A 72,089-nucleotide genomic window follows, 5' to 3' on the forward strand; every position below is an offset into this window, starting at 1 on the left:
AGACATAGGAGAAACATCACTTCATATAGTCAGGGAGGCCGCTAAAGTCATCTTTCGGGGCCTACTGATCTCCGAAGGGTCAGCGAAGGAAAGGGCAAGGATGTTACAGGAGGCTAAGCTAAAACAAATGATCAAAAACAAAGAGACAGCCCTGAAAGATGCAAATAACCAGTCACAAGAATGAAATCAGAGAATGGAGACAAGAGCTCAGAGACATTTGGAAGGGGAAGGCATTTGCTTAGTTACAGTTGGTAAAACAGAAACATTATGAAACAGGTAACAAGTTCCATACACTCCTTGTCACAGACTTGAGAGGTCAGAAAGCACAGAGCAGAGAGAGTGGTTTAGAAGATAAAGGACGAAATGGGTCTATTGATGAACCAGCCTCAGGATATCGCACTTAACTATACACAAACTAAAGTGAAAGCAATGACAAAGACTCACATCGCTAATTAGTGGAATTACCCACCCAAACACTTTCGATGGAGGAAAAGGGCATTATTGGATGCTCAGATACAAATGTCAAACTCTCAAAGCAATTTTGAAACTAAAGGCCGGTACCGCACCGAGGCAGGATGGGTTCACCCCAGCCTTTTGTAAGAGACACGGATCGTTACTTGCCCCATTTTAACCAAAACCTTTTAATAATATCCTGGATGGCAGTAAATACCCATACACATTTACTCAGGCAAGAATAAAAGGTCTCCCAAAGGAATGTAGGGATAGACTAGAATGTGGATCTTACCAACCAATATCATTAATAAATATGGATGCCAAGGTCTACGCCAATATCTTGGCTGACAGAGTGAATACGGTTTTGCCAATGTTAGTGCACAATGACCAGCTGGGTTTTATTAGAGGCAGACAAGTGGCAGACAACATCAGTAAGACCCTGAACCTCCCAGCTGGAACCCAAACTACCACCAAAGACCCTCTTTAACTATCCATATATGCCATGAAGGACTTCAAAATGGTTGAATGGCCATTTATAAAGGCAATCCTATGAGAAGTGGGCTTGTTCCCTCAACGATTGGCAGGGGCTAGTGCACTATACCAAAATGCCACATACAGAGTAATGGGGACAAGAAAATATAAATTGGCCCTATATGACAATGACATACTCAACTACATAACACACCCATAATCTTCTATGCCAGCACTGATCTCAGGGATAACAGAATATGGGAGATTATAAGGATTTAAGATTAACCTGAACAGAATTGTTGCCTTGCACTTATTACAGAATGTCTCCAAGATTAACCAATGCCTAACACAAACTAAGGTAGGGGTAACTATCACAAGGCAATTTGATGATCTGTATGGGCCAAATGTGCCCCTCTTACAGGAAATGATAAAAAAGTTTTGCCTAATTGGTTCACGCTCATCTTGTCATGGTCGGCGTACTTAGTCTCGATAAAAATGAACATACTACCAAGATTACTATTTTATATCAGGCCCTACCAATACCTTTGCCTCTCTCCTTTTACTACAGGGTAAATAAGGTACTCTTTGCAATTTTATGGGCTGGGGAAAGACCACGAATCACCTACAAAACATGAATTCTACTTAAGGAAAAGGGCGGGACAAGATTCCCAGATGTTTATAAGGCAGCCCAACTCTGCATACTAATGGCTCACTTAAGGGAACGAACAAGGAGATACCATGTATAGCCCTGGATAACAGCTTATTTACACTAGTTCCCCAATGGGAATGGCTATGGGATCCCTATAAACATCTACCCAATAAAATATGTTCACACTCCATTCTCTTGGTACTCTGGCACCTGTGGAGGGGCTCCAAGGTCATAAAGGGCATCTCGTCCTGCCCATCACCTCGGTGGCCACACTTAACATACTTAAAATAAAAAAGCTCTCTGACAGACCATCTCTGGGTGAACAATCTAGGGCGCCCACTGACACAGTTTGAACAAGTCCTAAATATACACGCTATCACAAGGGGTCTCATCTCAAGCCTATATCACTCATACTTGACCAGAGGCCTTTTTGACATACTGAACTCTCACGTGCAATGGGCCATCGATCCTAACCTAAAGGAAGTCCCAGATATATGTAAAATAATCTACAGTGCAGTCTTCTCCCCCTCTCTGGCAGTACAATAGTACAATATAAAATGGACAATTGCAGGGTCTTGTTGAGATGGCACTTGAGCGCATATTGACTTGCGAAAATGTATCCCAATATAGACCCCCTTTGTTGGAGGACTTGCTGTATGAATAGGAATTACTGACACATATGTTGGGAATGTTCCTCGGCACAAAGTTATTGGAAAGAAGTACTGGCATAGATTAAAGGCCTCAATGGCATAGAACGGTCATTATCTTCATTACTGGTACTTTTCGGCCTGGAAAATCAGAGAGATGGTTATTCATGATTGTCATGCATGCCAAGGAATGTTTTGCTGGCGGCAAGGTTATGCCTCACAAATTACTGGAAAAGAACCCACCAATCAACGAAAACGGAATGGTTAAGCAAAGCATACAATCTATGTGACATGGAAAGCTTAACAACAATATTGCTTGAATCCCATGCCAACATAGACATGGAATGGCTTCCTTTTCTGGATGATTATTACAGAACACATGAGGGGGTTAGGTGAAATGTGTGCAAGACTCATTATATGGACCCTGTTGACCTCGGAAGGACCCAAATCTGTTATTCTGTACCCATAATATTTTCTGAGCTCGCAAAATACATGAACAGCATGCTTGAGATCCTACAGCATGTTCTGTGCTAGACACCTCCCCTGTTATGTCTGTACCATCTCCTGTTTTTCATCATGTGCTCCAGGTTGGGTGGAGGGGGGCATAGGAGGAAGGGTTAGAGGTCTACTATATCAGGCAAGGAAGCTTAGTGAGATTTCAGAGATGGGTATGTTGATGATGTTATAAGCAATTACTTGGTTTTACTGTTTGATTTGTACGGATCTTCCTCCATTTCCTGATTTAATATTGTAATTGTGAACCCTCTTGAAAAACTCTAATAAACACTTTTAACGCCTGCCTATTGTGTGTCTGCTCTGTATCACCTGGCCCTTTTATAAGTCATCAAAATATGTTCAGGAGATTCCCAGGCTCAGATTTGCTGAACCCATCAGAAAATCAGCTTCATTTTTCACTGTACATGTTTGGCTCCAGATCTAAACAACAAATCAAAAGAATTATCGTCAATGCCAACAGTTTGGGCTTTTATGTAGGCATTAGACTGGAACTTGCTAGGCACAGACATATGGCCTCATTACGAGCCAGACGGTAACTCTGCCAGTGCTGCCGGCGTGTTGCCTCCGTACTCGTAATATTTTACTGGCACCTGACTTCCCAGTGCCACCAGGACATTACAAGTCTGGCGGCCCAGTAAGTCTGGCGCCGGTAAAATGTTAGTCTCCATTCCCATAGAGTCCCATAGCACCCTATTGCAGTAGGAACTCGGAAGCGCCGGCACCGTTGCTAATGGTGCTGGCACTTCCATGAAGAGTCTGGCTACCGTGGCCCCCGTGGCCAGCAGGGTCAGACCTGTCGAGCGCAGTGGCCCCGGCAGGCAAACTTGCAGTTTGCCGGTCCAGTAACGAGGGTGCCTGTCCCGCACCCTTGTTTCCAGTTTTCCAGACCAGCAAACTTGTGATGAGGCCATACTGTTATTAACTGACCAATGATGGTAACAGGTGCAAAAAGGTGTGAGAACCTGGGAATATAATAGGAGTACCTGGCAAATGCCTAATATTTATACACAAGCTTCAGTGGACACACAAGTGCTTATTAATCAAGTGGCTGAAGGCAAACCTGGTTAAGACATGTTTTTATTACACCAGTTTCGGGTTTACAACTCCAACTAAATCATTAACTCTCAGAAGCTGCTTAAAAAAAAAAAAAAAACCTGCCAGGCACTTCCAGTGCAAGGTTCAATGGTAGGACTTGAGTAAAGCAAGCTCAGAGTTCCCATGGAGAGGTACTTTGGACGGGGATGTGCAGGAATCTTGTGGGGAGGGCCATAGGGATTAGCATAGCCGGAGGCAGTCAATGAATGGGCAAATCACCAAACAACACTTTCAGGCTGTGTGTCCCTCATCATCTGCTATTTCTCCCTATCTGTAGTCTAAAGCAATAGTTTTGGCTTATAAGTGTTGCATGCGACACCTAACAGCCCAAACTAATGAGTGAACGGAAACACACATGGAGTACGACCTGTGATTCAATCACACCAAAAGCCAGCCCATGGTACATTTTCGATATAGGGCAATTCGCCCCAAAAAGCATTCATCAAGCACAATGTCTTCTGATGGATTTTTCCCTGCAATATTCAAAGACATGCAGAAGCAAAATCAGTCCGGAATGCTTCCCTGGATTGCAGCGCTTCACTTCCGCTGTGACGGCTGGAAAGAATGATCAAAAACAGTGCTGAAGATGTGTCTTCAGCAATCATGTTCCCAGCTCATCTCTGCCTCCCCACCTACACGCCGAACAAATTAATCAGAGAACAAAACGTACAGGACACTGCAGTGAATGCAATCAACATCACAAAAGAAAACACAGAGGGATGTTATCAGGGGAGCCCGTGTAACATTGCCTATAATTGTTCGACATGCTAACTGTTCTGTTTGATTTTAATAGGCGCACCAATGAGAGGCATGTGGTTTGTCGCTTCGAAAGACTGCCAGGAGCTTCACAGTCCTTGCACTTATGATATCTTATTTCCCATTAATGGAGTATCATATCAGTGTAACATAGGCTGATCATATAACATGCCATTAGACGATGAGCAGATAACAGTTCAAGACCCTACAATACCGTCTTGGGAAATAGGGTCGAATGCAGGCACTAATGCAAGCACATGCTAAACAAGTCATTATTCTCTTACTATATATGCAATTGGTCACGCACGATGATTATTATGTCCTGTCTATAATTTGCATAACTTTTAATAGGTAGTTAAATTACTTATTGTTTGATCAAAATTGTTTATCTTTTAGGATATTTAATTTATTCTCTGTGTTCGGTAAACATTTTTTTAAAAATCGAAAAATAAAATGCACCCAATCACCATCATAACTGAGTGGAAAGGGCCAATTGTCGATTCCATTGGTAAATGCAGAGCTGACAAATAAAGAATCACATAATATGATCGAAATAAGTGCTCAGAGAAATTACCAAAAAATGAAAGTTGATGACAGAATTGTCTGGAAGATCCCTGTCTTGTTTTTTTTTCCAGTTCAGATTCCCAAAGTTTGAGCACACATTGCCTTTCCTACCTTTCCCAAATTGACAAATGTTGCTCTCTGTTTTTCAAAAAGTAATCAACTGAGGAGAGGTTCCCGAAATGGCCCTCATGTCCCATATGTGTATGTCAGCCCGAAGGATAAGAAACGAGATGCGACTTGCGGTTTGGACAACCTCCGGGTGGACCAGTGTATCCCACATATGGGAACAGATATACTCTTAGACAACCATTCAAACCCGATCCAGCTGATGTTGTTGCAGAGACACGTGCCTTGTCACTGGATCAGGTTGACTAATAATAATAACCAGCCGTGCTGACGTCATTAATGACATAGCAACCTTAGTCACAAAGTAAATTTGCACTCCTGCACAAAGTTACGTAGACACACATGCACACACGAAGAACATGCTTACACCATTCTGTAGATATAAAACAGATAAATATACATAGTGTCAAAAGCTTTTCCTTTTCACTAGCTGAACACATGAATGCAAGGAAGCAAAGCATGCATGGAGCTACCTTGCAACCACTTCATCACAACTAACTATGAGAAACTACAGGGACGTATAAAGAACCTGAAAGGTTTCAATCATTGATAATCTCTAAAGAAAATATTAGAACATATAGGAAAACCATAGAATGACTGTAGTGAATCCGCAGTAAGCCATACGCCTAAAATTATGGAAGAAGAGATGCAGACTCAGCACCGCGAAGCACAAAGCCAATGTTCGCAGCCAAAGACGAGGATGAGTGGAAAATTCCTGAGGCAGTGAGCCACCTGTGAAATAACAGAATAAAATCCTTACTAATTGCAGATCGAAAGGCTCAGTTTTGTGGTCCTCACCCACGTGACCCAGCCAAGCCAAACAATGGCCATCTACTCATGGTGGAAAAAGGAGCTTTTCCCAGCGTCGCAGAAAAGATTGATACATGCATTGTCCACTGAATATTGCAACCTGTAGGCTATCTTTCTGGCTAGGTGGCCATACCAGTTGCAACAATGGGGACACACAGTCGTTCTCATTACCTTGAGAAGGGACACTGAGCGCTGTGAACAGAGCAGAGTCTCAGGCCTGGGGAGACCCGTTCCAGCCAATGCGGATGCTGAAACAGTGGGGAGGTATGTAATGTTGCAAGGGCCACTGGTCATTTTGCGACAAGGCAACAAAACAATAGATTGTTTTGGGGAAGTCTGAGGAGAACCCACCTGACATGAAAAGACCAATCCAGCAGCTGATATAGGGGACTTCTATAGGTAGTATCACCCGAGCAACCCAATCGATACAGCCTTTAGGTTTTGTGGGTGAGTTGGTGGTTGTGACAGCACTAAGAAATACAACCAAGTGATACAGGCTCAGGAGCTATGATTGTCAGAGATTTTGTTGTTTCCTGTGGTATACTATTACAAAGTGGTAGCAGACGGTGGTTGGCTACATTCAATCGGCACAAAACTGTCTCTTCCAGTTGCAACACCTAGAGAGCTGTGAGGTGACCCAAAGAGACAGAGGATCACATAGAAGGTGCAACCCGTGTAGAGGCTGCCAGGAGCCGCCTTGGAGAAAATCCTGCCTGCTGTCCGTGGGATGCCCAGCAGACCAGAAGGGTGGAGTGGAAGATTGGAGGAGAGCAGGTGGCTGAGCAACATCAGCTGATCACAGAGTGCAAGTATAGGTATACGGCAAATAGTGGAAGTGATGAACAGATGTTATGTGTGGGGCTTTGTTGAATGCTTTGGGGTGGTAAGAGGCATAGGCGCAAGTTAATTGTTTGTGGTTAGGGAACATTCCATCTTGAGGTGACTCGTTTCAGCGGTTGGCCTAGATGATTGGCTCAAGGGTACGGATGACAGAAGCCATGTAAATATTGGATTTCCTGTGGGTTGGGCATTGTAGCTCGAGTCATGGATGACGGTATCCCTGTGTATAGGGCTTAGCAAGTAAAGCTAGCTTGAATTGCGGAAAGTGTTCTTCCGGTTAAGTGTCACAAGGTGAGGCTGTAGGAACAGATTGAGCATGTGAAGTATTGGTATCCCCTGTTAGGAGGCAGGAATATAGCCGTGGATATATGTTGTTTGTATCTATTGGGATCTCAGTGTCAGTGTGGAATGTTTTGGTCAATTCTGTTAGTGGGCGGGTATCGCCAATTCTTTTCTTCTTTCCTTCTGTATTATAGAGGTGATGTTACAAGTAAGGTTTGTGTATAGGACTTGGAGAGTACGAGGGATGTAGGAGGTTATTCTGATGATCGAGGAGTAGAGGAGTTGTGTTTTGGGGAGGTATGCAGGAGGTGCATGTGCAAGAGTGGTGGGTGTGCCTACAAAGGCAGAGAGTTGCAGAAGGGTGGTGGGCGGAGCACTCCCACGGCATTGACCGAGAGCTGTAGAGGCTTGTTATTTTTGTTGTTTGAACTGTTATTTGAACATTTGGTATTGAGGAAAAATAAAGTGCACTTGTTTGATTACAGCAGAGGTGTTGAAAACCCCGGCTCGGGTCAAGTAAGTATTAAAGTAAATGGACTGTGGCAAAACCGTAGGGAACATGTTCCCACAGCACATGTGCAAGTCCCTTCCACAATCTAAGGACACAATGGGCCTCATTACGAGTATGGCGGTAAAGCTACAACGGCACCGGTATTGCTATCGGCACCCTTGCTACAGTACCGCCATACTTGGAGATCTGCTTGCGGGTGCCCTTGCACCCACCAGGTCTGACCTGGCGGCCATACCGGCAGCCACAAGCAGAAGGGTTAACTCTACCAGTGCTACCAACCTTCCCATTCCCATTGAGCCTTATGGGGCTCAAATGGGAATGGGGAATGGTTTTGTACGGCGCCCAGAAAAGGGCAATTACTTGGTCCGTCAAGGTCATAATGACCCGGTAATTGCCATTTTCAGGGCGCGGGAAAAAGATGAATAGCGGAGGCAGCCATGCCTGTACTACAGGCACGGCTACAGCCAGCCTCGTAATGAGGCCCAATTTGTAAATATAGCGCAAAATAGACAAGAAGCACAGAGGGTAAACTTATTAAGCCATGGCCAAAAGGAATGAGCTAGTCCAAATATGTGCAGCAACCATTGAATGCACATATATACAACACTTACAAGGAGAAGAAATTGAGCAAGCAAATGGCTATATTCGAGTTGTGGAAAATTTTCCAGAACGATAGAGGGGATGTGGCGCAGCATCACTGGATAATGAACCAACAGGAGGCGGTGGAAGAAAAACCCTCAGCCCCTTCCCCTCCTCCACCCGAACACAAGAGCGAAGGCACAACAGCAGGAGTACAGGGATTATAGTCAGCAAGGGAATTAAGAGCAGTGGGAGGGTATACAAATCCAATATTTGCATCTCCAGCATACAGCAAGAGGGAGGGGCAGGACAAGACCGGACAAGTGGTAGAAGGAGCTGAAAGTGCAGGAGGTGAAAAGAGAGAGCGCAGCAAGATCCAGGCACACATAAAAGAGAATGGCATCATGATAGCGGGAAGAAAGGAGAAATCAGAGAATATCGATCAGAACGAGTGTATAGGGAGACAAATACCCTACCTGTGAAGTAACAGCGTACAAGGACACCAGTGGAGCAAGAGAATGGGTAGCAATAATGGAAGAAGTAGAGAGATGAGAGAAAGAAGAAAAGGTGGAGCGTGAAAGAGCACGAAGGGAGAAACAAAAGGCAGAAGTTCAAGTGCACGAGAAGCGAGAGGCAAAGACACAGAGAGAGCTCATCGGTATGGTGAAAAGGAGGTCAGAAGAAGAAAGGGAAAGGCAAGTGAAAATAAAGAAGGACAAGAGGAAGTTGGAAGTGGAGCGGCTCCTTAGAGAGCAACAGCGCAAGGAATAAGATAAGCGCGTCCATGAGGGAAGTGCAAGTAAAGCTGGGTTTAGCACATTTTAGTGACAATGCAGACAAAGAGGAGCGGGGGAGGCGACAGCAAAACCGAGGTAGGAGACATAGCTGGGTGGCCCGCTATGAGACAGAGAGGACATTGTGTCCTTTGTGAGGGGAGAATGCGGAAGCGTGAATAATGTCAAAGGCAGTATTAAGGAGGCTTAGCTTCCAAGACAACTTTGACAGTAAAGGTGGAGGTACAGGGTCTGATGATAACTAAGTAAGGAGTGAGAATGAGGAGTAGAGCAATTTTTCCATCATCCTCAAGGGAGGAGCCCGGACCGAAACACAGTGTGGGATAGAGGATAAGGGCACGGGCGGACTAATGGCAGCCAGAGATGAAGGAACAAAGCACTCTAGGGATATATTGTGCAGCACAGGCAGCATTACCCCATCCACACAAAAGCTCTGGGACCTCCCAACACAAAGGAAGGGAGAATTGTGAGGGTGTTTACTGTCATCAAAGACAAAGGGAGACAGGGTGGGAAGTCTGGACTGTCTCAATGCCCACTGTTAGACAAGGGAAAGGGCAACCTCAATACATACCATGGCTACCGATTGACAAAGATAATTTGAGGTGTAAGTTACCCTCTTTGACCACAGGAGCTGGTATATGGATATATGTGGTAGAAAGTTCAACGGCAGGCACAACATTAACGGTGGGTGATATCAAAAGCTTTCATTCAGCCATTCTTGAGGAGGTTGCAGACAATGTCTGGAAAAGGGCCGGCTACCCAGGAGTAACCACGCAGAATACGGCACACAATGGTTATCCATTTAACAATTGTCGAGCAGCCGTGTGGCGCGTTCTATGACTGCAGTAACGTGACCACCAGATCCTTACTCAACACCTCTCTTCGGCTGCTGCATTCTCCCAGAATGCCACCAATTGGATTCAGTCATTTTTGTCTGACAGGTCGACTACTGTCTTCACCACTTCAGCGGCTGCTGACCCTATCCCAATCCAATGTGGAGTCCCCCAAGGTTCCTGCATCTCTCCCACACTCTACAACATCTTCACTAAGCTTCTCTTCAACCGTCTTGACGATCTGGGTGTCAGCTACACCAATTATGCTGACGACACCCAGGTCCTCATCACACTCACTGGTTGCTATGAAGAAGATGTTTCAAAGCTAAACGAAATCTACCTAGAAATTCAATCCTGGATGGCCACACACAGTCTCTGCCTCAATGACCATAAGACAGAACTGCTTATCTTACGATCCCAGGCCGGCCTCAAAAAATTGGACTCCAGGTACCAATCTTTCACCATTGATGGCAACATTATAAAAGTTTCCAAAGAGGTCAAAACATTAGGTGTGTATCTCGACTCTACTCTATCGCTGAAAAAACAAATAAATGCCACCATCTCATCTACCACCTACACCAATAAACTTATCAATGCCTGCAGACCTTTTTTATCCTGCTCCAGATGTCTCACCTTATCCAGAGCGCTGATATTGTCTAAATTAGAATATTATAACACACTCTTCCCGGGCACCACGACAATAAATCTGAACAGTCTCCAGATTCTACAAAACAATGCCTTAAGTTGCGCTCTTAGCTTCCCACGTAAGGCTCACATCTCCACGGCCAGCAAAGAAGTCCACTGGCTCCCCATCCGTGACAGAATTAAGTTAAGAACTCTTGTCATCACACATAAGTGCCTGTCACTGACTGCCCCATGCTACCTATCTGACGAATTCTCTAGACACAGCACCTCCAGACCTACCAGAACTCCCTATTTGCACCAACTAAACATCCCTAAATGCAATCTAAAAACAGCAGGAGGCTCCAGTATCCCTGTTCTTGCAGCTCAATGTTGGAATACACTCCCTCTTGCCATCAGATCGGAAGCTTCCTTCTGGCCATTCAGAGCCATGGTGAAATCCTGGCTCTCTGCCCAACACTTTGCTACTTATTTACACACCATCCTTATCTCCTCACTCTACCAATTTCTACCGTACGACTTAACCATATTTTGAAACGGACCACCATGTAACCCGGTCCTTCACGCTCTATTGTATTTGCTTCTCTCACTGTACCCCTCCTTGTAACATTGAATGTATGTACCCTTTTTGTTTCGCGCAACGCTATGTAACTATGTTGTCCACATGATTATGCGCCCAGCTACCTGAGGGTTTGGCTGCGCTCTATAAATAAACAAACTAAACTAAACTAAACACCTCGGGCTTGAGCGTAATCTTGGCACGCAAAATGGTGGAAGACGAAGACCACTTGCAACATATCCAGGCTATTCAAGAGAAATGAAGACTTGAAATACGATTGTTAAACCGTAATCATATAGTGCCTCCATATTATGAATATTGGCATAAACCCATTCGCGTTACTCAGAAAACCGCATTCGAAAAGTTCCAATTTTGGGTTAACTTCGCCGCCATTTTAAGACTCATCCGCCATTTTGATTTCGACTCATGTTCCATGTTCTAAAATGGTGGATTGTGTTTTCAACTTGCAGTGGAGCCGAATGACCTTTGAATTTTGTTAATGTTTAGGTTGACCGAGAGCCGACTGTTTAACCTATACAAAGAAACCTTGTGCTTCATACAAACTGCCATTCAAGTGTTGTCTGCGCTCACAAGCCTCATCCTCGTATAAACACGGGAACAATGAAGTGTAAACTTTGATCGTATGCTTTAGCTGAACTGCATTGTAGTGACTCTTGGAATAAGGCTTACCGTGGATTCGAGAACCAACATTACCATTGAATGTTCATGGACACGTAAACCTGTTTAATCCCTTGTATAATATTGTAAGATCTTTCATGTGAACTAGGCACAAACTCTAGTCCGCAAATTATTAACATGGAGAGAGGCTGGACAATATTGCAAAAAACGTATAAATATGCCTGTTTAGATGTCCAGCTCTCTCCCTGTGTCCACTCCTCCCTGTGTCTGCTGGTACACACTGCGAGGTGTTCGGAGCCAGATAGCTATCTGTTTTGCTTTGTAAACTTTACAGTAATAAAAGATACCTGTATCTTTTCAGCCCGTGATTGGTGTATTTCATTTGTTGTACTAAGCCTCGATATTTCTTTGGTCTTTCATGATAACCGGGGGACAAAGCTGTGGGTTATTTTATCATATACTATGTCAAGGTTTGCTGGAGCAGGTGTAAAAGCAGCTTAAGAAGTTGGTGTGGATGGAAGCTAAACCGTGGTCTGAAATCCTACTTGCTATAGTGCACTATTGCAGAACAATGTAAGAAAACACAAGGAATAAGCACACAGGAAGAAAGCAGGAAAAAGTGAAGTTAGTGTGGAAAAAGCTGGTCGAGTATACAATGGAAGGGGTGCCCCCCCCACTTAATCTGGATTCCGCCCTCTTCACTCCACAGAAACTGTTCTCACCTCTGTTCTCAACTCTCTCTTTTCTGCTCGCTACTCTAAGCATTCTTCTATTCTTATCCTACTAGATCTCTCAGCTGCTTTCGATACTGTCGACCACCCTCTTCTCCTTAATTCTCTCTCCTCATTTGGCCTTAAAGACTCCATTCTCGACTGGTTCTCCTCCTACCTCTCTAATCGCACATTCTCAGTCTCCTGGGGAGGCCGCTCCTGACCTATCTTTCCTCTCAACCACGGTATTCCCCAAGGTTCTGTCCTTGGCCCCTTTCTCTTCTCACTCTATACTTTCTTCTTAGCTCCCATTATGTCCTCCTTTAGTGTATCACACCATTTCTATGCGGATGATACTCAGCTCTGCCTTTCCTTCTCCTCCTTCTCACCTGACATCCACCTTAAGCTCTCTTCTTGCCTCTCTGATATTAAATCTGCTCTCACTTCCTTTCTCTCAACTCAGATAAAACTGAGCTCCTTTTCTTCCCTTCCAACACTCTTCCTCCTCCCTCTCCTCCTCCCTTCATTCTCTTCCCTCCCTCACAACTCCCCTTCTCTCCTTATGCCCGCAACCTTGGTCTCCACATTGGCCCCCACCTCTCTCTTTATCACCACATTTCTCTCACTGCTAGATCTTGCCTTTTCCACCTCAACATCTGTAAAATGTGTCCTCTCCTAACCTTTCATGCTACTAAACTCCTAATCTCCTACCTCATCTTCTACAGACTGTTGTACTGTTCCACTCTCTTCTTCGGACTCCCCTCCTCACACCTCTCCCCCCTCAAATCCATCTAACACTCCGCTATCCGCTCCCTCTGCCTTCTCTCACCTCACGACTCCATCTCCTCTTCCCTTGACTGACTAGGATGGCTCCCTTTTCACTCCTAGCTTAAATGTAACTTCATCTGTCTAGTTTTCAAAGCCCTCTATTGTCTTGCCCCTCCCTATCTATCCTCCCTTCTCACTTTCTACACACCTTCTCGTTCTCTCCGTTCTGCGAATCTCTTCCTTCTTTCTCCTCCTCCACCCTTTGCCCCTTCCCGCTTCCGCTCATTCCAACTCCTTGCTCCTTTCCATTGGAAACGCCTTTCCCTCCCCGTCCGCTCTACTACCTCCTACCCCTAATTTCCCACTTCTCTAAAATCCTACTTCTTCCATTCACCCCCTAGCACCTTTCAGGTTCCTCTTCTCCACTGAATCCTCCTCCTCCTTTACCTTTTAACCCTCTTCTCTCACTTTCGTCCCCCTCCACATGCACTCAACCTCACCAATAATGTAAATTGTTCTTTGTACTGTTTTCTGGTTTGATTCAATGTCATGTATTGCTTGATGTAATTGCTTGTTCCTCAAGTAAAGGACTTTGGCTTAAAGCGCTATATAAATCTAAATAAATACAAATACAAATATTAATGGGTACGGAAGGACCAGGTACCCTGCATGCACAGTACAGACTGACACCCATGGGAGGAAGTTTCATGAGGCGGGGTGACAAGGACCATGGGTTTAGAGGAAAAGAGAGGCCACCTGATGTAAGACGGTATGGGTATGGGCATCAGATATAGCAAGGCCGAGAGGAGCTCTTGGGGGGAAATCTGAGATCAATGGGAGGACCACCCGAGTGGTGTGTGTGTGGCCAATGGGTGACATCTCATGAGTGTGTAGAAGTAGGGAGGGGATGCAACAACATGAGGGGATGCAGTCCACATATCAGGGAAAACAGACTATTTACTAGGCTCCAGTCCAAACACAGTGACAGGTGCAGACAGCGGACGCACACATGCAAGCATGCCAGCCCATGACACAGACACCCCCGTTACAGGGGCCTGCTCAGCCGTACTCACAGGCACCACCTGCACCACAGATTCAGAAAAATATGCAGTCACCATACACAACACAGAAAAACAATGGGACACTAACATACACAGACTCAACGGTAATGAATCCCATATGGAAATTTGGAGGGGTGACTCTGGTGTGGGGCAACCCATTCACAGGGAACGGAATGGCATTGTATCCACAACAAGACAGCCCACAGATGTTCCAGATATTTGCATCCTATCGATTACACCCAACCCGGCAGAGGAACCACTTCTAGGTGTGATGATAGGTGACAAGACCTTCTCCTTTCTTGTAGACACGGGGGACTTGATCCTGTATCATGGAGGGAAGATATCCAATGTCAGGCAATGACATGAATGCGTAGGGATTTTCTGGGCTGACGGATTTGGTTCCTTTTATAGATGATCCTACACTTTCTATAGGGGAGCATGACTTAGCTCTACCATTGTTGTATTCCAGGCAGACACCAGAGAACATAATGGAAAGAGACATTATAAGCAAACTTAACATGACCATCTCATTCACTGATCAAGGGATAGTATGTTCCACAACTAGGGTTCAGCTTCTAAACTTGAGGGAAATTATTAAAACCTATCATGGACGCACAGTACAGACGGGCATGCCAGCAGACAAAGAGCTTTTCCAATATGGAGTTGAAGTAATAATAGCATGGTGCCCGGGGATTCAGACAAAATTGTAGCATCTTCCAAATGAATACATATTCAGGCCAGAGCTACCATTGGACGGCCAGAGTGGATGGTGATCTCGCTAGAGCTAGACCCAGTAATAGTAGGAGAGGAGAGGATAACATTGTATGGGACAGATGACACCGGACATGCATGTTGGACAGTGATTGCAGTGAGAGCAGGGTACAGGTTCACTACTGTGACTGATGAAGAATTGTTCAAAGACAACCACTCGGATCATGAGATGGTGTTCGACATTAGCATTACATATTGGATGTCAATACACTACAGAGAGGTACCACAGAGAATGGCAATGATGCTAAAAGCACCACAGTCATTTCTTGAGGAAGACTTGGCCAAGGTCCCCAGTGTCTTATGGTCCACAAGTCCCTATGCTGTGGGGCTTTTGAAAGGAATAGGAGCAGTGAAGATAAAGCTTAAGCCAAATGCCATTTTATCAAGAGAAAAGCAATACCCTGTGTCAAGGAAGGCAGATGAGGGCATTTATGAGACCATTGCAGCCGTAGTTAAATAAGACATTTGAATTCCATCAGAATCACTATGCAACACGGTGGTGTAACCTTTGAAAAAGCCAACAGGGGGGTTGTGGCATTACATGCAGCTTTTACACCCTTTGAACCATATTGCCACAGCAGAATTATTTCCTTTAATTCTGAATCCAGTGAGAAATACACACTCAGCTTCAACAAAAGTGCTGCAACTCCCCTTCCATATTTAACAGGGACCTCCAGATGGACCTAGGAAATGTACAATTGTACAGCACCATTATACAGTATGCAGACGACATCTTGATCTGTAGTAAAACAGAAATTCAATGCAGAAATGACTCACAGCAAAGGTGTACAAGGTAGACAAAGCCAAATTAAAATATTTCCAAAAGGGGATATTATACATTGGGAAATTAATATTGTAAGAAGGGCAAAAAGTGACACCAGAAAGAACATAGGCAATTTGTAAGACCACAAAACCCATGACTAATGCAGCTGTTAAAGGCATCTGTAATTATTGCAGAGCGTGGGTATTTGACTAAAGTATATGCACAAGACGTTTTTTAAGCACACTAAAAGAAGCAAAAAGAGGGGACCGCACATTACAATGTACAGAAGAAATGACGGGCATTTGAGGAGCTGAAGATAGGAATATGCACAGCTCCAGTGTTAGTGATCCCAGACTATCAGGACAAATTTTACTTATTCTCACATTCGATCGAAGTAGTAGGGACCACAGTACTGACACAGAAAACAACCATTGGTCACAAACGATTAGATTACTACAGAAGGAAACCAGATGAGAGGACAATACTCTTGCAAGCAGGCATTGGCTGCTGCTGCGTTTTCAATGGAGAATTCAGTGAGTATTACCATTTATTTTATTTATAATCCACATTGAAAAGGCCCATAGGCAACAGAGCGCAAGGACACCCATATAAGAAAAAAAACAAATTAGGACGAGCAGGCGGGGCAGGTGTGGGCCGAAGTAACTAGCAGAAAAGGAGTGTTTTAAGTGTCTGTTTGAATTTTAGAAAGCGACTGCGAGCCCGCAGGTCAAGCAGAACATCATTCCATAGCATGGGGGCTGTGCGGGCAAAGCAGTTCTGTACAAACAGGGACATTCTTGCCTTGGGAATGAGCAGGAGATGGGAGGGGTTAGACTTCAGTACCCTTCTCTTTGGCAATCGGGCCAGTTTCTTGGCGAGATAATTTGGGACGTTTCTGTGAAGCCATTGATGTGTAATAGAGAGTATCCAGAAGATCACTCTCTTCTCCACTGGGAGCCAGTGGAAACTTTTCCTGGCAGTGGAGACATGATCTGATCATTTGAGGCCCTCCACCACTCTCAACGCGTTTCTCTGGCATCTTGCAAGTTCCCCTTTTCCAATACCTTGACGAAGGCTAGAGCAGTAGTCAATGTGGGCCCCAACAATTACCTCACAATTGCTGCTCAGTTGGATCTACTAATGAACAACCCATGGGATGCAGCACAGCTCTTTTTGTGGAGTATGCTCTCTTTGCAATACTAAAACGACCCAAAAGTACACTGACTACACAAAGGGCTTCAGTGTATGAGGTGATACTATCAAATCCAGCCATCAAAGTAGTAAGATGCCGACTAGTGAACCCGGTGACATTCGTCACCGAGCGCATAGAGGAGGGAAATTATGCACATGACTGCACCACAAACATAGAAACCTATGACGACATCCCGAGAGTAAGGTAGAACCCACTTGAGGTGGGAGAAGTGCTTTTCTTTGACAGGTCCTCGACTATAGACCAGACCACAGGATAAAGACATACTGGGTCAGCATTAGTGAGGTTAAAAGAGAATGGGACAAGCAAGGTGGTAACAAGCTCACGCTTACCATCACATTTTTCATCCAATAATGGCGCTGGAACGAAGCAGGAACCACGAAGTGACAGTATATTTGGACTCAGCCTACGTGACGTCAACAGTCCATTCTAGACTGTTATGCTGGCTAAGGAGGGTCTTCTGATGTGCCGACGGTTCAGCGGTGCAGCACGTGCTTTTATTGGGCAGATTGATAGAAGTGCTCTGATTCACAATAAGCATAGCAGTCGCAAAATGCCAGGTCCACACGAGGGGGAAGATCCTGTATCCAGGTTCAATGAGGTAGCAGACACAGAAGCAAAATGTGCAGCATATATATTGATGACATCTAAGATATCGCATGCACATAATTATGTACGAGCAATGGTATTGAAGGAAGGGACAATGCATTACTAGTGACACAAATAATGGAAATGCAGGGAAATGCGCCTAAAAGGGAAAAGGAATTATGGTTGAGAAGGGGTTTCTCTATATCTCCTACAGATGCCCTATGGCAGCAGGAAAGCACTGGGAGGGTAGTAATGTCATTATCATTATTACACACAGAACTTATGTAATACACCATCCTATCCATAGGGGAAGGATCTGTTTGCTGCTCACATTGGAGAGGATTGTTTCTGCCCCAGCCTGGCGGAGCATGCAGCAGAATTTATGACTAACTGCCTTGTCTGCAGGCAATTTACAGCAGGCCATATATTAAGGGTAGCGAGAGGAGCCATACCTTGCCCGGCTTCATGTTGATTATGTAGACATGCTCCAAATATCCCAGGGCTACCGCTACATGATAGTGGTTGTGTTCCCATTCTCCGAATGGATCGAAGCTGGTCCCATCCTGGTGCCTTTTAATTCTGGGTGGCAAAATTCCTGGTTAGAGACATTTTCCCAAGGTGGGGCGTATGTGAGGTCCTGCGGTCTGACAATGGCCCTCACTTAGGCAATGAGATGTTCCATCACATCACAGCCTTTCAAGGAATTCGACACACATTCTCCTGTGCATACCACCTGCAGGCAAACGGTTTATGCAAGCACCTCAACGGGCTGCTCAAGGAGTCCATGGCAAAGATAAAGGTAACCTTAAATAAAAGTTGCCTCCACTGTCTGCCTTCAGCATTATTTGGATTGCACAACAAACCTGGGTCTAACCACAACTTAACCCCACATGAGGTCAGAACCGGGCAGTGCATATGACTTCCCCTTGCTCCTCCTGCTAGGGCTTTGACGGACACAGAAACAATCTCTACTGTATTAGGACAGGAAATGTATGATTTCACTGCTGCCTTGATGGCTAGTGCCTCTTTTATTTCTTGTAAACTGCAGGCACGACTGGAGAGGCCCAAAGGAAGTGAAAAAGACAATGATACAGAAACGAAGACCAATTCAAAACACCACAACTTTATCCAGGAGACACTGTGCTTCTATGAAATCTCACCAGCACCTAGTTTAAGCCCAGATTCACAGGTCCACATGAAATAGAGGAAGAAACAGATCGAACATTGAAGATAAAGTACAAGAAGGCCTGGAATTTCCTCAGAGACATGAAACCTTGTCGAGCAGCGGGCTCACCAAGCAACAATGGCAAAAGAGCCAACATCCTGCAAGAAGAAGAACAAAAAGAACAGCATGAGCATTATGACCCAGCAGAGGCCAACCTATGATTACTGGCTCACGAGTGAGAGAGATAGGGAAAGGACTTCCTACACATCCAGAATAAGGTTACACTGTTTGTTTATTATTTTTCTTTATGCACACTGAAAGCATTCATTGTGAAAGTAGCGACTGTGATTTCTCCAATGTCCCATATTTTCCCACAACCCTCACCCCACGACCTTCCAAGGCCAATTTGTACATTTTGTTAGGCGGTTCAACCATGTAAGAAGGCCCTCTCCCAGGTTTTTTGTGTGTGTTTCCAGTCATATTTGTCCCAAACATGCCCATGTCTCCATCGAGGAAGTCCCTCGGTAATTGAAGTGTTTCCCAATCCTAGAATACGCGTTGCATGGGAACAATTATTACTTATTGCAGCATAACAACATCGCGACCACAAAGCTTGACCGAATATGTATTAAGAAGAGATGCAGACTCTGCAGCACGAAGCACAGAGCCATCGTTTGCAGCCAAGGACAAGTGCGTGTGGATAATTCCTGACTCCTGAGGCAGTGAGCCACTTGCAAAATAACAGAATAAAATCCTCACTAATTTCAGATCAAAAAGCTTAGTTATGTGGTCCTCACCTACGTGACTAGGTGAGCTAAACAATGGTCATATAATCATGGTGGGAGGAGGAGCTGGTCCCAGCGTAGCAGACAAGATTGATAGATGCATTGTCCACTGAACATTGCAACCTGCAGGCTCTCTCTCAGGCTAGTTGGCCATACCTCTGGCAACAATGGGGACACATAGTCTTCCTCATTACCTTGACAAGGTACACTGAGCAATGTGAACAGAACAGGGTCTCAGGGGTGTCCAGTCAAAGGATCAAATTAAAAACAATACATTTGACTCAAAAGGACCAGACAAAAAATGATTGAATACCTTTTTTTAAATGCTTTTTTTTTGTCCTTGGTATAGGTTAAATTTGTATTTTTTGCCCAAAAATCAGGGGTTGGGTGGGGGGACCCCCCCCCCAAAAAAAGTGCATTCGATTTTTTTTTCCGGTCCTTTTGATAAGAAACAATTACATTTTGAAACTTTGTATTCGATCCTTTCACCCTAAACCGGTCTCAGGCATGATAAGTTCTGTGCCAGATAATACAGAAGCTCAAACCCTGGGGTGGTGTGTAATGTTGCAAGGGCCAATGGTCATCGCGCGACCCTGCAACAAAGTAATAGACAGTTTTGGAGGAGTCTCAGGGGAACCCACCTGACATGGAAAGACCAATGGAGCAGCTGATATGGGGGATTATCTAGGTAGAATCAACCAAGCTACCCAATGGAATGGCCCTTAGGATTTGGTGGTGGGTTGGTGGTTGTGAATGCACTAAGAAACAAAACCAATTGACAAAGTTTCAGGAGCTGTGTTTGCCAGAGATTTTGTTGTTTTCTGTATGATCTCTGTCTTTTGGTGAATAAAGATGGATTATTGCCCCATGGCTGAGTTCTCCATTATTGTTGTGGGGAAGGGTTCAGATGGACCCCAAATACGCTGCTGACTTGTGACATTATCAATATGAACACCCCTGTAACCTGGTATACTATTACAAATGCTTGCAAATTATGCTTTTCAGACACTGTTTACTAATGGATTCCTAACTCATCTGCTCTAGAGTCTTTGCAAAATCAATGTGGATTCTATAGGAATCCATGTGTTACACGCCTGCATGAACATTTCACACATATATAAAAGGATATGTATTTCCATGGTGAAGGAGCAAAGCATGGCAAAGAGGCAAATGGTCTAATTTACAAATAGTTTTGAATGGTGCAAATGCACTTTGTGCCAAAAAAGTGCACTCTGCGCAGCGCAAAATTAATATGCACAGATTCACAGATCGTACTTTGCGCTGGTCCTTCACACAATGCGCAAATCTCGTGGGAAGGCCTAGCACAGAGAAGAACAAAGTGGCGGAACATGCAAACGTTCTAATTAAAATAGGAACATGAGAGATAACATGGGTGTCGGGGTGATTATCCTGGGGTCGGCTGAGCCGTCCGCGGACCTCCGGGCTGGGAGGCCCCAACTCCTCCCGTGCTTCCCTGAATGAGTATGAGACACACACAGAGCAAGGTGGTTCTGCTGTTTATTCTAACAACGGCAGAGATGGGTCTTGGATCGTACACGTCCGTCCAGACTCTCAATCTTAGTGGGGCTCGCAGGCCCTATTTACAGCAGTATGACGCGCTACTTGCGTCACCTGGGAAAGTTATCAAAAAACCTATTGCCACTTCCGATTGGTTCACCGAGTGGTAGGGTTAGTATAGGATACATATAGAGAAGGATATTAGTGGTTAAGGATGAGTCAGGTGGTATACTTGGGCTGTCCCTACTATTAGATACTTGAAAATCGTTACAAGAAGACCCCTGATGATTGGCTAATGTTAGTGCCGTCAGTGATGAGTCCCCCGTGTTCTGATTGGTCCTCTCGCGAGCCCCCAAGCCTGGGACCATCACCGTTCCCAGCTCGCGGTGTACCTGCCACTAGCAACAATGTATAACTATGTGTTTGTGCAGACAACGTACGGGTCTGCTCATAGACTTGTGAGCAGGTCGTTCCCATCGCCGTAGGTGTCCATCTTGCCACTTCGCTGTTGCAACCTGTGCCCCAGACGTGGGACCCAGGCGACTTCTGTCTCGTGGGTCTGGCACCTTGTTAGATCGGCTTGGTCATGTGTGGAGAGACCGTAGCTGGAGCGGAATTCTGCACATTTAGAGTTGTATTTCGTTTCTGTGAGCTTGGCTTTTCTTACAGGTGTAACCTTGGCGCCGGGCTGGTAGCATACGAGTTGCAACATCGTGGCCTTGGCTATGAGCTCTCGCTGGGGCTTCTTCTGCGTGATCAGCACTTGTATTCTTGCTCTGAGAGAGTTTTCATGATGAGGCTCTTGCTTGCCGCCTACTCGGACCTAGTTCATGGGTGGTGATGCATAATCCATGGTACGGAGGTCGCGGTTTGATATGGCGTCACAAGCAGTGTTAGGTCTACATGATGGTGTCATCACAGGGCGAGTGGTGGGAGAAGCGTCAGCAAGCGTATACGCGAGTTCTTCAAACGTCTTGCGTTTCTGCATTACTATAAAAGGGCCTATGTGAAAAATAACAACGATGCACGTCAGTGGGTTTGTCAGTCACCTACGTCATAGCACTGAATATGTTCTTCGTATAGGCTGGTGCGTGAGTGACCAGTGTGCATGGTGGCACATGTGTTCTTGGCAGTTGGCTAGGTCGTTGTGGCATCTCTAACCATGTGGGTGCTTGTGGCTGTTGTCTTAGTTGAGTTCATCCATGCCGCAGGTGTCAGCTTGAGTCGGACAGGCTGGTGGGCATATCCTTATGTTCCTGAACCAGGGTTTTTTCTCATCTGGTAGATAGACGAACTCGTCCCGTGGGGGGGTGCCTGGGCCGCAATCCTCTAGGCCATGGTCGTGATGAGATTGGGGGGAGCTTGTTCTCCCATTCTCCCACTTCAGTCCCCCCTCTGGTCGACTTGTCGACCACAAACATATCCTTTTCTTTATCGCCTCTTACTCTCCAAGTGTCCATAGTGGTTGACATGATCTTCGAAAGAACAGTACATATAGACACAGCTCCCTCCTGGTTTGCAGTATACCCATTTTCCAACATAGCTCCTCGGGTTTCTTGGGTTCTCCAATTTTACAGATGGCAGATCCAAGTGGTTGGTAATGATCTGTTTACGCAGTCTCTCTCTTTCCTTTATTATCACGTCGGTGTGCTGGTCATCATCAGTTGGCATCAAGGGGTGCATGCCAACCATTTCTATCATTTTGTCTGTAGTGTGTGCTTTCCTGGCTTTCCAGAACCTTATTACAATCAACACTGCTGCAGCTAATATTATGCATCCAACTATGATCTTCAGTCCATCTGACAGCCATGATGGCATCCATGACCACAACAATGAAAACCAACTACCATCCTTCTTCACCCCTTTGCTTTCTTCTATCATCTTGGAGTGCATCTGGGCCAGTTGTGATACTGCTTCAGTAAGGGTCCCATTATCTGCATCGTTAGCAGGGAAAAATGTGCAGCATGATTGTCCATTTTCACACAAAATCCTCCTTCCATAGCCGTGAGAAGATCCAGTACATATCTGTTTTGTAGTGCTACCATTCTTACCGCTCGCAGCTCTTCTTTTATGGCGTTGAATCCGTTTACTTTTGAATTAATCGTCATCATCAGTTCCACCGGTACTGTAGTCCTGGGTGTATTATTGACGAGAAGAACATTGCAGCCCTGCTGAATAATCTTTGTTCTGGTGGGATGGAGGTGAGTGCTGTTTCCGATCTTCCCCACAGGTAGTTTCCTGTCAGAGGTTCTCCTTGTCTTTTCATTCTCAGTAGGATGTTATTGTTGTTGTTGTTCACTCCTTCTTGTGATTGTACAGACCTTTTCCTCCTCTTGTTCCCTTCATCCATCTTGGAGAAATTGGCCATGTTACCATGTTTTTGGGGCACTACTAGTGATGATACATTGATGTGTTCCATGGTGCATATTCCATTCCACAACGGAGGGAAGGTGTGGTATGCCTTATCTCCGCAGGCCCAATAGTGGTCCATTATTACTGCCGTTCCAGCACCCCCCTCTGGTAGTTCTAATACGCTTCCGCAGTTGGTGTTGTATCCCACATCCACATCTCCTTTGTGTTGGTAGCATAGCTTGGGTGCGGTCAGCGGTAGTATGCTTATTGGGTCTTTACCCTTCTCCATCCATGTCAGCATGGGTACATATTTACCCCATGTCGTCCAACATCTGTCGTTGTGTTCCTGTATGGTGGTAACATTTTCTCTTGTTATCATGTTGCTCCCAACCACTCCTATTTCTCATTCATTGTTCATGTATATCTTCCCTGTTATTGTTATCAGTGGCCTTTCCCAACATCCCTGCACAGTGTGCACACCAGGAACTTCAGTGGCGTACCAATCACATGGCAGGTATTCTAGTGTTTCTTTCTTCGTTTCTCCTTTATCAGGGCCACTCGTGATGTATCTGAATGCCTCAGCATGTAAGCTGCTCTTATGGTAGCTCAAGTATGACTTGAGGAAGTTGTTTTCGTATGGGTATGTGTCCCTTGTTTCCCACTGCATTCTCACCACTGTTCCTTGGAACCGTCCCCTCATTTGGAATAGTGCCAGATATACTATACATTGCGCTGTCTTTTCCTGTATTTCCGTGGCAACAAATGTTCTTGATGCGCTCATGGCGTATGGGATCAATGAGCACACTTAGCAGCTATCCTCCGTTGTCTGCTTACCAATTTGGGTCATGTGCTGGTACAACATGTTGTTTGAGACGTGTGCTGAATCTGTTATGTAATTATAGATACCTTTATTGTCAGTATATTTGCTGCGTTTAACTCTACCTCCCTTACCCTTAGGGTTGCTAGTACCACCTGATATCATACCTGTTGCAGCCGTGGGAGGGGGCATGTTAGTTCTGGGTGCAGCCACAAAATTGATAGCATAGCTTTTATGCCATACAGAGGCAGCCAACAGACCAGTGATTACCAACACCCCTATCAGTTTAATTACAAGAGCTAGTCTCACCGGCATTTTGTTCTTACCTTGCTGCAGTCCGGCAGCTTATTCTTGCGACGTTAAAGGTGCCCGCCTGAAAATCCTTAATGTGCTGGTTATTATCGTTAGTATTTGTTAATTAAGCTCTGCCTATCAAGTAATCGTTCAGTGCCCAGGCGAAGAGCTGTTCCCACGCTAATCTTAATGACCTATCTCTTAGAGCCGGTAAGTGCTCATGAAGATGGGAAAATGATTGTTCTATGGCCAAAACAAATGCGGTGTAATATACGCGTACCCTTCTTCTTTTTAGGTACTTCGGCCTTCTTATATGATATACAAATTGGTGTGATAGGGCCTCAGGGGTGTTATCATCCGCGGGCAGCATCCACTCCTGGGCAGAGCACACTGTTAGTTACTTTACTTTCTAAACAATACAATTATATGTGGTACCTGGATGTGTGAGAGAAAAATAAAGAAAAACATACAAGTGTTTTATGTGTGTGTGTGTGTGTGTGTGTAACATCCAAGTTTGTTATACAATGTCCTTCAATCAGTGGTGGCCTTGAAGGGGGGGCTGGGGCTGGATTGGGCAGAGGTTTGTTTACTTTGTGATCTTGTGACCATGGGGTGGGCTATGGGCAAGTGTTCAACGTCTATGGCAGTGGTTGTGTCTGGAGATTCTGGGGAGTGGTCAAGTGTAGTGAGACCATTGTCCTCAGTGGTGGTTGCTGTATCCTTCCTTGTAGCCGATGTTGTTGATGTTGTTTGTCTTGCAATGGCCCTGTCGTCAACGCTAGGGCGGGTCTGATGTTTGTAGGGCTTTACATCGTGCAGGTGATTCCAGGCATGCTTATTGTGCAGTTTCACTGCTCTGGGAGCCACTTCCTCTACCAAGTGGGGTCCGGTAAAGCTTGGGCTGTTCCACTTTCTATTGAAGTTGCGGAGAAGCACATGATCGTCCTCCGCAATAGTGCATAGTCCTTCCTTTTCCTGTTCCTCGTTGGTGTCTTCTTGTTGAGAACTCTTCGACCCGGCCCGCGTGCGCTCGAGCTGTTGAGATACAAAGGCGACACTAGTAATCAAGGAAGACACATATTGATACATTTCGTCACCAAGAACAGCTGCCGTGTTTTCATGGTCAGTAAATGCTCTTGATGTTGGCGTTAAAGGAAGGTGCATTTGACGTCCTGTCACCACCCCGTGGGGAGTGAGGTGGTGATCAGAACCTGGCCTGTTCCTCAGCTCAAATAGAGCCAGCGGAAGGCAGTACAACCAGCTCTTTTTAGTTGTCTGCTGAATGTTTGCGATCTCCTCTTTCAATAGGCCATTCAGGCGTTCACAGATACCGTTGGCCTGTGGATGGTATGCACATGCAAATTTATGTTTAATACCCAGCAAAGATGTGATGTGTTGAAACATTTCATTAGCAAAGTGTGGGCCGTTGTCCGACCGCAGCACTTTGCAAACACCCCACCTGGGGAAGACCTCTCTCACTAGTAATTTTGCTGCTCTAAACGCATCCGCTTGTGAGCAGGGTCCGGCCTCGATCCACCTGGAGAATGGACATACCACTACAATCATGTACCTATGTCCTTGACATACATTGATCATATCAACGTAGTCAATATGAAGGTGTAGGAAGGGTCCTTCGGGCCAGGGTATAGTACCTTTTATCACTTGCAGCGTGTGATCGGCCGTAAACTGTTGGCATGTGAAGAAGTTGCTGATGAAATTAGTGACATGAGAATTTAACTCGGGGCAGAACCAAGTCTCCCTAATTTGTGCTGCACTCACTTCCTTTCCTGTACGTGCTGGATGATGGAGTTGGGCCAGGGCAGTGTTCAACAGTGCCAATGGCATGACCACTTTTCCGGTATTATTTTGACGCCACAGCACGTCTGTTGGGGACATTGTACATCCTCTTTTTACCCACAGTTCCTTTTCTGCAATTGGTGCGGCTGCCTGTAATTCCATTATCTGTGTTGCAGGGAGATGAGTGTGCCCTTCCTTCATCATCATCTGTCTTACCATTGCCCTCCCCCTCCCTCTCTCTGATTCTGGGGGGGGTCCATAATTCACCAAAATATGCAGCATGCTTGGCATGTGCGTCTGCTGTTTCATTTCCTTTCGAGATATAGTCATCTCCATTAGTGTGTGCTGGACATTTAACCAAAGCTATCTCTTGGGGGGTCATTCATTACTTCAATCAATTCTGCTAGCAAGAGGGCATGTTGCACTGGGGTGCCATCAGCTCTTCTAAACCCGCTTCTCTGCCATTTTATCAACCCGGAGTGCACTGTTGATGTGACATATGTGCTGTCAGAATATATAGTAACTCTTTTGTCAACACTTTCCTTTAGTGCCAAAATCAGCGCAACCAATTCCGCCGCCTGAGCCGAATAATGCTGCGGTAATTGCACGCATTTTACCGGGACATACATCAAATCTTCTGTCATTTTTACTACTGCTGCCCTAGTTCTCCTTATCCCATCGCTTTGGTCAATTGTTGACGAACCATCAATGTACAAAATCTCCCCCCCTTTAAGTGCATCCTCCTCCACTTTCCTTGTGCTGGAGTATATTTCAATAGTCTGTGTGCAATCGTGAGCATAATCACCTTCCTCAACAACTTCCGCTATGAATCCGGCTGGGTTTACAGTACTGCATCTGACAATTGTCAATTCTGGTCTAGATAAGATGATCTCATAACTTGACGCCCTCTGTGTGGTCTGTGTGGACTTAGGTTTGTTCAAAATTGCAAACAGCGCATGCTCCACAAATAATGTGGTGGGGCACCCCATTGTTATTGATGATGATTTCTCCACCGCAAATGTAGCTGCGGCGAGACCCTGTTCGCAAGGGAAATGTCCTAGCATAACAGGGTCCAAGTGACCACTGTAGAATGCTATTGGCTTGTGCCCCATGCTAGTTTTCGGAGTCAATACTGCTTTCATTACTGCTGAGTCGCAATGTGAAAAGATGAAAAATTGATGTTCGTAATTTGGAGTGGCTAGTACGGGAGCTGTGGATATGGTGTGTTTCAACTCATCAAACGCCTCCTTCATTTCTCTTGTCCACCCCAATTTCTTGTCCCCTTTTTGTGCCTCTCTCAATGCCTCGAGCAGGGGTCCTATGTATGAGCTGTAGTCGAAAACCCATGCTCTACAGTAGTTGCATAGGCCCAGGAACTGCTGCAGTTCCCTCAGAGTTTGTGGTTGTGGCGTGTTGAATATGGCTTGTGCTCTTTGTGGCGCAATGTTTCTTCCGTGCTGGGATATTAGTTGACCAATGTATAGTACCTGTTCCTGACAGTACTGTAACTTTTCCTTGTCTACCTTGTACCCCTTTTCAGCCAACACTGTCAGCATTTTCATTGAGTCTTCCCTGCACCTCTCCTCAGTTGTGCTGCAAATTATTATATCATCAACATATTGCAGCACTGTACTTTCCAATTCAATTTTTCCCAAATCCATCTGTATTACTCTGTTGAAAATTGAGGGTCACTCGCAGTACCCTTGTGGTAACCTTGTGTGTTTCAATTTTGTATTCCTGTATGTGAAGCTTGTCAATTCTTGTGAATCTGGGTGCAGAGGTATTGAGAAAAAGGCATTTTTGAGGTCAATCACAGTGAACCGTGATGCGTCTGCTGGTATTCCACATAGTATCGTGGCTGGGTTTGCTGCTATGGGGTATTCTGCCTCTACAATGTAATTCAAGGGCCTAAGATCCTGGATAAAACGCCAAGACCCTCCTTTAGCCTTGCTCACTGGGTACACAGCCATGTTACATGCTGACTCTGATGGTACCAATATGCCATTATTTATCAGGGCCGTTATGGTTTCGTATATGCTCTCATCTGCCTCTTTTGATAGTGGGTATTGCTTCACTCTAGGTAGTATTGCGCCCTTTTTCAACTTTACTCCTCCAATACTCTTTATGCAGCCCACATCATAGGGACTGGTGGTCCACAGTGATGATGGAACCTTAGCCATGTATTCCTCCTAAAATGGTACTGGGTAGATGCAGGTGCCTCTAGTGCCCTCTAGTGCCATAGCCATTTTCAGTGCTACTTGCTTGTATGTTACTCTTAACCAGATGTCTACACTCATCATAAATACCATCTCTCCTTCTCCCTTGTTTTCTGAAAAGAGCTCTTCATCAGACACCTGGGTGAGCCTGCATCCCTCAGCCAGGGCTATCACTGATCTCCATGCTCTCCCTTCCATGTCTTGGGCATGTACTGCGATGTAATCTGCAGTCGCTATAATGCTCTCGATGCTCACCGAAATCACCTTCCCCTCTGGTTCACTAGCTGGTGTCTCAGGCCTGAACAAATATGCTGCTGGCCTCCTCCAAATCTTTCCTTCTATTCCTGGCATCCATGCAAATGCCATGTCTGTTCCATATTTGAACAACTCGCCATCCACAGGCTCAGCTCGAGCTACTGTCTGGCCACAGTACGCTTGCAGTATTTGTCGTTCAGTAAGCATGTTTTTTCCTGGTGTGGAGCAAATTATGCCATTCTCCGTGAAGGAGATTGTCATATTTAACCTGCTCATTATGTCCCTTCCAAGTATGTTCACTGGCGACTCCCTTGAATACAGGAGTGGGACAGACATGTCATAATCTCCTATAGATAAGGAGATGTTATCAGTAAAGGGAACCAACCCTCTAGCCCCAGCGAGTCCTTGGGTGTGCATGGCCTCACCTGACATTTTAAATCTACCCTCCCTTATGCAAGACCTGGTTTCCCCAGTGTCAACAAGGAAGGATAATTTTTTGTCACCTATCGCTACCTCAATGCGTGGTTCCTCCGCACTATTAGGTGTTATCGACAGGATGGGACACACCAAGGACGTCTGTGGGCTGTCCTATTGTGGGTACAGTGACTGACCGCTTCCTGTGTAAGGGTTGTGTCCCAAGATAGTCACCCTCCCTAACTGTGTTTGTTGCAGCGGTGTATCGATGGGGGTCAATTTATGGTCCTGTATTTGAGTGAGCTGTTGTACTGGTTGCACTTGGTGTTGTTGTGTTATTGCCACCTGCTGCTGCGGTGGTGAGTATGTCTGCAACTGTTGTTGTGGTGTTACTTGCTGCTGTGTGTTGCTCTGTTGTGTTCCCTGCAGTTGCTGGTAACCCTGCTGCTCCCTCATAGGCCCTTGTGGACCCTGTTCCCCCCAGGCTGGTGGGGTGGGTCTCATTCTACATGTGCATGACATGTGTCCCAACATTCCACAAACCCAACATACAGGTGGTTCCCTGGCCTGCTATGGGAAACTCCCCGCATTGTCTTGGTACCCTTGTTGCCCATTGGGGTAGTAACTCCGAAATCCTCCCCCTTGCTGTTGTGCAGGTTGGCCATATCCCCTCCCTCTCATCATTCCGCCCCTTCCCCTGGTGTTGTTATAATATCCATTTCCCGGTAGCATGTACCCTCCTCCTGTGGGAGCCGTGTATGGTGGGGGTGGTGGCATCTGTTGTGTTATATGTTGTGGTGGTTGTGGTAATGGTGCTATTTGTAGCTGTGTGGGATCTTGTGCAGCCACTACTTGCTTGGGGTTTGGTGTCATTGTTGTCAGTGTAGTTATTATTGCTCCTTCCATGGTGTACTTAGTTAGTTTTTTCTGCACTCATTTTGCCTCCTCTGCTTTAATATCTTCTTCCTTTTGTTTCATCTTTTCTTGCCACATCCTACAGTGGTGTACTATTGTTAGTTGTATTTCTGGCCAGGCCTTAGCTTCCATTCCCACTATCTTCTTCAGTTGTATTTGTACTGCCTCCGGAAGCCCTTGTACTAATATGTGGTAAAAAATTGCCAGTGTCTTGTCCCATTGCTCTCTAGTTTCCAAGCGCCACTTCTCCTGAATCTCCTGGATATAATCATCAGGATCTTCATTCTCACGCATCTTGCGTGACGTAATTGCTCCTATATCTGATGTGTCTGGATACTGCACCCTCAGGGCTTGTCATAATGCATGCCTGCAGTTCGCAAATGGCGCCCAGTCATGTGATGTGTTTGTTATTGTAACTCCGGGGAATCCTGCCCTCTTCCAAATGTCGTCTGCCGCATCTCCCAATATCGATATTAATAGACCGTTCACGTCTCCCACTGCTAGTTTCTGTCCTGCAGTGAGTTTTTCCATCTCGTATATCCATTTCCCCGCTCCTCCGCTTAGTGATGGGAGCCTGCACTTTATATTCTCCTTATCAGCATGCTTCCACCGGACGTATTGTGGTCTAACCCCTCCCCTGTCCAATAGTGGCATTAAATTGTACGCCATCTGTCCCCCTAGTTGTCACGGGGTGGAATCCGTGTACTCCTCCTCTTCCTCTGTGTCAAGTAAATCTTCTGCCATATCTATATTACCGCTGCTTGTCGTATCTTCTCCTTCATTTCTCCAGATTCTCCTATTGCTCTCTTTGTTTACTGCAGGTGTGTGTGGCCGTTCTTCCTGCCTGCGTCCTGGGAGGTCTCTGAGCCTGCCGACGTATGGGGTGTGTTCAGGTGCGGGGGTGGGTGGGCGTGTTAGGCGTAATGATGTGGGTGTAACTGCACTTGTTGGTCCTCCTGCCACTTCTCTTCCCTGCGCCTCACTTCCCTTCACTTCTTCCTTCTTTTTACATGACCATGGTGATTCCCTGTTAGTGCGTGTGATGTACAATTTATCTAAGCTCTCCCTACCACCGCTTCTTCCTTCTCCCCCAACTCCCTCTTCTTCTTCTGCAAAATTCATCCATGAGCCACAACCCCCAATCTGTCCTTTTCCCCCTAATTGTCACAATTTTTAAGTCTATTAAATCCGTTCCTTCCTGTTCTCCTTTGCCAGTTACCCCCCTTTGCGCTGATGTTGTAGCTACTTCTACATCCCGACGCACATATGTTCTTACCCCACTCCCCCTTTCCTCTCTCTTCTCTCCTCTTCATTCTTTTCCACTATTTCACCACCTATTTCCTCTCTTTTCTTTTTCAATTCCTCCATCACCTCACTACTTACCTTCTCTAATATCCTTTCTTCCTTTCTCCTCCTTTCCCATTTCTCTCTCTCCCTTTCTAACATGCTTTCTATTACTTTACCTTCTTCGTATTTCCTGGTGCTCTCAGAGAGTATTTTCTTCTTCCATAGTTCCATTTCCTTTTCTTTCTCTTCTTCTTTCTCTCTTCCTGTCACGCTGTGCCGCTCGGGATACCCTTTCTGCTATTGCCTTCATCCTCTCTGCTTCCCTCTTCCTTTCTTCAGTTTGCTCCTTCATTCTCTCTAACTCATCCCTACTTTCCTTCTTTTCCCTCCTCCTTCCTCGTTCCTCTTTCTTGAGCTTCTTAATCAGTGCACTCCGCTCATCCCTTAATTCAGCCAATCGTTCCTCCAACATCTCCTCCTCTTCTTGTGACAGCTCTCCTTCTCTTGTGGTGTTCTCCTTGCCCCTTATTCCAGTGCTAACCGCATCGTCCTTATTCATTCTCCTCACCACCTCTATTTCTTCTCCTGTTAATGTCCCCCGCAGCTTTAAGAGCACATGCGCTGCTACCCACTCGTCTTGTCCTATGTTTGAAATGGGCTCTTCGCTGTTCTTCCCTCCCTTTGTGCGCACCTGTGTGCAATTCAGGCCTACCGTGCTTGTCACCTCCTCCCCTACCTGTAGCTGTATATGGTGGAGGGCTGTACATGGGGTTCGAGTACCCCTCAGCTGCCGTCAGTTGTTGCCTTGCTGCCTCTCGTAGCTTCGTCACAGTATATAACCCACCCTCCTCCTTCTTCACTACCTTCGCTAGGGGCATGTCTTCTGTCCCTTCCTTTTTTACTTCTACTTCGTGTACAGTATCAGGCTTTTCACCCCCCCTCCTGTCTTTTCCCGCTCACTGTGTGCTACTGGACGCCCTTCCCCTCCTTTGTTTCCTCGCTCCCCTTCCCTTCTGTCGTCCCTCCCATGGTGAACATTCCGGTTGGCCCTGGCCGGGATCCCTGGAACATCCTCCACAACTTAAACACCTCCACGTGATGTGCCAACTTGTTCCCTTTATACGTGTTGCGTATGTGTGTCAGTAGTGAGTGTTGGACGTATGGCTTAAAACTGCCGTTAGGGGGCCATGGTGTCGTCATTTTGTTGTCTGTTCCTTGTGTCCATTCTATGCTATATTTGATGAGTTTTTCCCTATGGGGTGACAGCGTTTTACAAATATGCTGGAGGGGGGTAGTCAGGGTGTTCCCCCACCCTCCCGATCCCAACCCATATGACATGGTTACACTGTGGTTTTAGCTCCCCTCAGTACAGCCGTCGTTACCTGGCCCCATAGATTGGGAACTTTCGACCGTCCGCTAAAAGTAAAACAACCAAGTATAACAATTACAAATATACAGTCCTTTTCCTCTGTTTGTTTTCTTCCTTGACACCGTTGGTATGGCCCCCTGCGGCCACGGCGCATGAAGCCCCCTGCGGCTGCGTACCCTGTGTGACGTGCTTGTACAGCCGCCCCACCTTTTCCACTCCCCTCCTTCTTCCACCTCACTCAGCGTGGCCGGCGTTCTCTGTGCACGGTCACTTTCCCCTCTCCACCTTTCCCATATCTGGGGTGGCCGGCGGTCTCCGTGCGCACCCCCCACCTCCGTTTTACTGCCCTTGTCCTCAGTTTACTCCCCCACCACCCTTCAACAATGCGATGTGGTCAAGGTGTACTATGAAGGCCCTATGGGTGACGTCACCAACCTCTTCCAACTACTACCGGTAAGATCATTACACTTCAAGAGAGCGCGCAATAAGTTTTAACTTCTTGTCCCCGTTAATCCCACAGCTGTCCTCTTGTTACGCCCGGAACAAGGTAACCAACAATACACTCTTATAATCGGACTGCGCACGCTGCGTCGCCTCACGTGTGACACGCCCTTTGCCGGGAAGGCTTAACCAGCCAATTATCTTCCGTACTTGGTAACAATCTAGCTAGAAAACGTCATCTATCTATTGAGTTTCACTGCTCGATCAATAGGGATCCTCATCTACTCATTGATCGAAAACGCCAATTCGTAGGAAAGCCACACACACCCCCTCTACAGGTGGCCACGATCTAAACCAATCAGTGTCTACGAGCAACCGCACGTGGTGCCTTCTGGCTCCACCCACCCTTCTTCCGTGACGTGGTAGAGGACGACCCTCGTGCCTGTCCAGTTACCGCTCACTCGTCTATCAACACTACTTGATCAAATCTTCGCCACACACTGTAATAACACCTCCCACCGCCCTTATTACAACTCCTCCCCCCTCCCTCGCAATCTCACATTGCTTGTTGGGTGTGTCATACTCACCAAGTTCTCTTGATGCGGGGCCTCTCGACTGTGTGCACCCCTCCTAGTGGCTTGCCACCTCCCCTCGTCTGGACCATGTCTGGGCACTCGCCAACCACGGGCGGGATACTTCTCAACCGGCTCCCGGGGGCCAATATCCGGATTGCGCTGTCCGGTCTTCTCGCAGTTCCGCGATTTTTATTTTATTTTTATTTTATTTTATTTAATATTTATATTGCGCCGGTAGCTCGCGAGCCTCGGGGCGCAGAAACAAGGACACGAGAACGGACGGAACAGATAGTGATTAGACAGAGCAGACGGGACAGTCACATAGAATTAAGCTAACTGAGGTATATGCCGTGATGGCCGTTTATTTGAAGATATGGGTTTTTACCTGTTTGCGAAAACGCGAGTAGTTGGTTTCCAGTCTAAGGTGGTCTGGTAGGTTGTTCCAAAGGTTGGCTGCAAGGGTTGGAAAGGCTCTACCTAAGCCACTTTTGAGTTTGTGAGGTGACGTAGCAATTTTAACAAGTTGGGATGATCTCAGTGTTCTATTAGGAACGTATGGTTTGATCCTAGTTTTTAAGTAGGTTGGTGCCTTTCCGTAGATGCATCGGTGAACGATGGTTAAGGTTTTGAAATGCACCCTATCTTCGATTTTCAGCCAATGAAGCTCCCTTCTGGAGTTGCTGATATGTTCTGTTTTAGTTTTGAGCTTGACAATTCTTACCGCGTTGTTCTGTACAATTTGGTAGCTTTGTAGGCATTGCTTGGAGGCACCCAGGACTAGAGCGTTGCCATAGTCAAGGCGCGATAAGATGGTGGCTCTTGCTATGGTCGCACAATTTTCCTCGGATATGAAAGGTCTGATGGCTTTTATTGGACGGAGGTGGTAGGCACAGTTTTTTTTGATGAACTGTACTTGGGCGTCCGCACCCAACGATGCTTCTAGCAGCATACCTAGGGTTTTAACCTTGCTTAGGACCGGAATGGGGGTATCTTTAATGTGGAAGGATGTGTAGGATGAGGGTAGCTTAGCACGAGCAGAGGATGAGCCGAAAATCATGAGTTCCGTTTTTTTTCCGTTTAGGAACATCCAATTGGAGTACATCCATTGTTCCACGTGGTTGTATATCGTGGTAAGTTGCTCGCTATCTTTCTGATAATTGCCACTTAGTTCGATTACAAGCTGTGTGTCGTCAGCATAGTTAGTGAAATAGGTGTTTATGTGGTCTAGAACAAGGCATAGGTATTTTAAGTAAAGATTGAACAGTAGGGGTGACATACTGGCCCCTTGGGGAACTCCACAGAGGATTTCTTTTTCGAGGGAGAACTTGTCCCCCCAGTGCACTCTGGATATTCTGTTTTTTAGAAAGGACATTATCCATCTGATGGCTTCATCAGAGCAGTTGGTGGTCTTTTTTAGCGCATTCTGGAGTAGGTTATGGTCGAGGAGATCAAATGCGGCGCTGAGGTCGAGTAGAACGAGGAGGCCTGTCTTACCCTTGTCAATAATACCGAGCATTTTGGTCTGCAGATCTAACATGGCCGTCTCGGTACTGTGTGCGGGGCGAAAACCAGACTGCTGTGGGTGGAGGGAATTAGATTCCTCTACGTGTGCCTGGAGCTGCATGGTGGCGATCTTATCCATGATTTTGAGGATGAAGTTGCAGTTTGTTATGGGTCTGAGATTATTCGGATCGCGCTGGTCGAGATTGGGTTTTTTTACCAGAGGGGTTACTGTGACTTTTTTGATGGCATTAGGGACTTCCTGGTCTCTAAAAGAGGCATTAATGATCTTTGTCAGGATGGGGGCGAAAATGTCTATGTTGTCCAATATTATCTTAGGTGGAATGATATTCTCTGCACAGGTCGTGGGTTTCATGGTCGCCAGTACTTTGATCATTTCACTGTTGTTGATCTCTGTGAACTTGAAAGTTCCAATACCTGCTGGTGCAGTCTCAGCTGGCAGAGTAACTGTCGTTTTTTTGTTGGTCAGGGAATTTATGATGGCGTCCCTGGCTTTTGAAATTTTGTTGAAGAAGGCGATCTGGGTGGCATCGCATTCTTCTTGAGAGGTTAGGAAAGAAGGGGTAATGGCTTTGGGTTTTTGTATGGATTTAAGGATATTGAATAGCTTGCTGGTGGAATTGGTGGCTGTAGAAGTCTGTTCGTTATAGAAGTTTGTTTTGGCCTCGGTTATCATATGTTTATATATTATTTCGCTTTCCTTCCAGCGGGCTTTATTAGCTGATGAAGGATTTTTTAGCCATACATTTTCTCTGTTTCGTTTGTCCTTTTTTTGTTCTGCAAGTTCTTTGGAGAACCATTGTGGTTTTTTTTGGGTGGGTCTAGTTGATTTAGTTTGAAGGGGGGCAATTTGGTCCGTGAGTTTCTCGAGGTGACTAAGTAGATTTGCTAACGTTGTTTCGCAGGAGTCATTCTCGGTTTGGTTTTTATCCACCTCAGCTAGGCATTGTATGAGGTGGTTCCTATCAATGTTTTTGTAGTTACAGTGTGTCGAGAGGGTCGGGCAGTTAGGGGTTTTGGGTTTGGGAAGAGGCAGGGTGATGTGGAAGGATATGCTATGATGGTCTGACCAGATGCAGGGTTCAGTCTTAAACTCTCGGGTTTCGAGATTGTTAGAGACGACCCAGTCAAGAAGATGGCCGTTGTCCATTGTGGGCTCTTGGTTGTTGATCTCAAAGTCAATGTTGTTTAGGGATCTTTGAAGTTTACTAGCTTCTTTGTCTTTTGTATCGCCAAACCAGCGGTTAAAGTAGCCCATGACTAGTGTGGCTGTGTTGGGTCCTTTAAGCATATTGAGTTGATGCGTTATTTCGTAGTTGAATTCTGGGGTGGACATTGGGGGCCTGTATAGGACAATCAAGTTTAAACTACTGTTAGCCGTAGGGGTGTGTTTGAGGTGCAGTATTTCACAGCCTGTACATGCTATGCTGCTGGGAAACATATGTATAGAGTCTCTTGCGATGACTGCTACACCACCCCCCTGGCCTTCTTCTCTGTTTGAGTAGAAGATGGAGTAGCCTTCCGGGACTGCGATGTCGCAGGTGGGGCCGATAGGGTCCTTGAGCCAGGTTTCAGTTATGCAGAAGATGTCTATTTGTTCATTGACAATCCTGTCATGAACACATTGTGCATGTTTATTGAGAGAACACGTGTTAAGCAAGCATATTTTTAGGTCTAGCTTATTTGAGGGGTGAAACTCGGGACTGTTCCGGGGGGGAACGGTCAATTTTTCTTTCTTGGGGGGCCTTTTGATGGCTGCTTTTTCCTTTGAGTCCTGACTGACTCGGTTAAGGGCAGTTTCTACCGCTTTTTGGACCAGGTTAATGCACGCAAGCTTACTGAGATCTAGCGCGAGCTTGTCGAGGGGGAGCAAACCCATGATTACCTGTGAGGATGTTACACCGGTCTATGAGGAGACGGGCAGCACTTTCCGCCCTGAACGCCGCGGACGGCGAGGACCGGCGCAGACCGGCTTGCCCCTGAAAGCGCCGGCGCTGAAAGCGCCTGACGTATCCAAAAATAGGCAGCAAGTGCTCTTGGGAGCTGTAGTTCCCAGAGCCTGTAGTTCAAAAATAAATGCAGCAGGAAGACAAAATACGAGTGCTTGCTCGTTGCAGAAATGTCAGAAAATACTTTTAAACACACAAAGGTAAATCTAAGTTACAAAGTATTTCTAAAGCTATACAAAATGATTCCCAAAATGTGATTCAGAGTAAATGGCAGCAGGTTTAGAAAAATGGACAGTGCTTCTCTCCCTCCCACAAAATACAATTAGCTTTCTCCTGGGCCACGAGTGCCTTAGGGATAGATAAAGGAGGCCGGCGGGACCGGCGCAGACCGGCTTGCCCCTGAAAGCGCCGGCGCTGAAAGCGCCTGACGTATCCAAAAATAGGCAGCAAGTGCTCTTGGGAGCTGTAGTTCCCAGAGCCTGTAGTTCAAAAATAAATGCAGCAGGAAGACAAAATACGAGTGCTTGCTCGTTGCAGAAATGTCAGAAAATACTTTTAAACACACAAAGGTAAATCTAAGTTACAAAGTATTTCTAAAGCTATACGAAATGATTCCCAAAATGTGATTCAGAGTAAATGGCAGCAGGTTTAGGAAAATGGACAGTGCTTCTCTCCCTCCCACAAAATACAATTAGCTTTCTCCTGGGCCACGAGTGCCTTAGAGAAAGATAAAGGAGGCCGGCGGGACCGGCGCAGACCGTCTTGCCTCTGAAAGCGCCGGCGCTGAAAGCGCCTGACGTATCCAAAAATAGGCAGCAAGTGCTCCTGATGGTCCTGTAGTCCTCAAAAGGGGGCAGCAGCAGAGGGGGCCGCACCGCCAGGCCTCCACGCAACGAGAGACCTTGGAAAAATAAAAAACTGAAAAGGTAGACCTTGAACAGATCTCAGCAGTGCCTCCAAATTGGGGTGATTATCCCGGGGTCAGCTGAGTGTCCGCGGACCTCCGGGCTGGGAGGCCCCAACTCCTCCCGTGCTTCCCTGAATGAGTATGAGACACACACAAGGAGCAAGGTGGTTCTGCTGTTTATTATAACAATGGCAGGGATAGGTCTTGGATCGTACGCGTCCGTCCAGACTCTCAATCTTAGTGGGGCTCGCAGGCCCTTTTTACAGCAGTATGACGCGATAATTGCGTCACCTGGGAAAGTTATCAAAAAACCTATTGCCACTTCGGATTGGTTCCCCGAGTGGTAGGGTTAGTATTGGATACATATACAGAAGGATATTAGTGGTTAAGGATGAGTCAGGTGGTATACTTGGGCTGTCCCTACTATTAGATACTTGAAAATCGTTACAAGAAGACCCCTGATGATTGGCTAATGTTAGTGGCGTCAGTGATGAGTCCCCCCGTGTTCTGATTGGTCCTCTCGTGAGCCCCCAAGCCTGGGACCATCACCGTTCCCAGCTCGCGGTGTACCTGTCACTAGCAACAATGTGTAACTATGTGTTTGTGCAGACAACGTACGGGTCTGCTCATAGACTTGTGAGCAGGTCGTTCCCATCGCCGTAGGTGTCCATCTTGCCGCTTCGCTGTTGCAACCTGTGTCGCAGATGTGGGACCCAGGTGACTTCTGTCTCGTGTGTCTGGCACCTTGTCAGATCGGCTTGGTCACGTGTGAAGAGACCGTAGCTGGAGCGGAATTCGGCACATTTAGAGTTGTATTTCGTTTCAGTGAGCTTGGCTTTTCTTACAGGTGTAACCTTGGCGCCGGGCTGGTAGCATACGAGTTGCAACATCGTGGCCTTGGCTATGAGCTCTCGCTGGGGCTCCTTCTGCGAGATCAGCACTTGTATTCTTGCTCTGAGAGAGATTTCATGATGAGGCTCTTGCTTGCGGCCTACTCGGGCCTAGTTCATGGGTGGTGATGCATAATCCATGGTACGGAGGTCGCGGTTTGATATGGCGTCACAAGCAGTGTTAGGTCTACATGATGGTGTCATCAAAGGGCGAGTTGTGGGAGAAGCGTCAGCAAGCGTATACGCGAGTTCTTCAAACGTCTTGCGTTTCTGCATTACTATAAAAGGGCCTATGTGAAAAATAACAACGATGCACGTCAGTGGGTGTGTCAGTCACCTACGTCATAGCAATGAGTATGTTCTTCGTGTAGGCTGGTGTGTGTGTGACCAGTGTGCATGGTGGCACGTGTGTTCTTGGCAGTTGGCTAGGTCGTTGTGGCATCTCTAACGATGTGCGTGCTTGTTGCTGTTGTCTTAGTCGAGTTCATCCATGCCGCAGGTGTCAGCTTGAGTCGGACAGGCTGGTGGGCATATCCTTATGTTCCTGAACCAGGGTATTTTGTCATCTAGTAGATAGACAAACTCGTCCCGTGGTGGGTGCCTGGGCCGCGATCCTCTAGGCCATGGTCGTGATGAGATTGGGGGGAGCTTGTTCTCCCATTGTCCCACTTCAATGGGCGTGGGGATGGAGGCACCGTGCAAATGTACAAACATAAAGGACTCACATTTTACTGCCACCCATGACCAGCCACAAAGTAAGGCTGCGCCATGCAATCTCAAGTATAAAAACCAGCATGCAATCCTAGAGGAAGGACGCAACTGTCACTTTATATTAGGTGGTCACTCTCAACTCCAAGCAAGGTGGCAAGCACCCAAAATGCTTAAACCGATTCAGCTTTAGTGAGGCCTCCAACCCATCTTGTACCATCCCAGCAAATACCCTCTGTGCCAACAATAAGCTAAAAACCATGTTGGTGTAAAGTTAGAATATATCTATTTATTTAAGGCTTGACAACATTTTATAGCAACATATACATCAGCAACCAATTGGGTGGCACTACACAATATCACAAAGTCTAAGTTCTTGCACCATTTGGCTGACTTATATTTCTAATGAACCTACAGATACTACAGCGCTCAGGTACAATTTAGAGATGGACAGTTATCACTTTAAATGTGTCTTCATCAGATTTCTTACAAATTAACCATTAGGAAACATACAAAGCACACAGTGATGGTTTAGTTTGGAACAATACTCCTTTCTCCAAGCAAACCCCACCCTCCACGGATCAATTAGAAATGAATCCTCTAATCTGAAGGCAAGGCACTGGGAGTGGGAAAACAGTAACAACATCGTTTTGGGTTTTTGGGTTTGTTATTTGAAAGGCAAAGTCAAGAAAAGAACTCAATGGAAAATGGTTTTCAAGCTTTTTATTGGCATGAAAGGCAAAGTCTGGAAAGGAACTCTCTACACTCACTTGAATACCAGCATTTAAGGATTGCATATTGTGGGATTGAACATCCCTTTGGTACAGAAGACAGGGGTTTCAGAAAGGTAGAGTCACTCAAGTACTTTATTGCCTGTACCGGTTCTAATACATTGGGCATGAACTTTGTTAGTTTCGATCTGTAACAACACTCATCCCGTGATTTGCTATATGAGATTTAATTGATTTAACTTCGATTCAATATGCTAAGTATCTACACAGCCCCCCCCCCCCTCCACAATTTAATGGAAAGGATTAAGGCAGTCAGTTCCCAACACAAGTCAATTTAAATGGATAGGGTGATTTTCTACAGTGGAATTCATTTGAATTGGATTTACTAAAATTGTGCCAAGGGTCTCCCCAGTACCAGCCCCTACCTGCTATGCAAGATGGGGATTAAGGCTGGCAGATTCCCCCCACACTTTTGATAGCTTTGTGCTATATCTACTTACATGGTAGGCCTTGGTTATGGGGCATCCAGGGAAACAGCATGGCTACTCTGAGGACAGCACAGATCTGGTCAAATTCTTCAGTCAAGGGTAGTCCCCAGCACCCAGACTTCCTCTGGCTCCTCAAACGTCAGGCCCACCTAGCTTCTAGATGTTCCATTTGCTGTCTCCCATGCAATGTTTACGAGCCAGCAAAAGAGTGGGAAAGTCAAAGGAAAAATCAAAAGTCCAAAGAAAGGTCCCAAGAGTCGAAAAGTCAAAGAAAGATCAGCAATTCAGCCCCTCTCAGATAGAAAACGGATGTTTTATAATGCCGGATGACACTCCATTATTATCATATTTCATATGCTACAAATTAGCTCGCTATCTCCCTCTCCCTCCCCCCAATATGCCCACTGCCTGTCAGTAGGACAAGGAGTTGGGTGGTATTGGTTATGGAAGCTGATGGTTTTCCTCTGATTGTGGATTGGTACAGAACTTCAAAGTATTTCCCTCCAGTGTGGAAACCACTTAAAACTGGGAGGGAGGTTGAATTTTCAACAATGGAGGTGGGTTCCCATTGAAAGATTAAAAGAATATCGAGGCTTAATACCACATGATAGAAATACGCCAGTCACGAGTACCAGGGTACAAGTAAACTTTATTTTAGCAGAACAGCTGTCTGGCTCTCAACTCCCCGCAATGTGTCGAAGCAGACACCGTGAGATGAGAGAGTGCTGGACATTTTCGAAAACATGAGTATTTATACATTTTTCTTACAATCCTGAACACATCGTCCAGCCCCTCTTCGTGTAACACATTTACCTACGGTACATAGCCTTTCCACATAACTAATACATGTTCAAACATTCTTTGAATAGCTGTTGATTTCTGTTAAACACTTCATATGTTTTTCAAACATTGGACACAAAGGTAACAATCCTCATTTAATTTACTTATATTTGTCTACCATTTGTTTTTAAGTTTAAAGTCAGCTAAATTTCAAGGAGCGAAAAATAAGAGTTCTGCAAAAACACATGTTCAGCTATTCATCATTCTGTTTCGCTATTTGAATGGGGAAGGCACTGTTGGTACAGATGGCATCTAAATTACTGATTAGCACAGCTCTTGTTTATCTCCAATGTTTGCTTAGTGCAGGACAAATAATTCACCTTAGCAGCTTCAGTATGTTTATCTATGTTGACACAGTACAAAGTTCATTTTGCTTTGCTGGAGCCGAAAACACAAATTCTAACATGGGACAGAAAGCAGGAGTTAATCAAAATGGCAGATAACTTGGGGCATGCCCAACTGCAAGCCGATGCGGATGTGAGTCCAGTAAGCTCCGTGGGCCGCCGAATAATCCTGTGACATCCAGCCTGAATCCTGCATGACACCCGATTTATGAGCTGCTGTGCAGTGAGAGGAATTCCTGGGGCATAATTCTGTGGAAACCCGTGGCTGTGGGAGCCCACAGTACCAGCCGTAGGAGGGTATGAAACAAGAACCGGCGTGAAACGCTGCATCCAAGATGGCCGCCCTGTGACCCTCGTGCCTGGAGCTAGTAGCATTTGCCATCAGAAGGATGTGGCCGCCGACGAGTCGCTGCGGGCGGTGACCGGCGGCCTGGCTGTGGAGCGAGAGCCCATCCTGTGTGTGCCCCCCCTGCGGGATGCTGCCACTGGGCTGTGCTGTGCCGGGGCGGAGGAAGCAGAAACAGAGCCCAACAAAAGGCCCGAGAGAGAACAGTCCACGTGTCAGTGGCACCCCGGAGCACTGATATTGACCACAAGGAGGTGAAATATAAGAGACATAATCTATATGATCACACAGGGGGAGTAGCGGAACGCATGGGGGTCACAGGGATCACATGACCACCCCGCCAGAGAGCCCAAGGTGCCAATTTGTACTGCTTGTAGTGTAACAAGCGGATCATGTGAAACAGTGGGCTGGGGATCCGCTGAAGAGGGTCCAGTGAAGGTGACCTGCAACTGTGACCTACCAGTGGTGACACATGTGCTCTAGATGAACAGATGCCAAACAGTCGATTCCTGAAGCAGCCCCCCTGCGAAACAACCCTGATTTACCTCACAGCCTGCAGTGCCATAACTAACTGAGACCAGCAAGGAGGGAAGACCAGCACAGGAAGACCACGGACAGTGCAAAAGTGGTGGTGTGGACGCGGGTGCCCTCACCGAGCCCTCACACCTTTTATTGCAGCCTGCCCCACGTGAGAGAAAGAAAGCGAAGGGTGCAAATGCTGACTATCCACCCAGGGAAATCTAATGATCACCACGAGCAGAAGCAAAATAGAAACAGCAAACTGAACAATCACAGCTGAAATCCCGCAGAGAGGAGCATTCCACCACTGATGCGCTATTGTCTGGAGCTGCTATCCTGCGCGTCATATGCACACACGCTGGAACCCTAACCCGGAACAAAATAGGTGCTACGCCTGATGCTCTCACCTACTATGAGCAAAGACAAACAAAAGAAACACTCTGTGCAGAGCAAGATTGACCAGTTCACGACACAGGGCCTCATTACACGGAAGACGGTGAGCCATGGCGCTATTAGCTATTAGCGCCATGGCTCATGCCGGTAAAATACCGGCACCGCCTTGGCGGAAAGGGGATTTACTGCCCCATTCCAAGGTTGGAGGGGCGGTAAATCCCCCTTCCGCCATTGCCCTTCCCCATTCCCATTTCTGCCCCATAGGGCTCTATGGGAATGGGGAAGGCGCTAATTACGGCACCGCAATTTTGCGGTGCCGTAATTAGCTCCGAGGTCCCTTAGCGGGTTGGTTTTTAACGCCTGCAAAAAGCAGGCGTTAAAGCACCAACCCGCTAAGAGACCTCGTAGTAAGGCGGTAATGGTTAACGGTCACCGTTACCATTAACGGTGGCCGTTAACCATTACCGCCTTCCATGTAATGAGGCCCACAGTCTCCATTGAGTCAAGTAGAACCTGACCCGAATAACTGCATTGCCAGTATGTACAACACACTATCCTTGAAAGACGTTATGGCTACCATAGAGGGCTCACATGCCTCTATGGAGCAGAAAATGGACAGAATAAGAATGGATGTCTCACTTCTCAGGCATGATCAACAGAAATTGACATCTCACGCAGGGGAGGCGGAGCAGAGCATCTCTGGTGCAGAAGATGGGAGAAAGGAACTAAGTCAGCAATTGGAGGGCATTAAATTAAAGCTAAAAATGATGGAAGACAGGGTGGACGAGGGCGATGGATGCTCAAGACGTAACAACGTTAGGATCCTAGGCCTGCCAGAGAACGCTGAAGGTCCAAGTATGGAACTTTTTCTGGAACAATGGATCATGGACATGTTCTAACCGGACTCCTTCTCAAAATAATTTTCCATAGAGAGAGCCCACCGCATGCCCATGGGTAAACCGATCCCGGGTGCTCCACCAAGTACCGTGATTATGAAACTCCTTAATTACAGGAACCAAACGCACTGTTGCAAAGGGAACGAGCTAATGGCACGCTAACCTACAACGGCTCCAAGATTGCCTTCTTCTCCAACTACACACGGGATGTACAGAAAGCTAGGCAATCGTTCGACCAGCTAAAGAGACAGCTGCAAGGGCTCAACATCAAATATGGCCTGCTATTCCCAGCCCAGCTTAAAATCTATCACAAGGGCACAGCGGTCCACTTCACCGACTAAAAGGAGGCATGGAAATGGGCAGAACTCAACATTAAGTGAGTCTGGAAAGCCGTGCGAAACAACAAACAACAGGAGTGGGAACCAACACACCTGTCTAGGCCGGGGGCCACTGCTACAACCAAAGCCGACGGCCACCGATCCAACTGGAGCGGCCGGGGAGTGAACACTAGACCCAATTATGTACTGCACCTTGAACTCCCCCCCCTTTTGTACTGCACCACGCAAAGGTGTGAAAGCATGTTAGATATTGCACTCACAGCACTGGAAATCTAGGAAGTAATTCAAAGCGGCCAAGAGAAAGGCTGCCCCCCACAAAGTTTGCTGTTTACAGACCCGCTTCTTTGGTTAAATCGCCTCCCCTCGAAGGATCCAAGGCAATTGTTTTAGTGGGGTTCCGACTCCCAGTGGGTCCCAAAGATTTTATAATTATACTGATGCAAAAAATACTCAGAAACGAGACTGTGCCAAATAGTGATTAAAAAAACCAAGAGTTGGTTTTATTTAGAGGTTGCACTTGTTGATAACACGTGTTTCGGCTTAAAAAACAGTCTTTTTCAAATCAGGGCATTATTATAACTGTTCCTATTATCAAAACCAAATTTGTCATGATTACAAAACATTATTTTGATTTGTATTATTCAAATGGTAATTTCAAAACATGAAAAAAGTAAATTTCAAATGTCAAATCACAGAAAGAATGGGGTTGGAGAATCGGAGAATTCAAGGGTTTTGTAAAGAAAATATCAATTATGTCCATTGACAACGTAACAGTAGACATATAGCAATGAGTAATGCATGTAAATGACCACGTTTTGAAATAAAATTAGATAAGAAAAAATAATAAATAAAAATAAAAACAAAATAATAAAGAGACAAAGATATAAACAGTATTAGTTGCGTGTTTTTGAGATGTTGGCCTTTTAAAGTTACATCCAAATGTCTTATATTGTCAAATTCTCTGGACTGTTATAGTAATCTTATTGAAGCCTTATTCCTGTATGGAATATCAGGTTCGCTTCTATCAATTGTTGGGTTCATACCCTTCAAAATAAAATGTATTCTTTTTACCATATCAAATAGGATTGGCTGTTTCAACACATCGTTTACCTTATTTTCCTTATTATAACAGATCTTGTATTCCTAAATATTAGTTCTGTTTGTGAATATAGTTCAACTTGGTAATAAATTGCTCATTAGATTATCCGTACTTTTTATAAAATTATATTTATTTAACAATTTCTGGTTATATCATATATAAATAGCCCGATATGCTAAAAAGAATACATTTAATGTTGAAGGGATTGAACACAACAATTGATAAAAGCGAACCTGATATTCCATACAGGAATAAGGCTTCAATAAGGTAACTAAATGGTCCAGAGAATTTGACAATATAAGACATTTGGATGTAACTTTAAAAAGCCCAACATCTCAAAAACATGGAACTAATACTGTTTATATCTTTGTCTCTTTATTATTTTATTTTTATTTTTATTTTTATTTATTATTTTTTCTTATCTCATTTTATTTCAAAACGTGGTCATTTACATGCATTACTCATTATTATATGTCTACTGTTACGTTGTCAATGGATATAAATTACTTTACAAGACCCTTGAATCCTCCCTTTCTCCAACCCCATTCTTTCTGTGATTTGACGTTTGAAATGTACTTTTATTATGTTTTGAAATTACATTTAAATGATACAAAAGTGGAAATAATCTTTTGGAATCATGGAAAATTTGGTTTTGATAATAGGAACAGTTATAATAATGCCCTGATTGGAAAAAAGCTGTTTTTTAAGCCGAAACACGTGTTATCAACAAGGGCAACCTCTAAATAAAACCAACTCTTGGTTTTTTGAATCACTATTTGCCGCAGTCTCGTTTCTGAGTATTTTTTGCATCAGTTTCAATTTTGGAGCGGTTTTGAGTGGCTTTTCAAACCATAACTCAGAGAGACGCGAAACACCATTTACTATTAGAAATCGTGATAATAAGCATCTTTCTCTTTCTTACATATTTTTGTCTCCTTGCAAAACCGTACCTACCAAGCCACAACATTTTTCTTTTTATGTTATAATTATAGCCTGAAGCAAATAGATAGTTGTCTTCTGACTACGGTTTGGGTGACAGATGCTTCAAGTTGAAACAGAGTATGGGGTGGGGCTGGGGGAGGGAAAAGTTTATGATGTTCTCATTTTTGGAATGCGGGTTGAAAGTTGGGAAGAATGGGGAGTTTCACCGAGACAGTCATGGATCCGAATACAACTTTACAGATGCAGCTTGGTCATATCTCTGCACCGAAAGACAAGAACGTTTCACTGTACTTACCCTATGCGAGACAACCGACACTCAGACTTACAGTTACCCGATGTCCTCACATAACACTGCGACCCAGGCTCTAAATCTTCTGACCTGAAACGTTCATGGGCTGGGAAATCGTATAAAAAGGAGACTAGTACTACAGTTCCTAAACAGGCATGCAGGAGATGTGGTCTTCCTGACTGAAACCCACCTAGCGGGCACAAGCAACAACCTCTTTAAGCGCACCAAATATCGCACCACAATACAAGCAGGCTTTACAACAGGCTCAAGAGGGGTGCTCATACTAGTGCATAAGAGGCTCCCTCCTACCCTATCGAAGGTAACACAAGATACCGGGGGCAGGTTAAAACAATCTCCCTGATGGCGATATACTCTCCACCTACATTACTAACCACACTAATACACGATATATCACCAATACTGGTTAATGATGCATTAGATATCCTGATTTTGGGGGGGATTTCAATGAGTTTGTTGACGTAACGCAAGACCGCACATACCTACGCAGTAGAGCCCCCAACACACATACTAAGCTTGCTGCATTTACAAACCATTCGGACTTCGAGATGTGTGGCGTGACCTACACCCGGGGAAAAAAGAATACTCACACCACTCCGGGGTACACGCTTCACTGTCATGCCTAGACTACTTCTTTCTACCAGCACCAGAGATACACTCAAGGAATCAGGCACAGTTTCTCCCGAGAGGCATCTCAGACCAGTCCCCCCTGCTCATGGTGCTCGAAACCTCAAAACCAAAGCCTCCACCGACGTGGCGTCTGAATAGTTATTATATAGGCTTTCCGGAACTAATTGAACATATGCAAGCAACTGGCAAGACATATTTTGAATTGAATGCAGGATCGGTATATAGACCAGTAACGGTCTAGAATGCTTTTAAACCAGTGCTCCGGGGAGAAGTCATCTCCTGGACTATGACACAAAAGAAAGCACACCTGAAGTCAATGGTGGAAGCAGAGGAGAAAGTTAGGCAGGCGGAGGAGTCCCATCTTACCCAGGATCAGCCAGACACGCACAGATCCTTGGTCTTGGCCCAAAAGCAATTGCAAAATGTAGCATTAGATAATGCTAGGCAGGCCCACAGTGCGATGAGGGCCAGAATCCACGAAATGGGGGACAAGGCGGGGAAGATGTTGGCGTGGCTAGAGTGTAGGGATGAGGGTCAGAGTCAGGTAAGAACAATCAAACCCAACAATGCTGACCCGCTCCTAACGGACACGGATACTGCAGAAGAATTTGAAAAATACTATGAAGATCTATATCAAGCCCCTACTGTCCCCACTGTGACTTCCATACTGGATGTGATCACCCTTCCCTACCTAACCACTGAACAAAATGGTGCCCTAGAGGCAGAATTCAAAGAAGAAGAGGTACTAGCGGCTATGATGCAGCTCCAATCTGGGAAAATGCCGGGCCCGAACGGGTTCCCTGTTGAGGCCTGGAAAAGGATAGGTGGAAGTGAGGTGGTCTCACACCTTCTAAACATGTACCACCAAGCCAGAGAACTAGGCAGTCTACCAGCGGATCTTACAAAAAGCCACCATAATAGTGCTACCCAAACCAGACAAGCCTCCGGGTAAATGCAGTTCGTATAGCCTGATTTCCCTCATTAACAGCGAGGCAAATATCCTGGCAAAAAAATTATAACACACTTGATTCACCTAGACCAATGCAGCTTTATGCTTGGCAGGTCCATGAGAATGAGCATACGTATACTACATCTGGCGCTTGAGCGGGGCCAGACCCTAGATGTCCCACTAGCACTACTAGCATTGGATTTCTTAAAGGCATTTGATTCCGTCTATTGGGAGGCACTCTGGGAGATTATGCGCCAGAATGGGTTTGGTGCACAGTTCTTGGTGCACAGTTGGGTCCAACTGCTTTATAACTCCCCGCTGGCTGAAATTAGGGTGAATGGTTGGTTGTCATGCTCTTTCACCTGGGAAAGGGGACAAGGCAGGGCTGCCCACTATCGGCACTTCTCTTTGCACTAGCAATAGAGCCGTTGGCTGTGCTGTAATGAGACACGTAAACATGGAGGGGTTTTCCGAGTCCATCAGGATGGCAAGACAGGGTCTCATTGTATGCAAACAACCTACTGTTATATCTGAAAAACCCAGATGCAGCATGCCCAGTGGTGACACAACTGCTGGAACAATACAGGGCCTTCAGTGGCCTGAGGGTAAATTGAACTAAATCAATTTTGTTCCGGATTAATGGATTAGGGGAGGAGATCCCGGTGTCCTGTCCTTACAAAGTGGAAAGGGACCATTTTGACTATATGGCTATCCGAGTCACCCAAGATCTCAATAGATATACGCCCGACAACCTACGACCCATTATGGAAAGATTGCGAGAGATGTGCAGCACTGGATGTGCTGCCCCTTACCCTGTTAGGACGGGCAGCTCTGTTGAAGATGCTGGCGTTCCACCGCTTTCTGTACGTCCTGCAAAATGCCCCACTACACATACCAGAAAATAGATTGCACACTCAGGAAACTCTTAATTGGTGGTGGACACCCAAGAATAGCACTTCGAACACTTCAAGGATCCATATGGGAGAGTGGTATTGGTCTGCCACGGTTACAGACATATTATTGGGCTTGTCAGATGTCGGTAGTCAACAATGCACTGCATGCTGGTGCAACGCTGTCACACACAAGGGCATCACTTGCCATAAGTTTGTACCCCAAAGCTGCCCACGCCACTCCCTCCGAACATGATGACACAGACACCTCGAGTCTGGGCAGAAATACATGCTTTCATAGGCTGGGAAAAGAGAGTTACACCACTGCAACCACTGTGGGAGAATGCGAACCTCCCCGAGGTGGATAAGCTGTCTAAGTGGCCAATCTGGCTGGGGAGCGGTATATATAAATTGAAAGATATGATAGCAAATGGAAATATTAGATCCTTTGAGTACATAACAGTGACATTTAACCTCCCCGCAACTGAGTGTTACCATTATACACAGCTCTGACACGTATTACAACAACACCTACCTGCCCTGTCCAATATACCGGACTGTACCCCCATGGAGCCAAACATAGTCATGGTACGAATGAATGCTAAAGTCACTATGATAATGAATAGTGCGATCACCTCCTTTGCTACTCCTGATCTGTCGAGTCTGAAAACGAAGTGTGAGAGGGACGTGGGAGTTATCATGCCAGAAGATTGGATCAAGCTCCTAATGTATCCACATGAGACAGCCATCTCGGCCAGGCTATGACTGGTGCAACTAAAGATACTACATAGAGTGTACTATCCGAGGGTAGCCCTGTACCGTTGGGGCAAGGTTACAGAACCCAATTGTCTGCGTTGTCAGAACAAGGAGGGAACGTTCTTCCATATGATATGGGACTGCCCGCATATGCATCACTTTTGGCAACAATGCTGCAATATACTGTCAAAGTATTTGGGTCAGGCGATCCCAAGAGATCCCAAAATGATGCTGCTAGGAGCGGAACGGTAGGGAGATGTGTCCCGGTATTAAAGACTGTACTTCTCGACTGCTACTGCAGTGATTAAGAGGAACATTGCAAAACTATGGGGCTCTGTAGAGTCACCGCAAGTTGAACAATGGGTCACAGATGTACAGATATGCATTGCCATAGAACAAAGAATATATAGGGCACGAGGATGTCAGGAAAAAGTGGACACAATTTCGCAGCGATGGGAGGATGCGATGTAAGCCTTCTGACTTGATTATTGTACAGGATGTAATCTGGAAATGTCAATGTAGAGAATGTCTAATGTCTTGTATCTGCTGACATGGTTTAGACTTCTATGGGGCCTATTGTTTTATGTTTTCAATAAAACCAATAAAATATGATATTAACATTGTTTTGCAGATAACTTAAAATGGTGGCATAGTCAGCCTATTTCAGGTTCATTCAAGAGCTATTTACAGTGCAATACAAATGTGCTTAGGCCAACGCTTACTATCAGGCTTTATTCATGCAAAATATACTTTTATAAACCCTCCTTTTGGCCTAAGCCAAGAGCATTACTCAAACATTACCATCATCCAAAAACCATGTATCATCGTTACAACATCCTGGATCGCTATCTTCAAAAACATTGATCGCCATTAACTCCTTTATAGCAATATCCTGCATTACCAAGGCATTGGTAATCTTTCTGGGCATATGTTTCTTCTAGTCTACCAACCGCTTGTGCACATCTTCCCCCTATCATAGAACAAATGACAGGAAGACAGCAGCAAAACAGTAAAATGCCATGGATCACCATTAGAACTGCAAAGATTTTCCAGCCCCAAGATCATAACAAGTCCCAGAACCATATGCCAATACCCAGTTTCCCTCTGGAATGTGTACTTCAGTACTTAAGGTGTGCAATTTCTTAATTGCCTTAAATATGGTGGGGGAGGAATAAGGTACAAAAAACACAACACGCAGATCCTGCCATTTTGAACACCCCACCACGCTCAGCTAAAATGATGTCTAGCACCATCCTATTTTGAAGAGCCACTAATCTAATAGCCTTTTGCTCCAGTGTCATGTTATATAGGATGTCAGTGGTTTCATTAATGGTTTTCTCTAAAAACCCTTGCCAATTTTCTAATATCTTGGAAATTTATTATCTGTCCCCAAAATGGCATAAAGGATTTAGCAACATCACCCAAAATCTGTGGGGGAGCGTCACCATCCTCATTCCGCCTGGGACGAGTTCTAGAAACTTCAGCAGTGGTAATAACATATACGCCTAGTAATAGTATACCTAAATAACAAGTACCCTCCCAATCTCTTGGCAACCAAGGATATGCTTCATTACTGCAAACAAAGTAAACGTGATCTCCTACATATAGAGGTCTATCTTCACTAGTTAGCACAGCAACATTTGTACATCCCTCAAATGTACCCATTGCTTAGGAACCCTCTCTTCGTATGCAAAATGGAACAGAGTTTGGACAATGGTTAACAGTATAGGAAGGATGCATGGTATCCCTATTACATGTGGGAACCATTTTAAAAGTAATCATTGATTGGAAGGTCTGGAAAGTCTGTCAGAAGGCCTAATAGAATCAACATTTAGCTTGTCCCTATTCACAAACAGAGAACATCCTAACAGTGCTAAAACTTGTTTTTCAAACTCATTGAGATTGGCCCATCAAAATTCCCAGTGAAACTTTCATTCCATCGGCCAAAGAACAATGCCCTAAGCAAAGCATAACAAGAAGTAGTTAGAGGGAGAAGATGTATATACCAGCCCAATCCCTTTCCCCCATGTTGTGGCAGATGTGAACATATACAACAATTGGTCTTATTCAAAATGGCATGGGTTGCGTTCATGATCATCAGGAGAGTGTTTTTACAATAACCCCCACTATGTTGGAGGTGTCGAGGACGAAGAGCGTGCAAATGCACATAAGGTGGAGACATAGTGGAAACACTTGCATTTGGCAATAAAACATCAAGCAGATGTGTACTCTCCAGATACCAAAACCTGAATGTCAATACAAATATAATACAAGCTGTTATTGGGACCAGTATCCATTTGGTCCTCAGGGACCATGACCCTCGATGGGCAGACTCATTATCAGTAAAATGATCAATGGCCTTATTAGCACGAGTGACCTCTAAAATAGGCATAGTTTCTCAGCGTCTGTTAAGAAACCTCACTGTTAGGCTTTTTTAGTTCATCCTTGTGTGGCACTTGACCACGTGGCCTATCTTGATTGCAGGTAACTTTGACGGTCCCTGCTTCTTATTGTATGCAGCAGAGGAATGATGAGGGACTGTCTCAACAGTGGTTTCTTGTGGGTTTCTTGTGGGCACAGAATCCTAGCTGTACTTTCCTATTCTATTACATTAATGTAATGTCAGCAGGCCCTAAATCTAAATCCTGTTCCATGGTCGCAGATCATACCTTACAACGGAAGAAGATGAAGAAGCAGGAACAAGATCAATCGATGGTGAAGAAGAAATTGAAGAAGCAGCAATCTCCCCAGGCCCCACGGGCTCAGGAAGGACTTTCTGTGACACCTTTGGTGTCGATCAAAGCAGGCTCCGTGTGAGCGTTGGGATCATCAATTCCCTTCTCCTCCCTTTCGTCATAGGGCAGAGGAAAAGGAATCCTCTTCACATGTCTCGCGTGGATCCAGTGTTTCTTTCCTGTCACTTGTACTGTGTTTTGCGTAGCCAAAAGGATCTGGTGTGGTCCTTTCCAACGAGGTGCAAGGCAGGTGCCCCTCTCAAAATTCTTCACCAGGATCCATTGACCAGGTCGGAGTCGATGACCTGGACCCTTGTATTTTATAGGGAGGGCTGCTTGTATATGTTGGTGAATCAAACACAAGTTTTGAGTCAACTGATCGCAATAGTCAGACAAAAGCAGATATTCAATGTCTTTCAACTGCTTGGATCTTGGAGCATCCCATGCATTGGCTGGTCTCGCCATGACAATCTCATAGGGGAAGAGTCCTTTCTTTGATTATGTGGTCGTCCGCATTGATAATGAGGCTATTGGCAAAGTGTCAGTCCATTGAAGATTGCCGTGCGCACACACCTTGGCAATTTTCTTCTTCAAAATTCTTTGATGGCGTTCCACAAGGCCGGTACATGTCTGGCCGAGTGGAACCGTTTATCAATCTGTAATGCCGCACATACTTGCAGGATGACAGCAGCAATAAAATGTGGTCCATTACCGTACCAAAGTACTCTTGGCAAGCAAAATCTTTCCTTAAGCATGGTCTTTGCCGTTGATATTGTTGTGGCATCTTTCAGTGGGAAAGCCTCAACCTATTTGCTAAAGGCACAGATTACAACTAGGACATATTTATAGTTTTGACAACGTTCCATCTCAATGAAATCAAAATGGAACACCTCAAATGGCATGGACGGGGGACCAAAACTGCCCTACGGCATCGGTGTTCCCTTCCCATATGTTCCCAAGCATATCATGCATTCTGTACCACACGGTCTCCAATTGTCTGGATATTAGTGTTATACCAGACGGGATCTAACTGTTGGCAAATCTTTTTGGCACTTATGTGTGTTGGGCCATGAGCCAAGGTGACCATAACCTTGACATAAGCATTGGGTAACATCCATCTTTGCTTCTCATTATCCACACAACAACGCTCATCATCTAGACCCACTGGACCCTGAGCCCACTGTTTGATTTCTTCTGGGGGGAGCTTCAGTCTGAAATTGTTTTATACAGCTAATCCCTTTCTCCATCATACAAGTATAAGTAACCTATCTTGTTGGATCGAGCACATATATCTTTGAGTGCAAAGCAATAGCAGTCAGTTTGGCTATTCTGTCAGCAAAAGCGTTCCCTTTTGCTACATCGTCTGTCACATTCTGGTGTGTGGCACACTTCATTATTGCTAGTTTTGTAGGAAGTGTAAGTGCCGACAGCAACCAGACTATCAGAGTTCCATGTTGAATGTCTGTTCCATGTGAGGTGAAGAATCTTCTCTCAGCCCACAGTCGACCAAAATTATGAACCACCCCAAATGCGTACTGACTATCTGTATATATATTTACACTAAGCCCTTCAGAAATTTTACAAGCTCTGGTTAGCGCAATAATCTCTGCGGCCTGCGCACAATTATGCGGAATTCGTTTAGTCTCCACTATAGTGCTTAATGTGGTGATTGCATAAGCAGCAGTGGATGTACCATCCCAAAGTTTAAAACAGGATCCATCACAGAATAGCTCCCCTTGCATATTCTTTAAGGGTGTATCAATTAAATCAATTCTGCCCTTATTTTCTTGTTCTGTAATAAAGAGGCAATCATGTGACATTGCATCACTGCAATCCTTCTCTTGTGGAGAAGGCAATAATTCAGCTGGATTCAATGAACAACATCTCTTCATTTGGATATGCGGCGCAAATAGAATATGCTTGTATCTTGTTAATCGGGTTGATGTGAGATGTTGCGTCTGTGTTCTGTTTAGTAAAATATCTATGGAGTAGGGTACCCTCGGAGTTAAAGAATGACCTAAAACCCTACCCTCACTTTGTTTTATGGATGCAGCAGCAGCAGCTACAGCTTCCAAACATCTTGGCAAATCGCATGCAACAGGGTCTAACGTGGAAGAAAAATAGCTGCACTGCTTTTTCTTGCCCCCATGTTTCTGTGTCAAAACAGCCAAAGCACATCAATCATGTTCATTCACAAACAAAACAAAGTCTTTTCTGTAATTTGGTGTGCCCAAAACTGGTACTGAACACAGTACAGCCTTACGCAGATCAAAAGCGTTCTGGCAATCCATGTTCCATGTTAAAGGCAAAGAAATGCCCTTCTTTATCAGTGCCAACATATGTTTTAGCAACAAAGAGTAAATCGGGATCCAGTGTCTACAATATGAGGCCATGCCTATTAAAACTCTGACCTCTTTCTGTGTATTTGCAACAGACATATCAGAGATGCTTTGTTATCCGTTCAGGTGTCAGTCTTCTTCCCTCCTTCGACAGGATACAGCCAAATAGGCGACCTCCTGTTGACAATACTGAAACTTCTTCAACAAAAACTTATGCTCATGCTCTGCTAAATGAATAAGCAGCAACACAGTGACCTCTTTGCAAGCAGCGAGAGAATCAGCAGCTAGAAGTAGATCATCAACATATTGCAACAATGTGCAAGTGGAAGTTAATTCAAGCTTATCAAACTGTTGTTTCATCACTCTACTATAGATGCTTGGTCTCTCAGTGTACCCTTGCGGCACATGAGTGAATGTGAACGAGCGTCCCCCTAGGGGGATCGAGAACAAATATCTGCTATCAACATGCACAGGGATACTAAACAAAGCATTCTTCAAATCCACTACACTACACTAAAATGTCAAGCCGTGGATGGAATCATAGTCAGAATTGTGGTAACATCAGGCACAATCAAAAACTGTGCAGCAACAACTTTATTTATTGCACGCAAACCAATAATAAAACGAAAACAAATTGCATTATCCCCTTTCTTGTAAACTGGTGAAATCAGGCTATTATACACACTCCCTGCAATTTCCTCAATTACACCTCGGTGTACGAAATCAGAAATAATACTCTTCAAAGCCTGTTCACCTTCATAAGAAATCGTATACTGCGGAATACGCGGCAATTTAACTCCTTGTTTCAACACAATTTTCATTATCATTAACTTCCCATAAACATGCAGAACCTTATTCAATTCAATTGGTAAAGGCATACACAAAAATTGTGGAACATAAGTTTGTTGGGGCAAAATCGTTAAGTACATTGCATCTGGAGAACAGTAAATCACAGCATTCAATTCCTTTAATAAATTCAATCCCAAAAAATGTTCACCACAATTTGTCGTCAATAGAAATGGACAAGAATCAGTGAATGGTCCCAGTGAAATTGGTACGGGCCGAGAGACCGGACATACCACTGGCGTGCCAGAGAACCCTATAGAAATGTTGTTCTGCCATGACAGTGGAATATCTAGAACCTGTGAATGATCATTAGAACACTTCTGTGCTCCTGTATCTATCAAAAAGAGATTCTCCCCATTCCCCACCTTCATTTCAATGTAGTGCCCTTTCTGATCGACGGGAATAGGTATTGGTTCCAGACCCTGCTTTGAGTATATCCTCAGATCCGAAATCCGCAGAAAAATAGACATTCAAAGGATTATCAATATATTCCCACTAGTAACCCTCTTTTGATGATTATCTTGTGATGGTGTCTGCTGATTCTGTGCAAACTGACTTCTACTAGGAACCCCTTTCCAGGATGGCCTCTGGATTGTCTACGCATGGCACCATACTTGCTATTCGATCTCTGCTGAAGGATCAGGCATTGTGCTCACCAATGACCCTCCTGTCTACAATATGCACACTTTTTCATATGTACAGGACCCAGTTGTGCACCACCCTGTGGTGTAAATGGACCTCTAAACTGTGTATTCCCACCTGTGGCTCCTCTAGCTATTTGCTGCAATAAAACTCTAGTTTTCAGGTCTCCTTTCTTCTTTTCGACCTTCTTCTTTTCTGTATTAACCCTTTTTTCATAGTACTGAGCCAGGTGTAACACTTCAAATTGTGATTTTGCTTGCCATGCACTCTCAGAAGTTATGATCTGTAATTGAATTTCAGGCAATAATCCACACACAAACTTATCAACGAACAGCCTCTTTCCTGGCTCTGTACTTAAGTCTTGACCACTAAAATCCAAAAATAATTGCTCAAATCTGTTAAAATGCTCAGTTGCACGTCTGACATCAATTGCATGCAAGCCATAAGCTTATCCCATATGATTCTTTTTTCAGGAACCATAGTTTTCAATTTAGTTACTATTCTGTCTGGCAACATCAGTATCACCTGTGGCGGTTTCTCAGTGGCATTCCTTTCCCCATCTATTCGTACTAAGGCATCCCATGTATCACCCATCCCTGCCTGATTGTCTACAGTTCTAATCTGCTTCCACAAATCAGCAGGAAGGATCAGGGGAAACAACAAATCTATATCATCCAGCGTGAAAACTGATGAATGCAATATAGATTCAATTTCTTTATAAAATCCTGTTGGATTCTTCCTAATATCTGGAATTTATTGCCTATTGGTATTCACTTCCTGTCTAGAAAATGGAACATGGACAAACTGTGAGACATAATATGCTTCAATGGTAATGGCAGATGTTCCTGCTGCAGCATTAGCTGGAATCTCTACTTTTGGAATAAATGTCGGAGGAACCTCCCTCATCGGCAATTGTAAAGTAGGCAAATCTGAACATCTATTAAGCAACAAGGCTAAATCAAGTGACAAAGTAGTCAAAGCAGTATCTGGCAAAAATGCTCTTTTATAAATAACCATCAAATCTGCGGGACAACATAACTTTTTCTTCAGAAATGAATCTTGTAGATACTCAACCATCACCTGTAACACTTTCCTTTGCATTGCCGGAGCATACTGACTAAACGTGTCATGCACTTCAATGGGAGTAATTGAAACATTCGAAATCCATCTAAGAGTGTCTCTTGTGCAAATGCACATTTCTTCACTCATTGGTTTCAATGGAGGAAGAAATCGCTTCGGCACATATGAAGCTTGCCATTCATTATCATCCATTTAATCTTCCTGTAATCAATCTATCTCCTTTTTAAACTCAAATAGCTTCTCTGCATGCTCATATACTTTCTCTGCAGAGTCCCTTGAGCAGGCAAGGACATTCAAATCCCTCAACTCATGTGCGACATTCATGTCAGTTAAATTACTCCATATATCAACTGAATATGTTCCCATCCATTCTATCAAAATATTCTGTTCAGGAAGACCCCCTAGGTCATGAATCGCAACTAAAACAGAAGATTCATCACCCTCTTCTAGGTACTTTTTTGCCCACATATACAATTCTCTCTTTCTACCTTTAGGTTCTGTGCCGTGAGTCACTATTCTTGGATCAGCTTCCACCCCTCCAACCACTACAGGTGGAGTAGAACCACCTGGCAAAGAGTCAATGGATAGCGGAGTCAATACTGCTGGCGGTGCAGACGGAACTATGGGGACGGCAACTTTTGGCAAGGGTGCAGGTGCAGGAGGGGGAACAACAACGGGAGGAAGAGGACAACAATGGGAAGAGGAGGAACAACAATGGGAGGAGGCAAATAAGGAGGTGGTGCAGTTGAAACAGTTCTACGTTCATTCAATAATTTATTAAGTAACTCATCTAATGTATGAAAATCCTGAGAGGGATATATCTTTTGCACATCTAGTTGAAATGCCCTATCCATACTTCGAATAGATTCTGACTGCACATGCTTATCATGCAATAAGGCTTTCTCAGCATTCGCCATGTGTCTACGTGCATGCTTTTCTCTACTTCTGAGTTGCATAGCTTCCTTCCTCCAATCTCTAACTACATCAAATGCTGCAGGCCTAGCCTTTTTTATCAACAATACAGATTCTAAATGGCCTAGGCGGGCAATGCCAAAATTACCATAGACTGGCCACTGAAGTTCGGAACCATGTCTGGTCTGTCTGTTACAAATTTCATTAAATATGATAGTTCCTAGGCCTTACTTACAATACATAAAATAAGCCGGCGAAACATCAGGTGACGCCGGTTTACCTTGTTTCAAAGATTGTCTCTCCCTGCGGAATAATACCCTGAAACAAGATGACAATTTCCCAGGCATATCAAATCACTTTCTTTACCTGGCTTCGTTTGTATTTTGCAAAAACAAAAACAAAAATGCAACCAATATCAGGACTTTTAAGAATCGGGGCATGACTCACCTGATTTCTAATTTCAAAGGGGTCCGGTCGGATTACAAATCGTCATGGCTGGTGTTTTCGCAATTCAGGCCTCGATATGGGGACCCTCGTTGTGATGTCCTACTAAACGCTGCCCATTTTACTTTGGCAGCGATCCCTCCATGTATGAAAGAGAAGTTTTTCTTACCTGAATCCTCCAGGGATTATTCCCCATTCAAAAGGGATAATAATGTTGTTCCGTGGGAAAGGAATCTATCTCTAAGGCTTCACATCGACATTCCACCGGGGGCCCCTCCTCTGGAACCTGTTGATTTTCTGAGTTTTCTTCCCATCCTTGCTCCCCCATAGCACCAGACCCAGGTTTGAGTTATTCTGGCCAGCGGTTTCCTGTTGAGGGTTCTACTGTACCCTCAACATGTGACCCTGGTGTTGAGTTAGTTGATGGACTTGTCGCTAAAGTTGTGACATTTTTTTCTGGTTGTTAGGGAGGTCTTCATTTATACCTTTGCTGCTCCTGGAAAGGTTAGCTGTCCCTTCTCACAGAGTAGCTTGCGTATTGGGAGTTTCCCTAATAACCTTGCATCCTAGACTTCCTTTCTCCCAGATTTGGGAATCTATTGTCCTGAAATGGGGAGAGAGAGGAGGATTATTCTGGAAGTTAGGGTTTGAAGGTTATCTGGGAAAGAAGCTTAGGTTGGGGGGGTGGAGCATTTCTACCTCCTGAGGGAAGATTTGAGGAAAGATTTGAGGGAAGTTTCCTGGGGCTGTACCTACCCGGACGGGCCTCCCTTTCTATGCCGGAGGAGTGTAACATACCCCAGGATGGGTTGAAGGGGAGAGTGCAGGAAAAGTTCAACCTTTAGGCAAATCTCTTAATAGGAACTGTGGTACAAGTAGTCGTCAGTAATCGTGCCCCTGTGTTGTGTCTGCCCTATACTGTACAGCAATTTGAAAAAACAAAGGTGGGGCACATACGGATTGCGCCAACAATCAATCTTTAAAGATGTGCATTTTGAAACAATCAAGTGTTTGAAAATGAAACATTCTTTAATTAGATCCTCATGGATTCATTACATTATCCCAATGAAAACAATGAGGTACAATAGTGTTAAGTAAGACTCCCAGGTATGCCAGAGTGATGCTGGGGGTCGGCAGACTCAGAGGGCCTAACTCCCTCCCCAGAATAAACAGAGGACTCAGTCAGACAGCAAGTACAAACTGCATTTATTGCAAATAAATACAACATGGATCAGTACATGAACACAGTAGTCTGGTTTTCTAGCTCTTTTACGTGATCACTCGAGCCCATCCCATTGAAACCTATTGCCACAAAGGATATGATATGATATGATATGATATGATATGGTATTTGTAACACGCCTATACACAGGTGTTTAGGCTACAAAGCGTCCCTACTACATATAGTGGACACTATAGGTGTTATTCTTCTGGTCCTCGCATGTCAGGTGGCTTGCCAGTCCCATCCCCAAGAACTATCTATTACATTGTTGCAGAGTAGTGGGCCTACCATTGGTTCGTGCCCCTTGCCACCCACCCCTGGAATACTGAACAGTGATTGGTCAGAGCTGCTGCCCCCAGGCCTGGGACTTAATCAAGTTCTCAGCTCAATGTGTACCTCTCCAAGGTGCTCTGAACGATTATGTGCCTTCATTGTAACTTGCCTATGAGAATGTTCTCCTCATGGTAGCAACACTTGTTGTGGTCTGCATCTGATGTGCTGGAATCGATTCCCTTTTCTTACCATGGCTACCTCTTCTCCCTTCTCCTCTGCCATTCTCCTACTCATCCCAGTTGAGATTTCTAGACAAGTCAGATCTATGAAAGTCTTGTCAAAACAGGTTCATCCTGTTCCTCGAAAACCATCAAGGACAACATTGACACCCTGGCTCCTGCTCTGGCCGACTTCTGCAACCACTCATTTGCCACTGGAGTCTTCCCTTCCCCCCTGAAGTACTCCCTTGTGCACCCTCTTCTTTAAAAAATAACCCTGCCGACCCGTCCTGCCCGGCTAACTAGCATCCAATTTCCATCACCCCTTTCCTGGGCTAACTCCTGGAAAAGCTGGCCATCTCCCAGCTTAATCTTTACACTGAATCTGTTGGTTGTCTTCATGACCATCATTCTGGCTTCAGAGCTGCAAGAAGCACGGAAACTGCTCTCCTGAACATCCGTGATTAACTGCTCTCCAGCTTTAATTCCAACACCCCCTGTGTCCTCATCTTACTTGATCTCTCTTCTGCCTTCGACATGATTAAACCTGCCATCCTGCTCAACCATCTCTGTGATAACTTGGGTATCACAGATCAGGCTCTGGCTTGGCTGACGTCTTTCTTCTCTGATTGACACTCCCAGGTCCAACTTGGGTCCTTCCTCATCTCTACCTGTGGTGTTCCCCAGGGGTCTCACCTCTCTCCCTGGCTGTTCAACCAGTACGTGGCACTTCTCGCCCACCGCATTGCCGCTCTATGCCCCAAGTTTCTGTGCTGTGCGGAAGACACTCAGCTCATTTTCAGGCTCCCTCAGCCACATCTTCTCTTTCTCTTTCTCTTATCTCTGACTGTCTGTCTGCTATCCAGGAGGGTGTACCGCCAAATGATCTCTGCCTTAATACCAGTAAGACTGAGATTCTCCTCATCAACACACCTACTCCCTCCTTTCATGTCACTTTCTAGCCAGTCTCTCTTGGCCCTCTTCCTGCTCCCACCTGTGAGGCTAAAAACCTTGGGATCATCTTCGACTCCACCCTCTCCTTCTCTTCTCACATCTCTGACGTCTCTAAGCCGTCATACTACCAGCTGCACCTCCTCAGAGGTATTCTTACTTTCCTCTCTTTCCCCCAGAAGCTCACTGTCTCCAGAGCTCAGCTTCTCTCTAGGCTGGACTACTGCAACAGGCTCTTTCTAAACCTGCCTGCCTTTACTCTCCGCCCTTTGTAACTCATCCAAAAGAGGACTGCAAGACTTGTCCCTGGCCTCAAGCCCAGGGATCGTATCTCTCCAGGACTGAATTCTCTGCACTGGCTCGCAGTGGATTAAGTTCAAAACCTTCTGAATTGTCTACAAGGCCTTCTGTGGCCTGGGGCCTCAATACCTTCAACTCTCTCTTCTAAAATATTTTCCTTCTCAAGCTCTTTCCTCGTCTGCCTCCAACTCTCTCAGGGTCAGTCGCTTTTCCAAGCAATGAATTGGTGGTAGATCTCTTTCTTCGGCTGGGGCCTCTCTCTGGAACAGCCTCCCTGCTTCTCTAAAAATTGAGTAGAACCATCTCTGGTTCCGGAAGCACTTCAATACCTTCCTCTTTACTTCTGCTTTCTCTCCTCCTCTCCCCTGCTGATCTCCTGGCGTAAACTGAAACTGCACTGATCACCTGGCTGCCCTCTGTTCTCGGGCCCATCTCCCCTCCCTGAAAGTTGCACTCCTGCACTGCCCCCCTGGCAACCCTTGCACTCTTGGGCTGTTTCTGTATCAGTCCAGCCACTACCAACACTTGACACCTGATGCCTGCACTTACCTTTGCAAATTGTCCTTATTTATTGTTTTTTTATTTATTAACTGTTCATCCTATGCACTGCATTTCCCTTCCTCCTTCCCCCTTGCACTTTTACCCTTTCCCCATCCCTGCACTTGCGCAATCTCAATGTCACCTGGACTAGTAAGATTATTGTCTCTGTCTTCCCTCTGTTCCCCTCCCTTGCCTCGTCGCGTCTTGAAACATTTGTGTATAGGTGCATTATAAATTCCATATCATATCATATCCTGGTTGACTGTCCAATGTCTCGTCTGGCCGCATCACATGTTTAGAGACCAGGAATTTGAGCTCTGCAGCTCATAACTATGACCATGTATTCCATTTCTCTGCAGCAGGTCCCCTTGTCGTCTGGAGATTGGAATGGGTCTTCATATCTCTGACCTTGGCTGAAGTCCGGTCTGACAAGTCTTGCTCTCTGTGCGACCTTAGTCTGCTCTGCTCGTCTCATGCTCAGTGGTTTGAGGCCTGCTGGAATTTTCCTAGACCTTATAATGGGGTTTCTACATTGTAAATGTTGTGTTTTGTTCCCTACGGATTAGCTATACATGGTTTGATCTGGTTCCATATATACTCCTGTATATCCACACAACTATCGGCTTCAAGCATCAGCAAGCTTGCTCAGAATCTCTTGTGCCTTGCATTTCTGTGTTACTGCATGTGCCTACTGGCAAAAATAATAAAAACACTGACAGTTTGTATATGTACCTGTCCTGTAGCTATAGAAGTGTGTGCTCATTTACTTCATGTATACAAGTGCGTGCTTATGTTGGGCAGTGCAGACTGCACATGTGCTTCATATCTAACACTGCTATGTTGTGGTGTCATTGATGATGTCAGTATCATGGATTCTTGGCACCTAGTCGAGGCTGTCCATATAGGTTTCTCTTTCTATTATCACTGGTTCTTCTCCTACACGGGGAAGACTTGCAATGTATGTGGTGTGTATGGCTGGCTGAGAGGATATCTTTCAGTGTACTTGTCGATCATTGGTGCACTTGGATTCACACAGCATAAGAGGAATGGCAGCAAACTATTTTAGGTTTTCGTCCTGACCAGAACTTGGGGGCACAGAGTGGTGGTCTTGGGACTCCGTCTTCATTCCCCTCTCTGGTCAACCTTTTAACCAAATCCTTATAAGTTAAGCCTTTCGCTCTTGGTTGCCATATCTTTGTAAAGCCACCGAGGTGTCCATAGCAATTCACATGATTGTCGAAAGTCCATTTCGTATAACTGTACGCACCTTCCGGGTTGCACCACACCCATATTCTTTCAAGGTACTTCACATCGAACGGGTTGTCTAACTTCATTGCCTCGAGTGGGAATAACTGATAGTTCACTATACGTTCCCATAGCCTGTCTCTTTCTTCCACAATCATGTCTCTTGCTCCTCCTATATTCACAACCATCAAGAGCTTCATTCCAGTAGTTTCTTCTGCTCTCTTCTGGCTCTGGGTGAGGCAAATCTTCAGCACACACATTGTCACTCCTCCCAATATTAGCATTCCTAATATCACCTTCAGCCCATCTGATAGCCATGATGGCATCCATGACCATATGTATGCCATCAAACTCTGATCCTTTCCTGTCCCCTTAGCTTCTTCCTCCATCTTTGCATGCATCTGTGATAGCTGATTTACCGCTTCTGTCAGGGTGTCGTTATCTTTGTCATTGGCAGGTATGAATGTACAACAGGAACTCTCAATTTTTGTCCAAACTCCTCCTTCCATTGCTGTGAGTAAATCCAGAAAGTATCGGTTCTTGGGCACCACCAACCGTACTGCTTGGAGATCTACCTTTATTGCCTTGAACCCATTTACAGTGGAGTTGATAATCACCATCAGATCCCAACTGGTAATCTGCATCCATTTTGCATTGGTATAAGTCTGTACATATGGGATAAATGATATGAAGAACATGTGTGTCCTGCTGAACATCCGGTTTTCTGCATGTACCTCATCCAGTACTGTTTCTGATGCTTCTGAGAAGTAATTGCCTTCTCTCCTTACTCTCTTCATCCCTGCCGGCTTCTTGCTCTGCTTCTCGCTCTTACTTAGCTGTTTCTCTTCTACAGACCTCTTCCTCCTTCTGTTATTGTCAATTTTTGGGACATCATCGAGCTGCACGTCATTTTGCGGCATGACCAATGATGGCATTTTGATGTGCACCAGTGAGCACACTCCTCCCCATTTGGGTGGCAGCTTCTCATATGCCTTGGATCCACATGCCCAGTAGTGGTCCATTAGAACTGCAGTTCTGATCTCCATCGCTGCATGTTTTTCTATGATTCTGCATCCTGTGTTTTCTCCAACCTCCACTTCACCATAATTTTGGTAACACAGTACAGGCGTCTTCAAGGGTATTATTGGCATTGGTCCAGATTCCTTTTCCACCCATGTGAGCAACTTTGCACTTGTGTCCCACTCCTTCAGGCACTTGTCATTTTCTTTTTGTACTTTGTTCACTGGTGATTGCGCTACGGTCAGGGCCTTGCTTCCCACAACCTCATCCTTCAATCCGTCCGCAGTCTACACTTGACCAAACACGAGCATCTGTGGTCTCTCCCAACACCCAGGTTCTTATCCTATCTCTTTCACTGTTGTCCATGGGCAGGGCAATTCCTTAGTGTTATAGTCCCTGTTTCCTCTTTCTCAGGCCCATCAGTAATTTACTGTATTGCTTTGTCTAACTGCCAATAATTGTTCATCATGCCTAGTGTCTTTATGTAATTATCCTCATACGGGAATGTTGCTCAGGACATCCATCTCAGTGTTGCTGTTTTCTTCTGAAATCTTCCATGTGTTGTTACCATTGACAGGTACATCAGGCAGTGAGCTCTTACTGCTGGTATCTCAGTTGTTATAAACGTTCTGGAGGCACTCATGTCATAAGGGATAATGAGCAGACATAACAGCTCTCCCTGGTGGTTTCCTTACATACCTTTGTCATGTGTTTGTACCACATGTTGTTAGACACTCGAGCAGTGTCAGTGAGATACATGTTTATCTCTTTCATGTCTCTGTCAGCATTGTGTCTACCTCTCCTTACCATGTTTGCAGTGTTCTCCTTTTCACATGATTTAGTTCCTCCACCTGCTTGAGTCGAGGGAATGTTAGTAGAGTATTCAGCGGCAGCACTAGCAATGAGCGGGATCCTCCAAAATGTAAATGCAAACACTCCTTTTGCAATAAAGAGACCCAACAATATAATCACATTCTTTATTATTTCACCCACCTTTACCTGTACTGCTTGATCTGTGTGCAGCTTGATGATATAGTCGCCCGCCTGAAATGTGCAAAAATGTGCATTATTTTTTGGTATCAAGTTACTAGATAATCACTGATGGCAACAATGAACGCTTACTCCCACACTGCCCTTACTGCTGTGTCTCTTAGTGTGGTCAGAATAGGAAAATATGTGGGTCGCCTTTGTTCGAGTTGTGGGTAAGGTTGGGCCAATTATTCTACACATGCGAGATAATACACTCTGGGTGAATGTGCTCGGAAGTTACTGGCTCTTCTAAAATTTTGGACAAATTGGTTAGAGAAAATCAGGGTGATAGTCAACAGGTAACATAAACAATCAGTAATATCACAGTTGACTTTCTCGATGAATGTATATGGAGAATAAAATAACAAACAGATAGTGCATCCTCACTCTACGTAGATAAGCAGTCCATTCCTTAACTCTACTGCCCTTGAGCGAATAACCATTAGGTGTCCTCCACTCAGCAGAGTAAGTTCAGAGTCATCTCACTGCTCCTCTTGATGCAGATCGTTGGCCCTGTAGAACATCTGTGAGAAACTTGCTGGATTGACAACTTTGCACGTCACTATCTTCAGTGCAGCATTTGATAGTATGTCCTCATATCCTGATGCTCTCTGTGTTATCAGGTTTCTCTTTGGCTTTTACAGTATTACAAAGAATGCATGCTCCACATAAAGCGTGGTAGTGCACCCCATGGTAGTTGCGGCTGATTTCCCCACTGCAAATGTGGCAGCAGCCAGAGCTTGTTCACACTAATGGCATCCTCTGATTACAGGGTCAGGTTTTCCACTCTAGTAAGCTGTGTGCTTGTGCCGCAAATGTGTCTTCTGTGTCAGTACTGCCTTCATCACTACTCCTTCAGTGTGTGAGAACAGGAAGAATTCCTTTTTGTAGTCTGTGATCCCGAACACTGGAGCTGTGCATATTGCTTCCTTTATTTAATTGAATGCCTCAGTCTTCTCATCTGTCCAGTTCATTGTCTTGTGTCCTTTCTGGGCTTCTTTCAGAGTGCCAATTAATGGCCTTGTGTATGTAGTTTAGTCGAATGCACACGCTCCGCAGTAATTGCACAACCGTAAGAACTGCTGCATTTCTCTTACTGTTGTGGGTTGGGCTGTCCTGCATATTGTGTCCACCCTCTCTGCCGTGATATGTTGGCCAATTTGGGAACTAGTATGTCCAATGTATAGTACTTCCTTCTGACAGTAATGTAGTTTGGCCTTGTCCACCTTGTACCCCTTGTCTGCTAACACTTTCAGCATGTGTACTGAGTCATTTCTACACGTCTCTTCTATCGTGCTGCAAATTAAAATGTTGTCTGCATACTGCAACACTGTGCTTTCCATCTGTACATTGCCTAGGTCAATCTGGAGTGCCCTCTTGAATATCAAGGGGGACTTGAAGTACCCCTGTGGGAGCAATGTATGTTTACAGTTCTGGTTTCTATATGTAAAGGAAGTCAAGTCTTGTGATTCTGAGTCTAATGTTACTGAAAAAAAACATTTTTCAAGACTATGACCGTGAAGCAAGCAGCTTCCACTGGAATACTGCACAAAATTGTTGCTGGTTTTGGGACCAAAGGGTACTCTGCTTCTACAATGTGGTTTAGGTGGTGTAAGTTCAGAATGAAATGCCACAACCCCCCCTTTGCTTTCTTGACAGGTGACACAGCTGTGTTCCGTGGGGACTCTGATGGTACTAGGATACCCCGCTCCACTAGAGCTGCAGTCGTCTCATCAATGCCCTCATCTGCCTCCTTTGACAGTGGATACTGTTTTACTCTGGGTAGAATTTCTCCTGGTTTCAACTTTAGCTTCACTCTCCCTATTCCTTTTAGAAGCCCCACATCATAGGGACTTGTGGTCCCAACGATGCTAGGTACCTTGGCCAGATCCTCCTCACAGAAGGGTGGTGGCACCTCCTGCACTATTGCCATCTTCTGAGGCACCTCCCTATAGTGTATCCTCAGCCAGTACGTCAAACCCATTTTAAAGACCATCTGGTGTTCTGATCGCTCGTTTCTAAATAATTCTTCATGTGTCATTGTTGTTAGCCTGCAACCTTCTGCCACCATGATCACCGCTCGCCATAACCGACCTGTTTTGTCCATCCCATCCATTCGTCGCTCAGAACTACTGCCTCGATCTCTATTGGCACTATCGCCCCTTCCATGTTGTCCATAGGGATCTCTGGTTTGAAGAAGTACTCATTTGGCATCCGCCACATCTTTCCTGCAATCCCTGGGTGCCATGCAATTGCAATGTCAGTTCCGTACTGGAAAAGCTGCTCATCCACTGGTGCCCCCCTCTGTACCGTCCGTCCACAATATGCTTGAATGATCTCTATTGCATTGAGCATGTGTATTCCTGGTGTGGAGCACACTATGCCCGTGTCTGTGAATGAAATTGTCATTTTCAATCGGCTCATAATGTCTCATCCCAGTATATGTACAGGTGTCTGTCGAGAATAGAGCAAAGGCAGAGATACATTGTGTTCTCCTATCGAAAGCGAGATATCGTCTGTAAAAGGAACAACTTCCCGAGCCCCATAGAATCATTGAGTATTCATGGCATCGCTTGATAGTGTAAATGCTCCTTCCCGAATGCAGGACCTAGTCGCCCCTCTATCTGCAAGAAAGGAAAATGTTTTATCATCAATCACCAACCCTATGCGAGGTTCCTTCGTAGGGTTGGGTGTGATCGACAGGATGGAACACATCGAGTATGTCTGTGGGCTGTCCTATTGAGGGTACATGGACATTGTTCCCTGTAAATGGGTTGCTCCCTATCATGGTGACCACCCACAAAGTGTCCTGTGCCATCATTTTGCTGTACACTGTCCTGTATCTGTGGCACCTGCTGTGTGCCCCCTCGAATCTGTGTTGCTTGTAAGTACTATGGTACAGGTGCTTGCATTTGTGATATCTGTGTCATGGGTAGGGGTTCTTGCTGGGGCACTCCCTGTCTCTTTCCTTACTGTGTCTGTTGTTGGTCCTGTGAAGAGTAATGATACATTTGCTGGTATGGTCCTCCCCCAATTCTGCTACATTCCCCTGTTCCTGCATGCACTCGAAATGTGTCCCAGTTGTCCACATGACTAACACTGTGGTGGCTTCTTCCCTTGACTTTGAAAACCCCCTCCCTAATCTCCCGGCACTATTGCAACTGCTGCCTGTACCCTTTAAACCCTCCTGGAAATCCCTCTTGGTTGTGATGTGTCTGTGGTCTGTACCTGTGGCCTCTCCATTGCCCCTCTCTTCCTCTAAATCATTGCTGCATGTGACCCCGCCCAGGAACCCCCCCCCATGAGCGGCTGAGTGTACTGCTTCTGTGGTTGCTTTGTCTAAAGTGTGGTTGCGCTCGTCAGTACCAACCATTCTATGGCGTACTTAGATCATTTTACCTGCGCTAACTTTACCTTATCTATCTTTCTGTCCTCCTCCTCTTTCTTAAGCTTCTCTTGCAACAGCCTACAGTGGTGAACAAACGCAAGCTGTATTTCTGGCCAAGCTTTTGCTTCCATGCCTATTAACTTCTTTAGCTGCTTCTGTACTGGTTCTGACAGTCCTTGGCATAGTATATGGTAGAACACTGCTACTGTTCTATCCCACGGTTCACGAATTTCAAGATGCAAAAGTTCTTGGATCACCTGAATGTACTCTACTGGGTCTTCGCCCCATTTCATCTTGTGGGATATAATCGCCCAAATGTCAGAGGAGTCTGGGTTTTGAGTCCTCAGTGCTCGCCATATGGCTGCCCTGCAGTTTGCAACAGCGAACCATTGTGCATCAAGTTCGGAGCTGTCACTCCGGGGAACCCCGCCCTCTTCCATATGTCATCAGCAGAGTCTCCAAGGATCGCCACTAGCAGTCCCCTTACGTCTCCCACTGCTAACCTGTTTCACGCTGTCATTCTTTCCATCTCATAAATCCATTTACCCGCACCTGCACTCAACAAACGTAACCTTTACCTCATGTTTTCTTTGTGAGTTTTTTTGCTTAGTTATACTGGTGTTGCCCCCTCTCTTTTCTAGCAGGGGCATCTGTATGAACCCTATTTCCCCATTTCCATTTCCATTTCTGGTCAGCCTGACTGTCTGTCCCCAATGCTTGTGTATACATCTATCGGCTCTGGTATGGGTATTCGGACGCTGTCATCCTGTTCCCCTGTTACTCTCTCTATTAAACATGCTATAGTTGTCTCCTCCTTCCTTCGTCCTGGGAGGTCTCTAAGCTTCTCCACAAATGTTGTTACGTCATTTATGGTACTTAAGTCTTCCCATACCTGTGGTGCCTGCTCATCCATGCTGCCTCCTTCTGCTCCTCCTAGCCCTATCCCATGCTCCCATGTCACCCTCTTATCTGTCCCTGTCCCCATAGATTGGAACCTGTGGGGATCCCCATCTCGTTCCCACTATTCCGGCCTTCGTTGTCAGACCCCAAGCCCTTGATACTGCAAAAGTCATCTACGAAGCTCAGTCTTCTCGAGGTTGTGGCCGTTGTGCGCTTTATATAAATGTTGATGTCCTGCAAGTGGTGTCTGCTCCCCCTCCCATGTCGCTAAGCCTGTCCTCATCTGCTCTGTTGCACACCTACCAAATGCTGTTGTGCTATCTGGTCTTGCTTGTCTTCCCCCCTCAGGTCCATCATCTCCCTGGTCTGCTGCCCATTGTGTCATTATCGCCCCTATTGCCCACTCGTCTGCCTCTTTGCGTGCGCATTACCTTGCCAATCTGTCCAACTGCAACTTCCTTTGTTCCCTCTCAAACAACTTGTATTTGTCCTGCTCTGCTATCTCCCTCCGCCTCTCGATCTCCTCAACTTCCCTTATTATTCTGTCCCACTGCTCCTGCTCCTATCTCTTTCTCTCTCTATGATCCCTTTCAATCCTTTCTTCTCTTTTTCTCTGCACCAGTTCTTTCTCTTCCTCTCGTCTCCTTTCCTTGTCCTCTCTCTCTAACTTTTCTTCTTGTCTCCTCTCTCAGTCCTCTCTCGCTACCTTCTCCTTTCTTTCCTTCTCCTTCCTGTCCATTTCCTCCATTATCTCAGCCCAATCTGATGCTTTTCTGATCCCCTTCAATCCTTCCATTGCCTTGGTTGCCCCTTCTGCTTCCCAATCTGTCTTCCCTTCTAGTGGCTATTCCCCTTCCCCCTCCTTTTTGCCCTTCCGTGCATCACTTTCAATTCCCCTCTCAGTGATTGGCTGCCCTGCGCCTCTCAGCTCCATTTCTTGAGTATGCGGTGGTGGTTTATATGCCAGATTTGAATACCCCTCTGGTGCTCTTAATTCTCGTATGGGGTACATCCCTTGCTCATCATCTGTGTCATTGACGACCACACTCAGGGAGACATTTGGGGAAGCAGAAAGCGAGGTTTGCCACAACTCGAATATTGCCATGTGGCTTGCTAACTTCTTCCCCTTATAAGTACCCTGTATGTGTGTCAGTAGTGATTACTGCCCATCCTTGGAGAAATGTATGCACGTCGACCATGGTTTAGTTAACTTCCCCTAGGTGCTTTTAGACCATTCTATACTATATTTACATATTTTCTCCCAATAGGGTGGGAGCGTCTTATACAGCTGCTGAAGGAGCGTGTCCCCCTGTACTTCCCTTGATACATTGTTCTTGCGCTTACTTGACCTCAAATAGAGGGTTTTGATCATCCTCTGTTAGGGGACAAACACAATGCAATCACAATGTTATAACTTTACTATGAACCTCTCTGGCTCCACACCTTACCAGGTGTGCTCGGCATACCGCCCTCCTCCTATAATCTCTGCTTCCCCAGGCAGGCCCACAATATCGCACATGTGGCTTCCACGCTTGTTCACCTCATCTGCCAATCCCAAATTTTCCAATGCTAGCCCCTCACCCTCTCGTGCTTTCTGTGTTCTTTGCACAAACCTACGGGTGACATCACCACCTTGCTAACAAAGTAGTGCTAAGAAATCAAATACTACGCATACAATAGTACATCCCGTTTCTTCCAAAATATACAAACCCCACAGCTGTCTTC

Source organism: Ambystoma mexicanum, chromosome 6q, assembly GCF_040938575.1.
Source record: "Ambystoma mexicanum isolate Mex_15411 chromosome 6q, UKY_AmexF1_1, whole genome shotgun sequence".
Classification (NCBI taxonomy): Eukaryota; Metazoa; Chordata; class Amphibia; order Caudata; family Ambystomatidae; genus Ambystoma; species Ambystoma mexicanum.